Source organism: Hyaena hyaena, unplaced genomic scaffold (genome assembly GCF_003009895.1).
Source record: "Hyaena hyaena isolate Hyena2069 unplaced genomic scaffold, ASM300989v1 scaffold_73, whole genome shotgun sequence".
Classification (NCBI taxonomy): domain Eukaryota; kingdom Metazoa; phylum Chordata; class Mammalia; order Carnivora; family Hyaenidae; genus Hyaena; species Hyaena hyaena.
Window position 1 is genome coordinate 473805 of NW_024080705.1, and position 60575 is coordinate 534379.

General features: G+C 48.3%; 2 protein-coding genes across 2 annotated transcripts; one reads left to right on the plus strand and one right to left on the minus strand.

Moving 5' to 3' along the window:
* The first annotated feature begins 246 nt into the window (after positions 1-246).
* On the plus strand, positions 247-6970 carry NODAL (nodal growth differentiation factor). Its single transcript, XM_039233255.1, has 3 exons — positions 247-442; positions 4481-5178; positions 6818-6970. Exons 1-3 carry the CDS (start codon positions 247-249, stop codon positions 6968-6970), a joined length of 1047 nt encoding a protein of 348 aa, XP_039089186.1.
* Positions 6971-10841: 3871 nt separating this feature from the next.
* Positions 10842-36705, minus strand: EIF4EBP2 (eukaryotic translation initiation factor 4E binding protein 2). The gene is made up of 4 exons (XM_039233264.1): positions 36266-36705; positions 18432-18617; positions 14442-17251; positions 10842-14406 (listed from the first exon to the last, which is right to left on the minus strand). Exons 1-3 carry the CDS (start codon positions 36408-36410, stop codon positions 17220-17222), a joined length of 363 nt encoding a protein of 120 aa, XP_039089195.1. The 5' UTR covers positions 36411-36705; the 3' UTR covers positions 10842-14406; positions 14442-17219.
* Positions 36706-60575: the final 23870 nt, after the last annotated feature.

The window sequence follows — 60575 nt, forward strand, 5'->3', positions numbered from 1 at the left end:
CGAACTAGACGGTCGCGGGACCTAGGGGTTCCTCCAGCTAAGCGGGTCTCCTCCTTCCCAGGCTCAGGGCTGGCCCTCCCGCAGCAGGTGGTCCCTCTGGGGGCCACCCCCCTGGGTGCGGGGAGGTACAGGATCTCAAGGCTCCCCCCCCCACACACACCCCGGGAAGGAGGGAGGGGGCGGGGCGGCCGCGAAGGCCTGGGATAAAAGGGGCGGAGGCGCCGCTCCAGGCCCAGCCAGCCCACCATGCAAGCCCCCCGCCTGCCCTGGTTCTTCCTGCACGCCTGGTGGGCCCTGCTCCAGGCGGGCGCCGCGACCGTGGCCCCGGTGCCCCTCCGTGCGCGGGGGCAGCCCTCGTCGCCGTCGCCTCTGGCGTACATGCTGAGCCTCTACCGCGACCCGCTGCCCCGGGCGGACATCATCCGCAGCCTGGAGGCGCAAGGTAGGCTGCGCCGCCCCGCCGGGCACCGGGGGCGCCTCGGGACTCCGGAAGGGCGCTGGGAAGTGCTGCGGGAGGGTGGCTCCGGGCTGGGGACCTCGCCGCCGAGGGCGCTCTGCGCCGGGAGGGAGCATCCGGGGTCCACGTCTGGAGTGGCACCGGCTCGGCGCGCGTGGCGGGGGGGGAGGGATTCTGGCATCAGGGAGGCGGCCTGGGCGGAGACCTCCGCGCTCTGGGCCTTGGCTCAGGGTGGGCAGAGCGCAGTGCTGGAAGATGGGAGCCCGATTGCGCCCCTCGACGACGCGGTCTTGTTAAACCGCGTAACCTCCGGGCGCCTCGGTTTGCGCTTCCGTGAAATGGGGACATCAGTACCTCCCTTATAAACCGGTGGCGAGCGCCAGGTGACAAAGCACATAAAACGCTTAGCACAAAACCAGACACGGTAATAAATGGTCGTTATTATTGCTACCTACATTTTGTCGAATTTCTTTTCGCGCGTGAGGATGAATGGGTGCCACAGGCTGACCGCCGATTCGAGACCCGGCGTCGAGCATGTAACAAAATTAGGGATTAGAGTTCAGAGACCCGGGACTAGAGGTGGGGTGCCCCGAAGTCGGGAACTAAGGCAGGCTCGGGGACTCGAGTCCAGGCTGGGAAGGTGCCGGTGTCCCGAGTGTACCGGGTTCGGGGCCTAGATTTGGATGAGAGAAACACTCAGCGACCAAGGTGACCGGGCCGGGCGTTCCGGGCATCGGGCGCGACGGGCAGGTGGGTGCTGAGCAGAGGGAACCCGTCCACGAGGTCCCCTTGCCCCTTGCAATCCACATTCTGACTCCTGGGGTCTCAGGCAGACCCCTGCCGCCCTACGCCGGCCTGTGCCTCCCTCTGCCGGCTGGGGCCAGACGGCCCTCCCCCTCGCTGGGGCGCAATCCACATCCGATCATCTGATCTAATTGGCCACCCGCCAGCCCTTTGGTCGAGATTGGGGGGTGGGGGCTCTTAGCTCCCTGGCCTGCCGCGTCTGGGGTCAGACAGCCGATGACCCTCCTCGAAGGGTCATCTGGGGATCAGCTAGACTTAGGGACACCCGAGGGGCCAGCCGGCTTCAAAATTACTGGAGTGCTCTGCGCAGTCCCTCTACCAGAAAGCTGGTGTGGGGAGGAGGCTGGGCAAGGGGGCAGGGGGTGCCCTTCTTCAGTTCGCTCTCTCCTTCTGGGGAGTTCCAGAAGGTTTGTGGTGGTTTGAGAGTCTGGGAGACTGGAAAACCGGCTTCGGGTCCCTCGAAACCTGCTTCCCAATTCCTGGTGTGTCTCCTGCATACCTAGTTTCCCCTTTTGTAAAACAGGGGACTGGCTTTCTCTCTGCCTCATTTGTGTGTGAATGTGGCAAAATATGCATGACAAAATCCACCATTTTACTTTTTTTAAGTGTGTGGTGACATTAAGTACATTCACGGTGTCCTGAACCGGCTCCAGGTTTTGAAAGGAGCCAGAAGAGCCTGCCCGGAGGGACACTGGCAAAGGAGCGCTGATCTAAATCCTCCGTTCCCTCTTGGGTTGATCTGTAACGCCGCGCCAGTACAGCGGGAGGCGGGATGCAAACTGGGTTTGCATCTTCGTCTGTGGCTGTTGAACCAGCCTTTTCTCTCCTCTGCGAAACCGTGATAATGGCGGGGAGGACTTAAAGAGACAATGCTTGGCACCGGAAGTAATCAGTGGCAATTAACTGCTAGTTTATAATAATGCAGAGTGGACCCTTCATGTCATCCCCATGCCCTCGTTTCCTACAGAGCCCTGAATCCTAACTCAGCGCCCTGTTTGAGGTGAGGGAACCCCAGGAGCATCAGCCCAACTGCGCTCTTAGAACAGGACATGGGTCAAGAATATCACTCAGTCCCGTGTGGCCCACTCAATTGAGTTGCGTGGCTAGGCTTCAGCGTGTCCACCAACCCTTTCCTGATACCTGATACCAACAGTCACATTCGTTGTACAAGTGGGAGATGCTTTCTTTCCTGGGGAGAGCATTCTTGGCTTGGAGCAGGCATCGTTGACCCCCCCCCCAAAACATTAGGCCCCCCATCCTAACTAGAACGAGAGCCAGATCTCAGAGGACCTTTCAGCACTATGTCCCAAGGAGCCCTTGGCTGGGGGTGGGTCAAGGAGTCAAAGACTGCTCCACTGGGAAGGAGCACTCCATGCCCGTTGTCTATCCTGGTAACAGATGACTTTGCTCCTCTGTCCAGGTCTTTCACTACCTATCCGGACACCTTCAGTTCTAACCTGGGACGTCAACAATGATAAGGAGGTGGTTGATGACAGCCCACATCCCTTGCACTGTGGCTGTGCGGGGCAAGGCACTTCGTGCACATTATCTCAGCGAATCCTAGCACCTCTGTGAGGTGGATATGGTCACTGTCTCCCTTTTGCAAAGTGGGAAACTGAGACCCAGAGAAGGCAAGCAACCGGCCCAGTGTTAAACAGCAAGTGGCAGAATCTGAACCATCACACAGGAGGCACAAGAGCCCCTGCTCTTGATCACTGAGCTGGAATGTCTTCCTCTAAAAGGCCATTTGTGGCTACTTGAGATAAAAAGTGCTTAACTCCTGGTGCAGGTGGCCAGGAGTGGTTACACGTCCCACCGAATCCCCAGGGGGTGCCGCAGTGGGCACTGGCTAACACAGGCCTCCTCCCCACACCTCTGGGGAGAGCTGCTAGCCTGTGGCCGGTTATTGCACCCTGCAGGTGCTAATGAGGAGGGAAGTGGAAATTAAGTGAAGAAGAGAGGCTGGGGAGGGCCTAGGAGAAGCTGCCAGGAAGCTGAAGCTGGGAACCGCTTCCTTATATTTCAGGCTGGATTTCTCAGGGAAATTCACTCACCATCTCACCAAAAATGCCCTAGGAGGCAATAAAAAAAAAAAAAAAGTAAACTGTCGTGTGGTCTGCCCAGAGCGGACCTAAATCGGAGATCATCGCTACCCTTGAGATCTATTCATGAAAGGGTTAGCATTTTTATTCTAAGGAATAATCCCTGACTTTTATTTAGCAACAGACCGCCAACCCTTTTTATTTCCATGAATGCTTGTGATAGGCAGAGAAGGGCAGCGCATGACCATCCCCATCACAAAGGAGAGGAAACTGGACTTGAAACAAGTTCAAGGTCACTTTTAGGTGACCTGAAAATGCCAAATACATGCTTTTCCCAGATATTGGACCAAATGAGTCCAGGACTAAGATGAATGGAACATGCTTCCCCATTCTGTTTCATCCAATTTGGGTTTCGGCATCTTGGGGAGGGGGCTTGGACCAGCCTGGGGCTGTGTGTGTGTTTGTCGTGTCTGCCCCAGGCATGTGGATGACCTGACAGGGGGCGGTGGTGAGCACCCTGTGGGTAGGTGGGAAAGCCCACGGGCTGGAAAACTGCCAGGTAGTGCAAAGTGAAGCTTCGAATGCCCATAGAACTGTATGTGGAAGGTTGTCAAAAACTCCGAAAGTTTCTGCCTCCGTCTTTAGAAACAGGTGGAGGAGAGGGTGGCCGGTCAGCGGCTTCTGTTGCCTGTGCCTCCCAAGAGAGTTCGAAGCATTTCCGCGTGCACGTGAATGAGGCCACCCTTTCCGATGAGAAAACAGAGTCTGGGGAGGTGACTTGCTCAGGATCACAGGGTGAATGGGAGCCCAGAGTTTGGGTCGGAAAGCTCAGGGTTTGGCCAAAGAGCAGGGAGAACGCGTCCATTTTCTACCAGTTGTTCTCCGGCTGCAGGGGGGGTCTTGGAGGGAACAGCAGAACCGGGATGTGGAGTTTGGGCTTTGCAGTCGGGCAGAGCAGGGTCACTTCTTGGCTCCACCACCTTGTGCAAGTCATTTAACCTCTCCGAGCCTCTATTCGAATTGGACTAAAACGGACTCCCCAGTCCCACCTCGTAGGGTAGGGGTGAGGATTGAGAGGGTCCCTGTCAGGTGAAGGCTTCAAGACGAGCTCTAGTGAGCATGCAGGGGGGCCCCCACTCACCCTGCTTCCTTCCTGGTTTCTCCCCCTCCCCCCCAGATGTGGACGTGGATGGGCGGAACTGGACCTTTGCTTTTGACTTCTCCTTCCTGAGCCAGGCGGAGGAGCTGGTGTGGGCCGAGCTCCGGCTGCAGCTGCCCGGCCCCGTGGACCTTCCCCCTGGCGTTCTGCTCTCCGTCGAGATGTTCCACCAGCTGAAGCCGGAGGCGGAGCAGGACCCAGCCGACTGCCGGGAGCGTCTTCGGATGGACTCGTTCACTGTCCCTCTGTCCCAGGTGACCTTTTCCTCAGGCAGCATGGTCCTGGAGGTGACCAGGCCGCTCTCCAAGTGGCTGAAGCACCCTGGGGAGCTGGCGGAGCAGATGTCCAGTTTGGCCGGAGAGTGTCCGCAGCCGCCTCCCGCCCCGCCGGTCACCAGTGCGCTCCTCATGCTCTACTCCAACCTCTCCCCGGAGCAGAGGCGGCTGGGTGGCTCCACCCTGTTGTGGGAGGCGGAGAGCTCCTGGCGGGCCCGGGAGGGACAGCTCTCCCAGGAGACGGCCAAGAGGCACCGCCGGCACCACTTGCCGGACAGAAGCCAGCTGTGTCGGAAGGTCACGTTCCAGGTGGACTTCAACCTCATCGGATGGGGCTCCTGGATCATCTACCCCAAGCAGTACAACGCCTACCGTTGCGAGGGCGAGTGTCCTAACCCTGTTGGGGAGGAGTTCCATCCCACTAACCACGCGTACATCCAGGTGCGGCGCCCTGCCGGGGGAGGGGAGGCGGCGGGCTGTGCGGGAGGAGTGGCCGTTCTGCCCGATCGGGGGACAGGACTCACTATTCCACTGCTATTCCACTATTCCACTGCTGCCCATTCACTCCCTTATTCAGGCACCAACAGTGTGCCAGCTGCTGCACTGGGATATAGTGACCTGTGGCACCAGCCTCAGAGGGCCTATGTGGATTCATGCCCCACTGGGTAACCTTGAACACCTTGCTTCCTCAGGACTTCTTCCTTGTCTTTTGTAAACTTCGGGGTGGCGGGTATAGACTAGAAAGCCTCAGTTTCTCCTCGGCTCTGATTTCTAGGGAAGGGAGATCAGAATCTGGACTTTGGGAATAAACCTGGATTTGGTTCCTACAGATTAGCTGTGTGATATTGACCAAATTGCGTAGTCTCTTTGAGCCTCAGTTTTACCACATGTGAATCGGGGATGGCAATGCCGTGTTTCATAGGAATGTTGTAGGTGTAAATGAGATGATATGTATACACGTGTATATCTGTGGGCAGATAACTGGCACGTGTGATGTATTATCATTACTAGACGTCTGTGATTCACTGATGAAATGGGGCCACATTTATGGGGCCATGGTTGGGGTAATACTGTTTCCACCACTGTACTTTTGCTGCCTAAAAGAGGAGGTTTTTTTACAGTAAAGAAGGCTGAGGCTACCACCAGGTGCCACACTAATCAGCCTAAGGTCTGGAAGGTGGTGGAGGAAAGCAAAGGGAGAATGAGAGGCAGAAAACAGAGAATAGAGCCTAACATGGTGGCCCTGATATTGGGTTTCAGAGCCTCTGGGGGGTATGTGAGCTGAGCTCATGAAAGGGAAACACTGGGTGGGTGGGGGCAGAGCTCTGTGGGACCTTCCCCAGGCGGAGGCCTGAGCCTCTCGGGGGACTTCCTCAACCTACCTGCTGTATGATTAAGGGGGCCCGCAGAGACCCGGATAGTCCCAGCTGGCAACTCGGATACTGGGATCTGAAAAGACTTCACTGGACCACAGGGACGGGGCCCGGTTCCAGAGTGCCGAGGGATTGTTACCTTTTCTCCTATTGACTCCGTTTGCCCTTCTCTGGGCAACAAAGCAAATCCCACAAGAATTTCCGCATGACTCTCTTTTGCTTCATGTTTCTGGAACTAAACCAGGAGTTTCTTGGAATTGGTATGCACTCTAGGCTAGCACAGTAGAAGGACATGTAAGTTTGCTGTTGCTCTACCCAGAGACAGCTTTTAGAATCTTCTGCTTAGCTCTTTACTTATTTTTTAAAAATTTTTTTATGTTTATTTATTTTTGAGAGAGAGAGAAACAGTGTGAGTGGGGGAGAGGCAGACACAGAATGTGAATGAGGCTCCAGGCTCTGAGCTGTCAGCACAGATCCTGACGCGGGGCTCGAACCCACGAACCGTGAGATTATGACCTGAGCCGAAGTCGGACGCTTAACCGACTGAGCCACCCAGGCGCCCCTACTTGTTTTTTTAAATAGCCTGTAAAGTTACTTTGCATGTTAGACTTGATGATATGCTGGCATGCTGATTCCTTTATGCACACCATTTTCCTCTGTTTTGGTACCCAGAAACTGATTTTAACTAACTTCTTCCCCACCCCCAGAGTCTGCTGAAACGATACCAGCCCCACCGAGTCCCTTCTACCTGCTGTGCCCCGGTGAAGACCAAGCCGTTGAGCATGCTGTATGTGGACAATGGCAGAGTCCTTCTAGACCATCACAAGGACATGATTGTGGAAGAATGTGGGTGCCTTTGAGGAGATCTTGGAGGAAGCTGGATTTGCTGTACCCTGGGAAGTTGGGAAGGTCCTAGAAGACACAAGAGCCATCTAATCCAATGAGGAGAAACAGAGGGGGAGGGAAGGTTGCTCTGCCTGCCGGATGTGAGGAGGAAGGGCGTCCCCTCTGTAAAGGAAGGCTCTGTGGACTCTGGCTCAACACAGAGGCTGCCCTCAGGACAGCGGGCAAGCCTGTGGAAGCAGGCTTGTTGGGTTTTCTCTTTACTGAAGAGATGTGGTGAGTAAAAGCACTAGCGAAAGGGTTCTTTACTTGACTTTTTAACCTATGAACCCCCAGAAGTTATATATAAAAGTTGGGGCATATGTGCATTCATTTTTGAGGTGGGACAGATAACTTTTATGTATTCTCAAAAGTGGTCTTTGACCACCCCGCCCCCTGCCAAGATTGAGTTCACTGTGTTAAATGAAAAACGGTTGGCTCAAGGGGCGCCTGGGTGGCTCAAGTCAGTTTGGTTAAGCGTCCTACTCTTGATCTCAGCTCAGGTCTTGATCTCAGGGTCGGGAGTTCAAGCCCCGCATTGGGCTCCGCGCTGGGCGTGAAGCCTACTTAAACAATTAAAAAATTTTTTTTTTAGAAATAAAGAGTTGGCTCTTCTTGCGTCCGGCTGGTTTAGGGGAGCCCCCGCATTCTTCAGGCTGCCCAGTGGCAATCTGTTGGCCTTGTCCAGAGGCTCCCTGGAGTGGGTCTCCGCTAATGAGCTGCACAAACAATAAAGCCATTGTGAAGCCCTCCAAGGCCAGCTGGTGCCTTGGAAGGGAGAGCCAGGAACTCCGAACTGGCCTCACTGGACCACAGGAGCGGAGCCCGTGGTCATCTCTGTCAGCCTGCTCAGGCAGACACAATCCGAGTCTATTAAAGCTGGTGACAATTCACTTCAGTCTGTCACTGTGGGCTGTGAATGAGGCCTCTGAGCTTCCCATCCAGCAGGGGTGAAGTAGCCTAAGACTTGGATTAACTTGGCTCAGGGTCACAGTCCAGCCACTGAGAAGCCGTGTGACCTCAGGCGAGGAACTCCTTGCCCAGCCTCTTCCTGTGAAATGAAAGTAGGTGGATCCTAACATACTCCTGTAAAATGCCTGCTGGCAGGGGGCCGCCTGGGTGGCTCAGTCGGTTGGGCGTCTGACTTGAGCTCAGGTCATGATCTCACGGTTCGTGGGTTCAATCCTTGCATTGGGCTCTGTGCTGACAGCCAGCTCAGAGCCTGGAGTCTGTTTCAGATTCTGTTTCTCCCTGTCTCTCTGACCCTCCCCTTCTCATGCTGTCTCTCTCTCTCAAAAATAAGTTTTAAAAAGTTAAAAGAAAAATTAAAAATAAAATGCCTGCTGGCGGGTCCAGAAGAGCCACAGGCCTTAAGTCCTGCACCGTCCTCTGGGCCTTATCCCCATCCCCCTCTACAGCGTGTGAGGCCTGCTGCCCTACCCCCTTTACCCAACCTTCATCAGCTCAGGCTTCTAAGTCTGGCTGACTCTGGGGCTCCGCCTCACAGCCCAGTAGAAAGAAGCCAAGCTTTCTCGTAGGAAGCGCTACCACAAAAACTGAGCACATCTTTGCCTTTTGGATAAAAAGACCCCAAAGGCAGCGATTCTGTTTTTCTCTTTTAGTTGACCTCATTAAGCATTGCCCAAACGGGCTATTTTTGTTTGGCAGGGAAGGTGGGGGCCGTTTTACTGGGAATGGGGGTTTAGTGATTCTGCTGCTCTTCTTTCCCAAGAAGCCTGTCCCCTTATGCTCCGGGAACATGATCCCCGTCGCGTGGGAAGCCCTCCTGACCTTAGACGTGCCTCAGCCGCAGCCTTGGTTGAGCCAAGGTAGTAATCCGGGCCTAGGCTGGATAAGCCAGAGCCAGGCCCGGGCTGGAGAAACCTCAAAGCCCTGATTCAGCAACAAGGCTGGTCCCGCTCTTCATTTCCGGGGGTGGAAACGGACCTGCCCTCACCACAATCCCAAGTCCCAACAGGATTCTGCATCTGAATCTGTTTGGAAAGCAGTGGGGTTGGGGAGGCCTAGGGAGGCCAGCTTTCATCCCATCCACTTTCCTAGGTGAGAGCCCGCAGCCGCCTGGAGGCCCACCCACAGCTGGGGGTGGCTGTGGCAAGAACTCAGCTCTGGTCTCTGGAGCCCCAGGGACCCTGTCCTGAATAGCATCTGGAGGTTTTTGCCCCCCTACCTTTAGGTCAAGTCCTCGCCTTTGTGCCCAAATGTTTGGACCCAATTTCACTCCCAGCCTGAAGTTCTTGGGAGGGAAAAATCCCATCCTAAGGCTTTAGAGCATCTTACTTAGTAGACAGGTGCCCGACATTTCTTCTGCAGCTAGGGCCAGGAAAGCAGAAGTTCAAGCTATTTGTGACCACAGCTTGTGGGAGCAGCTTTACGGGCTCCCAACAAACCTCGTGGAGAATGAGGCAGGCACAAAAATGAGGCAGGGCTACATTTTGCTGACCCCTGCTGAGAGCTTGGCACCGGGCCTGTCTGCCGTGGGTCACCCCGCTGCCGGGCCAGGGGCCCTCAGGATCAAGCCTAGCAATGCTGCTTCATGCTCTGGGCCCCGTGGTAAGGCTCTGAACCAGAGGAAATACCGTGTCTAAGAAGGGAGCCCTAACCTGGGAGCCGGGAAGGGGCTTTTACAAGTGATTTGAACTTGCTCTCAAGGCAAAGGCCTACTGTACTTAGAACAGTGCCAAGCCAGTAGCTGAGTGGGGAAAATGCGATGCCTTGCTCTCCTTGGCTAGGCAAGTACGCAGGAGTGGAGAAAAGGAAGGATGACTAAAAGGGAAAGAAGCAGAAGCATGGGCGACACAGGATGCGGGAGGTGGTTGTGACTCTGGCAGCACCATTAGGGGTTTTGCCTCCTTCCCCAGTCTCTCATTCCTGGGGGTAAAGCCCTGATCGTCCGGATCCCAAGTTGCCTTTGAAGTTAACATCCTACCTGCCTCTGAGCAAAGTCAAGGATGTGAAGCGCTGTCAAAATGGGTTGGCGCTGTCTTCCCCTAAAGTTTCAGTCCTTCTGGAGGTCCCAGGGCTAGGTGGTGGCTGCAGCAGGCTCCACGCCCAAACCTGCTCACTGCCAAGGGAAAGGAGGCCCAACTGGCTGACGGACTGCTGGTCGCCACACCAACTGGGCTGAGCTCCAGTCCTTTACTGAACTCTTCCCAAGCCAGGCGCTAGGCTAAGTGCTTCCCATAAGCCTTAGCCGAGCCCCATGGCCACCTTGGAAAGTGGTAGATCCCAACCCTAGCCTACAGCCCAGAATCCTGCTGGACAAGGTGAGGCCTCTAAGCAGCTCAGCTGGTATTCAAGGCCGTCTCACTCCGTAGCCTGTGAACTAAACCTCTACACTGCCCCGACGTGAGAAGGCTTCCTCAAGTCCACTGCTTTATTCTGCACACCTCTGTTCACACCTAGAACACGACAGGGTTCTTGTTCTTGGTTAGGAGGCTTCTTGGATTAACAATAGCACAGCAGCATGGCCTAGTGTTAAGACCTCAGATATGACCCATTCCTAACAGGTGCCCTTGGGAGCATAGGCAGCTCCCTTCAGAACTTCAGAAAAGGCAAGGCAGTTTGTCTGGGCTTCTGCGAGGCTGGCACCTGGACAGGGCCTTTCCTGTGTGTCCAGCTCCACAGGCACGTGTTCACGGCCAAGCTCCGAGGAAAGGGACACGCCCCCTTGCTGCATATACAAGGCCAGACAGACAAAGAAAGGGCTCCACGAATGTTGAGAACCGATCCTCGAGGTGACGGACCATCTGCGTCCATCCACCTCACTGGTCAGGACCCTCCAAATGTGAGGGTCACCTGAAAGTTTACAAACTCAAAGAAAACACAAGGTGATACTCAAGATCTTTATTGATTTAACTGTAACAGCAACCATTGGTGAGAATTTAATTTTTTCCCTAATTTCCAAACACCTGCTGGTTTAGGACAGTTACCAAAACAACAAAACAAAACAACAAAACAACCCAACAAAAAACCAACCACGGATTCACACAGGACTGCCTCCAGACTGTCCTCTGCTATCCATCCACAACCGTGAAGTGGATGGTGGGGAGCATGGGGGGGGGTGGGGAGGAGAGAACCACATCAAAGGAGATGAAGGGAAGACCAAGGAAAGTACTGGCAGTCTCCACTTTTCCATTCAGAGTCAATGGAAACGAGCCACTGGTGGCACTAAGACGGGAAAGGGCATTTGTTTTATATATAAAATATTTTAAAGATGCTGAAAACAGACACCTGGATATTGAGTGTCCTCTGGGCTCTCCCAGACACCTCCTCTGAGGTCTGCCCCGGGGCACCTGGGTGGGAAGAGGCGGGCTTGTCTCCCGGGGAAGGAAAGGCACTGGCTCACAGCACTCAGGGATTCGGACACAGCCGCCGGGGGGCAGGATGGCTAACTCGAACAGCTGCTCCTTATCTTGACTGCTCCTTCCCCACCCTCCTGGTTTCAAGTAAAAGTCACCCTTGGCCGGGGCTTGGGTTTTTTTGTTTTGCTTTCAAAGATTAAGATGGGGGGGGGGGGGGCGGTACACTGGGTGCAAGAATGGATATTCTGTGCTAGATTCATGGAATCCTCTTGGAAGTGTCCAGGAATTTTGGGTTTAGGCACCGGCAAGAGCTCCCTTTGGAAATTTCAGCACAGCCAAATGATTATCAAGCATTGCAGCATCTCTCTGCCAGACTCCCGCTCTCAGAAAGGTGGCAGAGTAAGGATTTAAAGACGCCAGGAACTGCGTTTTGTCTCAGCCAGTATTTCCCACTGCTCATCCATACGGGATAGTCTGCGGGCAGAGGCTAAGCAAAGAGAAACCACAGATCACCTGAACAGGGACTCGAGACCTCCGAAATCTAGCTTTGCCAAAGGGTGTGAACTTCCAGGACCGGCCCAGAGGCAGACATTTAAATTCCGGAAGGTGGGCAAGGTGACATGAATGATTGTTTGAAAAAGTAAGTTTGCATCCATCTCCCTAGAGTCTTCAGTAAGAAATTTCTCTGAGCTAACTTCATGGAAACCTCAGTGCTTCACGGGAAAATCCTTACTAGAACAGGAAACGTCCCTGGGGGATAAGCATTCAAAAGAATTTTGACCCAACTACCTCAAGATCTGATTTTGTCCTTTATTAAAAGCTGAGAGCTAAAGGAGCAGGAGTGTGTGGGGGTGGGGTGGGTAACCACACTCCCTTCAAAGTCCAGACCGAAACTGCCCTCCCAAAGAAACGATGCTTTTTTAAAATGAGTATTACCCGGTCCCAGATGTCATGGGTGGGTAAGTGATTGGGTTTCGCAGACAGTTGCTATGCCTGCAATCCAGAAACATGCCTAGAGGTAAATTCTGACCCAGATGGAGATGCAGTGGACCTCCGCCTCTCTCTACAGGAGAATGCAAAGGGCCAAGGGCCCTGGCTTCAAGCAGCCAAGATGCCTGACACCCCCATCGAACATCCAGGAAGGGGAGAATGGGTAGAGAGTCTGGTTCTGGGACATGGCTGCCAACATGAGGAGCCCCTCGTACCAGCTGCCTTGACTCAACGGGGTCACTCAGCGCAGGCTGGCTGAACGACGGACTCCGACTGCCACACACGCAGTAGGCAGCGGGCTACCAGGAATGTCTGACCTGAGGTCGGAGCGTCCAAAGAACTGGTAAACCAAACAACAAAAAATAAAAGACCACCGATTCTGAATCCACCTCAAAATCAGATGGAAAAACACAACTCGTCAACTCATCTGGAAGTGCTGTAGAGAGGAGTTCCTTACTTGTGGAGGAAGCACCCGTTTTCTTACAGCTGCCTCCGCAGCGGTGCCTCTGGTTCAAGTTCACACTAAACCAAGCAGGGCGACAGAGAAGAAACCGCCAAGGAAGAGGCGGAGCACAAAGCCTGCCAGGAATGTGCATCTCGAAGCGGTCTGAAGTCTCCAGAGCGTGGCCGGACACGGGCACCAGAAATAGCACACACTAAGAATGTGCTCACCTGACTAGCCTCGTCTGAGTGTCCCTCACGGTTGAAGAAGAGGGCCTCTCACTCTCTTTAAGAACACGTTTCCATCAGGAAGCCCAGGACGAGGGGGCGCGCACGGAAGATAAAATGGATTTGGAGGAGCAATCAAGCACGCCTGCCATCGCTAATTCCCAGATGTTGCGACTTAATCGGAGAAGTGGCTTCTTGGGTGAGACCTGACTCCAAGCTGTTCCAGCTGGTATGGCTGCAAAGACCAGGTGCCAAGCACCAACTCTGGTAGGGACCTGGCTTCCAGACGCCATCATCTATTTCACCCTGAAACTGAACTGGTAAGCTTTTTACTCAGCCCGGTAACAACCCAGCATCTAACTCCTATTTCCTCCTTCTGCTTATCAACCCTGACTCCAATGAAGGCTGCTTTAGTGGCTCTGCTAGAAGGATCCAGTTCCGTGTGTCAAGTCGTGGCTAAGGGAGATGCAAGGAAGTGGTACTGAGGCTCAGAGACACCACGCCTGGGACTCGCCGTGATGCATCCTCGAGCTGCTGGTCATTAGGCAAATGGATGGCTCTTTATTCTCCTGGGAATTGTCATTTCTCGTCACTCTTAAAACCAGCAGGTGGCTTCGAGGAAAAAGTGTCTGCCTTCTTGCCAGGAGATGCAGTAGCAACATCTCTCTTGGGGTGTTATCTAGTTTAACCAACTCCCTGTTGGACTGCCTCTCTCCTCTGGGGGGGGTGAGGTGGTTTTAAGATCCATCCTCAAATTCTGTGCTGCTGCTCCAGCTCCATTCCCAGGTGCGGTGTGACTCCCCGCCACTCGGGTGCAGGCCGGGCTCCGGAGCCCGCTTCTCGGGAACAGAATCGGGAAGAGCTGATGTGTGTGCTTTCTGAGACGTCACTGTAGGCACCGCAGACTCCCTCATACCCTCCCCTGGGGGACACCCTGCTCGGGGAGACAGCTGCCGTGGTAGGAGGACACTCCTGCTGCCCTGCGGACAGAGTGGAGAAGTGGGCTCTTGGCCCCGGGTGACTGCAGACCCTACCACCAACATCACGACTGCCACTTCCTGAGACCCTGTGCCAGCACCGTTGCCCAGCCACTTCCCAGTTGCTAACTCCAGAAGCCGACAGCTACTGTGTGCTCTTTTAAGATTCAGTTTGGGAATAATTTGTCACACAGCAACAGAGTGCTAATACAGGTAGAAGGCTGAACAAGAAGTCAGTGGCTCTACAGCGCACTCTCGAGAATGCTTAGCTTTTTGAAAAGAATGTGGGGAAGTGGGGAGCTCGGTGAACCACACCGGAAGGCAGACAGACCAGTGTCTCCTGCTGGAATCTGGAGGAAGAAGGCCATCTCTCAGGAAAATGGACTGTCTTCAGAAGTACAGACCCATGGTGTCCTCATAAGAACAACAAATAATCCCTATGATTTTAAGAACCACCTCATTCGAAAAAAAAAAAAAAAAAAAAGAACCACCTCATTCATATGGTACCCTCAGGAGACTCCCTCCCCCAGCGAAGGCAAGAGAGAGGATTCCTTCTTCTGGATCTGGCTTGCCCTGAAAATCATCCTGTGAGGCCGGGCAAAAAGGTGTCATCTGTTACAAGTTAATCTGTTGCCGTGTGAAATTATCTTTAAAATGCAGGCTCATGGTCAAGGTCTCTCTCGTGGTAGTGGCCTCCAGGAAAGAACTGCACCAAGCAGTAAGGAGCTCCTTGCAGACAAGGACAGAAGGACGGGGCCGCTGCTGTATCATACAGCTAACACGCCCCGCAGACAATAGAAAAACGGCCTCCGATGAGGGAGCTAAGTGCAGAGAGTCACCAAGATGGCACAAAAGGGGAAAATGGCATCATGATACTACTCACGCTGGCATGAAAGCCACGCCCCGCGGTGAGCAAGGAGGCGGAGTTTTCCTGTGCAGCAATAAAGATCGGGAAGGGGCCTCTCTCCTGCTCATTGCCCGACCAGCCTAGCGGGAGCCGGGGCCAGGTCCACGCATGAAAAGCCTCATTCCCAAGGAATCAAGCTCCCGGGGGACAAAGGGATCCTGAGCAAACTTCTCCTGCAAATTACAGTGCAACTGAAGTTTTTCCAAGAGTAGGTAAAGCGAAATTTGGAGTTTAATTAAAACCAGAACAGGGATACATTAAACAAACACACACACACAAAGAAATACTTTTCTGATCACCAATCTTTGAGACTGAAAGCATCCCCCCAACGTTGGAGACCCAGATTGTTCCTGAGAGACATCAACCATCACAAAAGAGTCACTCTTTAAACTATTCACATTTTGTAGTAGAAAACAGAACAAAGTTCCTCAGACATCCTTCCTCTCCTCTGTCTAAAATGTGTTTGTGAACAGGGGCTTTTTGTAGTTCAAAGGGAAACCAAACAGCTTTCTTTCTTAGGCAGCTGGTCTGTTATTCTCACTCTGGGATGTGATCTCTGAAGGGGGTGCAGGATACCACACACAACCAGAAGTTGCCAGGACACCGTGGCTACTTCCCTGGTTGTTCTTTTGAAGGGACAGAGGCGTTAGTCTTTCTATGAGGGGGTCCCTCTCCCGGGATCACCGTGCCAGTCGATAGTCAGGAGAGCGGGAGGGGGAGGAGAGGGAATGAAAAAGCAAAGGGTCAGGGAAAAGAATGAGGCTTTCATGAACAACCCACGGCCAGGAGAATGGTCCAGTTTTACAAACCACCCACTACAATCGGCAAACACGCACACCCAAAACTCGAGGGAGAAGCGAAGAGCTCGTCAGGAACTGGGGGAGACAGAGGATGGCGACACGGAACAGCAGACTCGCCTGTGGACATCTCTCACCTTCCTGACGCTGGAAGATGTGTAATTAAAAAGTTGCTGTTCAAAACTGTATTGAAAACATATCTAAAAATAGGTCTGTAGTCATCTTAAAAATAAAAGACCCCTCCTCAGATAAAAGGAGTGAGATCTTATCAGATACCAGCGCGTGAGGTATCTTTGATGTGTATTTGAAAAATTGCCTGGCAGAGAATGGGGCGGGCAGGAGGGCAGAGCGGGGGAGAGAGAGGGGCAGTTCCACGTACGAGGGGAGGGCCAGAGGGCCAGGGGGACACGCCTGTAAGCCCACGCTGATCTATCCCCGCAGCCCAAGCAGGTCCACAGAGGAAAAGTTGAGTTCTTTTCTAAGAGCATTCTGAAGGTCACCTTTCAAACTCAAAATATAAGAAACTGCAATCAGAGACAGCAAGTATCACAGGGCCCAGTGGACTGAAAAGTGAGGACTACTGACACTGAGCACCCCCGTGGTTCGCCACGCTCCCAAGGCGGTCCTTCGGTGTCACCCGGCAGAACACCATGACCAGGCCTTCCCCAGAGCGCCCGCGTCCCTCGGACAGGCCTGTTCCGGGAGCCACAGAACCACTCAGGCGGCTCACATACAAGAAGACTGTGGGCAGGAGGAATGGCAGCGGGGGGGCAGCACAGGAGAGCCCCGCTGCTCACCACCGACTCCCTTCTCAGGCAGAGTTCAAACCTTTCTGCACAAACGCGCTAAGTGAGGGACTGGGAAGCTGAACTCGGATATCAAAGACAGAAGACATTCCTGCCAGAGGAAGGTGGGGAAGCTGACCTCCAAACAGCACCACGCAGTGATGCCACCCAAGCGTACACACTGTGCTCTGCCCCTAAAGACAAAGAGCTCAAGGTCAGAGGCAGAGTAGCTCTCTTCTCGTTTATCATTTCCCTCTGGGGGTCGTGAAGACCGGCCACCCAGATTCTCGCTGCTCTGAACCGCAGATGGGAGACAGGGAGGGCAGACAGAGGGTGAGAACATGAATAATGTGAACCCAGCAAAGCTCTCTACCACTTCCCCAGACTTCCCGGCCAGGCAATTGTTGGTAGGTTGATATTTGATTTGGGATTAAAAAAAAAAAAAAGTAGGGGGTTGGGGGAGGGAGGAGAGGTTTTCTCAACAGTAAAATGACCATGGAAGCCAGAGTTGAACTGTTTTCCTCTGTGGGCTGCTCAGGTCTACGGAAATATGCCAAGGACCCTGGAGCGAACTTGTCTACCTGGGAAGGGGAACAGGAAACAGGGAGAGGAAAGAGTCAGATGAAGCTCATCTTCGCATTGTTTGGCACCCAGAGGAAGGAAGAAGGGGACGCAGGGGCTGTGACGCTTGCAGGCACTGCCCCTCCTGTCTGCTCGTCGTTGGTCCTCTGGGCCCCATCCGGCGACACAGCCTCGGTGCTGCCACTTTTCTCCCGGGCCTCAGATGTCCATCTCAAACTGAGCGTCATCCCCTAGTGAGAACCAAGACGAAGTTTAGCACAAAAAGGAAAAGCCAGGCAGCTCTGTCATTCCTCTGCATGCGGGGCAAGACATAATCCAAACTCTCCCATTGTCTGCTGCCTTAAAACAATGACCCGTTTGCTTTGGCTGGGCTTTTTAACCTGGGGCGGGGGGTGGGAGGGGGGAATGGCAGTCGGGGTCCCTGGGTGGTGGTTAAGCATCCAACTCCTGATTTCGCCTTGTGTCATGATCTCATGGTTTGTGGAATCAAATCCCAAGTCAGGCTGCTGACTGACAGCACGGAGCCTGCTTGGATTCTCTCTCTCGGCCCCTCTACCACGTGCATGCTCTCTCTTGTGTTCTCTCAAAATAAATAAATAAACTTAAAAAAGAATGACAGTCAAACCCCCACAAAGAGGAGCATCTGGGGAAAGAGATCCAAGTGAAAATCTGCCTTGCACGCCCTCGGTCTGCAGGCTGCCTGGGGGGGGCGGGGGCGCTCCGCGCCATCTATCCTGTCTGCACACTCTCCTGGAGGCCCTAAACTTTGGCCCTGCTCTGAATCAATACTTTGTCCATTAAAAGCCCACTTGGAATTTGAGGAGGCAGAATGCTGGCTCCCGCACAGAGGTCCGGGGGTCCAAGCCGAGGTGTACTTCAGGGACCACTTCCACCTCCCCCCTTCTGCTTCCACAGAGACAGAGCAGACCCGCGACTCGGTGTGTGTTTGTAGGGGTGTTCATTAAGGGATTATGGGCAGTCCTGGAAAACGGGGGAGACAAACCATGCTGTTTCCCCCCGCACCATAAAAAGGACATCTTTCTTGTAAGCAACAGGTCTATTTCTGGGAGGCAATGGGAACAGAGCCTATTCCATTCTGTTTTCTGTGTGTTACTCCTAGTCCAATACAGCCCAGGCTAGGCAGTCCCTGAGGCCCGGTTTAAGGACTCATCTTAAGGATCTGCTGTCCCCTGACTTTGGATTCCCCCCACCCCCAGATTACAGATGCTTATGATTTAGAACATAGGATTTCCAGGACATTTCAATGAGCCTTGTGATGGGAGCTGGGAACCTGAGAGACACATAAATGAATGTCAGAACTGAGGCCCCAACAACTGCTCAGCCCACAGCCGAATGGCACTGGAGTTCCCAGGGGTACCCTTTTGGTCCCCCAAACCAGCATTCTCTTACCAACGGCCTGCTTCCTGTCATGATTGTTCAAGTTGTTCAAATTGTTTACTTCTACTTTGGAGTCTTCGATTAAGGTGCCAGGGCTGGTGACCCCTGGGATATTGGGCAGATGGCAAGGCGGGGTCTGAGCCATGGGAGAATTGCGACGATCCAACAGAAACTTTCGGTCATAGATGATTCGCGTTCCTGGAAAACAAGGGTGAAGAGTCTGAAACGAATTAAGAGGCACTCAACATATACTATTACCCAGGAATTTATTTTGAGTTCCATCTAAACCTCGCCCTTGGGGGTTCACAATTCAAGCAAACAGGCTAAGTTCTCCCCTCCCTGCCTGGGTGCAGGCTCTTCTCTCACTCATCTGTTAAGGCTCAGCCCCAACATCACTACCTTTACAAAAAACAAACAAACAAACAAAAAAAACCCTTGAAAACCAAATTCTTCCCCCCATCCCTATCTTACTCAATACACATCATCCATCATGGGACTCCTGTTTATCACTTTGCTTCTCTAAAGACTGGGACTGCTTTATGCCAGGGCTAGGTCTTATTTCTATCCAACCTACATCCTGCCATGCAGGAAGGTTTTTTTAAAGCTTATTTTTTATTTTGAGAAAGATATAGAGAGAAAGCAGGGGAGGGGCAGAAAGAGGAGACAGAATTCCAAGCAGGCTCCATGATGTCAGTGCTGTCAGTGCAGAGCCTGACGCGGGGCTCGAACACACAAACCACTGAGATCGTGACCTGAGCTGACATCGAGAGTTAGACGTTTAACCGGCTGAGCCACACAGGGGCCTTCTAGAAAGTTTCAAATTGAGTAATAAATATGTGAGAAAAAAAAAAACACCAACAGATAGATAGCTGCCTTGAAGTTAAAGGCTTTCACTGAGACCGACAGTCTTCCCAGACAGAACTTCCCACAACTACGGTAGGAGCTGGCAGGGGCAGCCCGTCTCTACTTTATAAGACACTCTGCATACCAAGAAGTGCCACCAGAGTGTTTGACGATAGTTCGAAGGAGCACGTTTGACCTGATGCACAGCTAAGAAAACCTGCTGCTGCTATGTCTTCTGTCATGGTCTTCCCAAGGTGCTAATGGCCAGAAATAAGATCTAAAACTAAGCAACAGGGGCACCTGGGTGGTTCAGTTGGGTTGAGTGTCTGACTTCAGCTCAGGTCATGATTTTCTGGTTCGTGGGTTTGAGCCCCGCCTCAGGCTCTGTGCTGACAGCTCAGAGCCTGGAGCCTGCTTCAGATTCTGTGTCTCCCTCTCTCTGCCCCTTCCCTGCTGGTGCTCTGGCTCTCTCTCACTCTCAAAAATAAATAAACATTAAAAAATAATAATCAAATGAAACTAAGCAGCAATTTAGAGGTACCTGACACTGGGTTAATGCAGTGGATGCCTGGGGCTCTGCTGCCCACTAAGAGTACCGCTGGCTCAGTGATCAAGAACTTGGCCACCATTTAGCGGTGCATGCTGAAAGCAGGGGGGGGGGTTGGCAGCCCCACACCCCCACCACCCCTGCCTACGGAACAAAGGAAGTGGAGGCATCTTGCTCACATTAGGCTTAAATCCAGAGAAAAAAGGGGCTCAGGCACCTAAGTTCAAAGCAGTATTAGATAAAAATGAGATTGTGTACCAAGTCACCCATTTAAAGAGACAGAATATAAATACGTGTTGGTCAAGATGCTTTTAAATTCTGAAATGAAAATGCTCCTGTCATAATAATGAGAGTCTGGTTCTGGCAGATTTCCTCAAACATGTGACAGCTATATGCCAGGAAACAGAAGAACAAATAAAACAGCTAACAAATCTACCTGAAAGCGAGGAAGCAGGTAGAAAAAAGCAAGGCATTTTATTGCAAGAGGAATGGAAACTCTGGACAGTCTTCCTAGAGAAAGAAGGAAACATTTAATCGAAAGAAACGATACCAGCATGAGGCTAAATGGTGGGGAAATGAATGACAAACTCAGTGTGGTTTTCTTGGGCTTCCTATCCGTGGGGGGCGGTGCCATGACAACACTTTCATGCAAATGCCAGGAAGTCATTTCTTTTCAGCTGGATGGAGAATAAGAGCCCAACTAATGGCTTAGAGGTGAGAAAGCCGCCAAGAGAGACTCTCCCCTCAACTTGCGCCCCCATCCTTACTTCTACAACCAGGATCAAGTGCTAAACACATTCTCTCAGTATGACAGAGCCTGGCACAGGAAAGAATGACTTGGTGTCTCAGAATGGAAATGTTCTTTGATGGGCACCCATCAGCACACGTAGGCATCTTAAAACAAAACCTTTAAGGCTTTCAAACCAACTCCTAAGGATATCTTTTTTTTTTTTTACTACCTAGTTCTATTAAAACTACACTGCACAATCATATGTACAGTTTATACAAGATGAAAATAAAGTATCTAGCTCCCAGCCTCTACCTGATGAAGTACTAAGAAAAACACCATGCCCTATGTGGAACCTATGAGAATAGGCTTTTTTGCCGGTAACTGCATCAGAATCCTCTGGAAAGCTTGTTAAAAAATATTCTGTCTAAATTGGCATTCTTGGGGATTAGAATCTGGAAATCTGTATTTAAAAAAAATTTTTTAAATGTTTATTTTTGAGAGAGAGAAAGAGACAGTATGAGCAGGGGAAGGGGACAGAGAGGGGGAAACAGCATCTGAAGCAGGCTCTAGTGTCAGCACAGAGTCCGATGCTGGGCTTGAACTCAAATCACAGAATCATGACCAGTCAAATTTGGATGCTTAACCGACTGAGCCACCCAGGCGCCCCTGGAAATCTGTATTTTTAAGTTCCCCAGGCCATTCTTCTGTTCATTAAAATGAAGAAGCCGACTTCAGGGGCACCTGGCTGGCTCAGTCAGTGGAGCATGCAACTCTTGGTCTTGGGGTTGTGAGTTCCAGCCGTACATTAGGTGTAGCGCTTACTTTAAAATAAAATCCTTAGGGGCACCTGGGCGGCTCAGTTGGTTCAGCATCTGACTTTGGCTCAGGTCATGATCTCACAGTTTGTGGGTTCGAGTCCCTGCGTCGGGCTCTGTGACGACAACTCAGAGCCTGGAGCCTGCTTCGGATTCTGTGTCTCCCTCTCTGTCTACCCCTTCCTCCCTCACTGGTGCTCTCTCTCACTCCCAAAAATAAATAAATAATCCTATAAAAAAAAAAAAAAAGAACCCACCTTCAGTGTTCTACCAAAAGCCTAGTAAAGTGGTAAGAATAGATGAAATATCAAAGAATTAGGAGGAATCAGGAGCCAATGATGGAAGGGCTATCGAGGTCACTGTGACAGATGCAGCTGAGATCCAGAGAGACTTAATCGAGCTCACAGCAAACCAGAGGTAAAATCGGAATGAGCCCGAGGTCTCCAGACCCCCGGAGCAGCCCTCTCTCCACTCTGCCCCACTCTGTGACACCCAGTGTGGTAGAGCACACCGTCTGAAGTGAAAGGAGTGGGAAGGTAACTGCCACTCCTCTATCAACAACAGGGCGACAGCAGAGGGTGGGATGTTGCACAGCAGACCCCAGCCCGCTTGCCCTAAAGCACGGCTTTTCCAGAGGGAAGGGGAGGGATGCTGGTGGGGTTATTGCCCCCTCACGAGGGCTACGGAGATGGGCAGAGGTGGTTCCTGGGGGGTTTGGTCTTCTAGTTTGCCAAGGCCTGAGTACTTATGTGTTTTATAAGTTAGTTAATCTGTTTGTGTGTGCGGAACAGAAAGAAACCATTTTGAAGGTCCCATAATCTAAGAAGTCTATTTCGGAAGAGTAAAGGAGGGCTCGCACACTGCTGGTCATAAAGGGGGCACTCGAAGAGGACTGCCTCTGATGGGCAGCAAGGCACAAACCAGGTCAACAGCTCTCATTACCTAAGTGCTTTCTGTTTTTTTAAGTTTATTCATTTATTTTTGGGAGAAAGCAGGGGAGGGGCAGAGAGAGAGTGGAAAAGAGAGAATCCCAAGCAGGCTCCACAAGGTCAGTGTAGAGCCCGACTCAGGGGCTCGAACTCATGAACTGTGAGATCATGACCTGAGCCAAAATCAAGAGTTGGACACCTAACTGAGCCCTCCAGGCACCCCTGGTTCTCTCATTCTTTTTTTTTTTTTTTTTGGAAAAAATTTTTTTAATGTCTTTATTTTGAGAGACAGAGACAGAGAGCAAGCAGGGGAGGGTCAGAGAGAGAGGGAGACAGAATCTGAAGCAGGCTCCAGGCTTGGAGCTGTCAGCACAGAGTCCGATGTGGGGCTCAAACCCACAAACTGTGAGATCATGACCTGAGCTCAAGTTGGACGCTTAACCGACTGAGACCCTTGGGTGCCCCTGGTTCTCTCATTCTTAAGTCTACATGAGATGGGCAAAGGCTGCAAACTTCACAAAGGAAGTCTCTGCATCCTGGAGTGGGCTGGAATTAGCCTATTTTCACTGTCAGGGTGACTGAGACACAAAGGCCCAAAGCCCAAGCGTGCCAAGGCTCCCACCACAAACCCAATCCCAGCGGAGCAGCTTTGCAGGTGCCTCGCTCCAACCTTCAAATACCCGGAAGAACTGGAAATCCCTGGCTCCTGGTTTAAAGAAGACACAGGTCTTTTTTTTTTTTTTTTAATGTTTTATTTATTTCTGAGAGACAGACAGCATGAGCAGGGGAGGGTCAGAGAGAGAGGGAGATACAGAATCCGAAACAGGCTCCAGGCTCTGAGCTAGCTGTCTGCACAGAGCGGGACACAGGGCTCGAACCCACGAACCATGAGATCATGACCTGAGCCAAAGTCGGGTGCTTAACCAACTGAGCCACCCAGGCGCCCCAAAAAAGACACCTGTCTTAGGTCCCATCTCAAATATAATTTTAGGACAAGGAAAGTAAAAAATTACCTTCCACCCTCTTTGCTTTGAAAAAATAAGAACTGTAGTAATACCCTAAAAAGGCATCTGGAGATTATGAGGAGATTATGGGGAGTCACTGTGGATGGCAGAAAACCTAGTTTAACTTTCAGAAAGTGACTACTGTGAATTACTCCAGATGGAAGTTTTTTGAATACAGATTTAAAACTTTTTACCACCTTAAATAGAAAACAACCCAAGCCTTTCTTGATGAAGTGCGGTTGCTAGCGCGAAGATCGCTTCATAAACTGTTGTGGCCTGGAAGTCTCTGGGCTCATGCACTTTATCTTCCACCGCACAGAATTCAAACAGCCACGCAAGCACCCCTTTCCCTCATCTGCAGCTCCCCCCCTCACTGGTGGTAGGCCTCAGACCTGCCTCTCCCCAAGTCCCAGTCAGCTCGGGCTGCCACAACAAAATACCACAAATGGGGGGCTGACACAGAAATGTATTTTCTCACTTGCTGAGAAGTCCCAAGATCAAGATCAAGATGCCAGCATGATCTGTTTGTGCTGAGAGCTCTCTTGTGGGTGTGCAGACAGCCCCATTATCACTGTGCCCTAAGATGGGGTAGGGTGGGGAGCAAGCTCTCCGGGGCCTCTTATAGGGGGCACTAATCCCATCATGAGGGCCTCGGGACCTCAGTTACACCTAGTTACGTCCCAAGGCTCCATCTGCAAATATCATCACATTGGGGGTCAGGGCTTCAACATACGAACTTGGGGAAGGGGGGCACAATTCAGTCTATAGCACACCATCTAAACCCATCCTAACTCCACGCTTCTAACCTTCTAGGGCCTTCGAAATCAGTGATATGCTTATTAGAACGGTATATAAAATAAGAGCAAACAGGCTGAGGGGGGCCTGATGGCTTTCAAATGAACAAAGGCAAGGAGCTTTAGTGGATGGACTTTACATTACTTGCTGTCACCTCCACTGTTGTTCATACCTAGGTTTCAAAAGAGAGAGAGTTCATTGTGAAATGTACTTAAACATTCAACTTGCAAGCTGGAACAATATTATTCTTATTTCTGCAGTAGGTCAAGCTTGGAAACTCTGGGGAGGAGATGGTTTAAAAAAAAAAAAAAGCACGGGGGATAAAAGCAAGCTTTATATTTCTAAATTATATATCGGCAATAATCTATGCTTCAAAGAACTGTAATTGGACCAACTGGGAAATAAGTAGTAGAGATTCTAAGATAAACTTTGAAGAACTTCTAAGACCTTGCAGAGATGCTAAAATACATTTTTTGCAGCTTTACTGAGATATAATTCACATATAATGCGTTCAAAGTATATAATGCAATGGTTTTTAGTGTGTTCACAGAATGGTGCAACCATCTCCACAATCAACTTCAGAGCCCCGCAATCATCTCAGAACCACAGCCCACACACATGCAGCAATCCTCCCCATTGTCCTCTGGCCACCACAGCCCTAGGCAATCACCATCTGCGGTCTCTGCAGATTTACCTATTCTGGAAACTTCGTATAAAAGAAATTTCACACTATATGATCTTTTGTGACTGCTTCTTTTAATTACATGTTTACAAGGTTCGTCCATGTTCAGCATTTATCAATACTTCATTTCTTTCTGTTGCCAAACAACATTCCATGGCTAGTACACCTCACACTTTGTCAAGTAGTCAGTTGATGGACATCTGGGGTTGTTTCTGCTTCGAATAACGCTGCTATCAGCATTCACCTACATGTCTTTGTGTGGACACGTTTTCATCTGTCTTGGGCATGTATCTAAGAGTAAAATTGCTGGATTGTATGGTTAGCTGTTTAATTTTTTAGGAACCACTGGACTGTTCCAAAGTGGCTGTACCATTTTACATCCCCACCAGCAGGGAGTGGGGTTCCAATGTATACATGTTACAGCCAACATTTGCTATCTTTTGGGTGTGAAGGTATCTCACTGTGGTGGGTTTTTTTTTTTTAAGTTTTCATTTAAATTCCAGTTAAGATATGGTGTAATATTAGTGTCAGGTGTCCAATACAGTGAGTCAATACTTCTATACATCATTCTGTGCTCATCACAAGTGTCCTCAATCTCCAGCACCTATTTCATCCATCCCCTCAACAACCTTCCCTCTGGTAGCTTCTCTATATATAGTTAAGAGTCTGTTTCTTGATTTGCCTCTTTTTCCTCCCTTTGCTTATTTGTTTTCTTTCTTAAATTTCATTGTGGTTTGATTTTCTTTGCATTTCCCTGATGGGTAATGGTGTTGAGTATCTTTTCATATGCTTATCAGCCATTCCAATGTACAATGTCCACTCAGATCCTCTGCCCAATTTTTAGTGGGTTGTCTGTTTACTACTGAGTTTTAAGAGTTCTTTGTATCTATTGGGACGCCTGGGTGGCTCATCAGTTAGGCGTCCGATTTTGGCTTGGATCATGATCTCATGGTCTGTGGGCTTGAGCCCTGCATTGGGCTCTGTGTTAATAGCTCAGAGCTTGGATCTTACTTCGGATTCTGTATCTCCCTCTCTCTCTCTCTGCCCCTCCTCTGCTCACACTCTCTCTCCCTCCCAAAAAATAAACATTAAGAAAAAAAGAGTTCTTTACATCTATGAATACAAGTCCCATATTTATATATAATTTGCAAATATTTTCTCCTATTCTGTGCATTGCTTTTTCATTTCTTTGATATTCTTTAAAGCATAAAAATTTTTAACTTTGATGAAGTCTGATTTATATCTTTTTCTTCTGTTGCTTGTGTTTTTGGTGCCACACGGAAGAAACTTTTTGCTAACCAAGGCCATAAAGATCTGTGCCTATGTTTTTTTCCTAAAGGTTTCATAGTTTTAAGCTCTTACATTTAGGCCTTTCAGCCATGGGATCAAGATTTTGGGTGTGGATATCCAGTTGTACCCCGTATCATTTGTTAAAAAGACTATTTTTCCTCCATGTAATTGTTTTGGCATCCTCGTCAAAGACCAGTTGGCCATAACTGTGAGGGTTTATTTCTGGACTCTCAGTTCTATTCCCTGATCTATGTTTATCCCTGTGGCCCTATTACACGATCTTGATTTGTAGTCATTTTCGAAATGTGAGTTTTCCAACTTTTCTTTTTTTGAAATTGGGCTACTTTAGGCCTCTGAAATGTTAAATTTTGGGTCTGTTTGTCAACTTATGCAAAGAAGCCAGCTGGGATTTCGATGGGATTGTGTTGAACGTGTAGATCAATTTGGGAAGTACAGTCATCGTAACAATGTTGCCTCCTGACCCATGAATGTAGGATGCCCTTCCACCTATTTACGACTTCTTTCTTTCCACAATTTTTTGTAGTTTCCACAGTATAATAAGTTTTGTGCTCTTTCCATTAAAATCCTATATATTTTATTATTTTATGTTGTTAGAAATGGAATTGTTTTCATTTTTGTCTTCTCCATCAAAAGCATACAGAAATACATTGGTTTTCATATACCAATCTTGTATCCTGCAACCTTGTTAAACTCAGTTAGCTCTAAGTGGATCTGGTTTTTTAGTGGATTCCTAAAATACATTTGTTTTTCAATGCAAACAAAGCAAACTATTTCAGAAGAGAAGACACCCTGAAGAACTGGACATCTTAAGTGATGCCATTACTGTTCTCAAATATGGTCAAGGAAAATAGAAGTACAAAAGCAAAGAATTTTAAATGTTTGAATTTTAGATTGCTGCAAGCTCAAAAAGTTTAACTGTAGCAGATATAGAGGACAAATGGGGAATCAGGCTGTCTGTAGTGACTAAGGATCAATGGTATGATTTAAAAGCATCTGACCATTGGGACTCCTGGGTGGCTCAGTCAGTTAAACATCTGACTCAGCTCAGGTCAAGATCTCGCGGTTTGGGAGTTCAAGCCCGGCAATGGGCTATGTGTTGACAGCTCAGAGCCTGGAGCCTCCTTCAGATTCTGTGTCTCCCCCTCTCTCTGCCACTCTCATGCTCATGCTCCATCTCTCTATGTCTCTCAACAATAAATAAAAACGTTAAAATTTTTTGAAAAAAAAAAAATAAATAAATAAAAGCACCTGACCATTCCAAAAACCAAAACGATTCAAAGAAAAACATTAAGAGTCAATATTAAGAGTCAATTATGAATAAGACGGTAAGAAAAAAAAAGCCTTTGTTTCCTTTGTTATATATTGTCTTTACCATGAGATTGTATTTATTCCAGAAAACAAACTAAAAAAACTACATGTCCCAGGCATAGGCATACAGTTTTCTGAAGCAAGAAACTCCTGGTAATTCACACTGCACCCAAACTGCCTGCCACACTGATGTCAGGCCAATTTTTTTTTTTTTAATTTTTTTTTTTTATTTATTTCTAGGAGAGAGAGAGACAGCGTGAGCAGGGGAGGGTCAGAGAGAGAGGGAGTCACAGACTGAAACAGGCTCCAGGCTCTGAGCTGGCAGTCAGCACAGAGCCCGACGCGGGGCCCGAACCCACGAACCGCAAGATCATGACCCAAGCGAAAGTCGGACGCTTAACCGACTAAGCCACCCAGGCGCCCCATGTCAGGCCAATTTTAATGTCAACCAGTCTGGCCACAAGTAACTAGAAATGAGTTAATCCTAAATTCCTGAAGAAGGAAAACAAAAGACCACATAAGAAATTCATACCTTGAATATAACTTTTTTTTAATATTTTTGAGAGAGAGAGAGAGAGAGAGAAAGAGAGCGAGCGAGTACGAGCAGGAAGGAGCAGAGAGGAGAGAGAGAATTCCAAGCAGGCTCCATGCTGTTAACACAGAGCCTGATGCAGGGCTCGAACTCATGAACTGAAAGATCACGACCTGAGCTGAAATCAAGAGTTAGACGCCTAACCGACTGAGCCACCCTGGTGCCCCTTGAATATAACATTTTAAAACAGGGGAGGATTTTGATCAACTGATGGGAGTGTATTTAAAAAAAAAAAAAGTATCTATTTCACCTTGACAATGGATGCTTTTCCTTCTGGTGAGTTTTCCATTTCCTTTTCTATGAAAATAATCACATCCCTTGGTTTTATACTGAAAAGAACCAAAATACCATTTACAGTATAAACAGCTTTCAGTGTTTACAATCAAACCATAATAAAGCGAAGCAGACTAATTACAGGAGAGTATATAAATGTTACAGGCCCTGATATTGCAAAAATAATGGAAAAGTTGACCTATCGGGGAAGAAGAGGCAGGACGGATGGTATAATTTTATTTAGTGGAGAGCTAAATTGACAGATTGAGACATGGAGGTTTTGACTCTATTGTTTTGCACTTTAAAGGCAGCTACCAGAAGAACCAGAACCAACAATACAATTTACAAAAACTGTAGATGGAGAGGAGGGGAAATGAGAGGCAGAAAGTAATGAAAATGTTCCAGATTAATCTACTGTAACAGAGTCAGAGATGTTATCTAATGTTAACCAAGAAACTGTGGCGCACCAAGAAACTGTGGCGCACATAAAGGTACAGTGAAGAGTGGTAACCAATAAAAGCACTATACACAGAAACTGTTACAAGTAGTTGTCTACTAGCATTTTACTTTTCATGTTAGGTGCTTTTGTTTAATTTTTCCTTTTCTATTTTATTTTTTAAATGTGCACATATCACTTCATTCTTCATGTTTGTACTTCAGAACAAACAGGAACTTTTAGATCTAGGTTAACATTAGATATTTATAAATTTTCTCCATCCCTTGACGACCAGTTACTATGAAAAATCTGACACCTTGACCCATGACTTTTAGATGCTGACATTACTAGGAAAACATGAGAGTAAAACGACAAAGTCCCTTTGGTGGAGAATAGGAAGGGGGGGGGGAACGTCTACCCTTTGATCTAAAAACTAATGATTTTCAAATGACAAGGAACACGAAACCCAATGAAGGAGACCCAAAATTACACTTGCCACGATGGTTAGGTACATAAACAAGGTCATTCAAGCCTAAGGGTCTCTTTCAAGACCAAATACCTTAGTTTAAGTTTAAATAATTAATCCAGGTGTTATGCTATAAACATCCAAGAAACAGTATTAACTTCAAATTAAACCACCTAGAAAAGGCTCACCGTATGTGGCTAACTGACAGGGTAGTAGTTACTGTACCTCCGCGGGGTCCCCATCATGAAACTCTGTTTAACTGAGGCTGCTACCTATACTGGAACTAAGCATCCACTCATGCAAAATGACAACTCAGAACAAGAAACCTCGAGTAACTTGCCCAAATCGCCTAGCTTGAATAAGCTGGTGACAAAATCTTCCAAAGGCTGAGACGGACCAACACAGACACACAGACAACAGTGTCTCAAGGAGGAAGGGAGGAGTCAAGCAGGACGACCCTCAGAGGATTTTTTTCTACAACCAAGAGAAAATCTCTCTCAGCAAACCCTTAGCGCACTCGGCCTACATCTCGTTTGGCCAGAACGGGGTCAGACGCGTACCAGACAAGACACTGGGGGAAGCCATGACCAGTAGCCATGGTGCAGATCCCGGGGTTTGGCACACTGCCACTTTAAAAAAAAAAAAGTCTGTTTCAGCATCTGTTCTTCAGGGAGGCTCTGGATGAAAAGACAACCCCTAAAACACTCCAGGCCAGATAACCCAGAGGAAAGTAAAAGCTGCTCAAGCCAGCAGCCTCCAGGCATGCTGATGGTGGCCAAACCACATTCAGTGTGTGCGACCATCAAGTCCCTTCAGTGATAACAAAATCAACAGAGGGTCAATTTTTCACATCAACAGAAGGCACAACTGGAGCCTCAAAATCTTATTAACGTTGTAGGACTAAAGTATTATGGCTAATGGGACACATCTAAGTCTTATGAAAAGCCAATCCTTTGTTTAACTCCAAGTCTCAATAACTGGGAGCAAAGATTTTCAAGATATTGTCAGAGGATGGCTCCCGGCCCAATCACTCAGGACACGGCCATCACAGAGCACGTGCCCAGGCTGAAAGGAAAGTGGATAATGACCGTGTTCCTACTCTGAAGGCCTTGTGTTAGAAGAGGCCTTAGAGCTCATCTAGCAAAAGCCTGTCATTTTCGACATGGAGAACCTAATACCATGGAGAAGTTAAAAGTTTTGTGAAAGGACAGATAGTGACACAGGGGTCAGGAGACCAACCAAATAAGCCAGCACACTAAGCAGCTCTGGCGCTCTCAAGTCTCAGCTGCAACAGGACTTGAAAAGATGATCTTTTTAGCTAGTAATGGGCCTGAAACGGTACACGAACCACAAACTAACCTTCAATAAATGCCAAATGATGTTAAGTCTGTCTAGCCTTGACCATCAGAAAATCTGGGACAAAATAAAGTACATCAAATATGCAAAAATCCTCAATCAAATATTAGCACAACAAATTTAGCTACATATACCATGACCAAGTGGGATTTATCCCAGGAATATGAGGCTGGTTTAACATCCAAAAATTGACACAATACATCATGTCAACAGAATAAAAAAACAAGTCACACAATCAACTCAACAGGTGAAAAAAAAAACACTCATTTGACAAAATTCAACCCCCTTTCATGATAGGAACACTCAACAGCCTAGGAATAAAAGAGAACTTCCTCAGTCTGATAAGGGGTATCTATGCAAACCCCCAGCTAACATCTTACTTGATGGTGAAAGACTAGATGTTTTCTAACACTATGAACAAGTCAAGGGTGTCTGCCACTTCTGTTCAACACTGTACTGAAAGTTCTAGCCAGAGTAGTTAGACAAGAAAAAATAAAAGGCACACAGAGAGACAAGGAAGAGGTAAAACTGTCAGTAATTACAGATGACGTTAGTTTGTCTATGGAAAATCCCACCGAATCTACAAGAAATGAATTGTATTTTCCAGTCAATCTGTCCTTGCTCACTAAGGTTTTTACATTCTTAAACTACTCCAAGAAATGAAAAGTTTCTGTTTGTCAGGGCACTTGACATAAAGATATGAAAGATTATTTACTTAGATATAAACACTCAGATATCTGAGCTTTTGTCTTCAAGCTACAGCCTGAGAATAGGTGACGGGGATCTTTAAATACTAGTCACCCATGGGATGGACAGCTGTTGGATGTTAAAACACAGGTTCTAAGGGACCCTCATAAAACAAAGTTCCATGATGAACACATCTGAATATGGAAGTCTAGGCCTTACCTATTCAGTAAGTTGAATGACCCCAATTTTCATCTGCCTTTTATCATAAATTATTTTTTTTAACTTTTTTTACATTTACTTATTTTTGAGAGACAGAGTGAGGTAAGAGTGCAAGTAAGGGAGAGGCAGAGAGAGGAAGAGACACAGAATCTGAAGCAGGCTCCAGGCTCTGAGCTAGCTGTCAGCACAGAGCCTGACACGGGGCTCAAACCCACAAACCGTGAGATCATGACCTGAGCCGAAGTTGGACACTTAACCAACTGAGCCACCTAGGCACCCCAGAAAAAATCTTTTGAACATTAATTTTTTCATCCAAATACTTGGAAGCCAAGAAAAAGTCCTGCCACTCACCAACAAACTATTCTCCTGCTCAGGCTGTCTTCCTCTCCAGCCAGATGGACTAGCCTACTGCACATTAACCGTACCGTGTCTGATCGCAAATCTTCTCTCTCTCTCTCTCTCTCTCACACACACACACACACACACACACACACATACAGGTGATCAAGCCGACAGTGTGGCCAAACCCCACAAGACCCCTCTTACAAAACTGCCTTTAGGACTCTAGTCCTAAGTCTCTCGTAGTAACCCTGCCAGTGCCAGTTTGCAGACTCGTCACTTTGCCCTCTTCCTACTGCCCACAACAGGCGTGAGCAGAGCTGAAGGAGCTGTGCACAGGGCCTTCGTGCATGCCACCCTCGCCACTCGGCAGCGCTGGCTTCCCTGGTGGGACCGCACCTGACTTAGGACGGGCACTGCTATTGGCCCTGAGGATGCGGAGGCTGCCTTCCCCCAGACTCAGAATTCAGTCCTTCGGGAGCCGAAATGCACAACATAAAAACCGAAGTACGTTTTCCTTAGTGTATACCTTGGCAGCTGATGAATATGAGACTGCGGCTGAATCTCCCACAGAATGACAGTCAATAATTAGCATTACCCTGAGATAAGTAAATGCCATTTTCCTCAAACACAAGGCAGAGGGACTGAACACCTTTCATTACGCTTTTCACGTCCTTCTCACAGGTGGTAATGAAGTTCTTTGGTTAATAACTGAAGCTAGAGAGCCAAGTAAGTACATTCGCTGGGTCAGAAATGTTTGGCCTAGAATAAACCCAACCACAAGGCCAAGGACAGTCAGCTACTGGCCTGCCTTCCCCAAATCTACACAGAACTCTATTAGTCTCCCAAGAAAGGAACCAGATTAAAACTTAGGAGTCCCACCCAACACTCTTATTATTCATCCAAGTGGATTATTTTCCCTTCTTCCTCATCTCTCCTATATTTCCAGACCCTTCCAACGGCCTTCGGGTAATTCTGCCTCAAAGAACCAATCACAGCAACTCTCCAGCAGGCAGAGGAAGCAGGGCGGCAGGAACGAGATTTCAGACCATCAGTTAGTTCCCCTCTGGTGCTTTTGTTAAGGCAACAGCACTTTTCCACAGCTCATGAGGATGTTATGCAGGAAGAGAAAGGCAGAAAGAAAGGCTAAAAGAGTTCTCTCTGTTTCTGCTCATTTCCCAGAGCACAACATTCGCAGAAGGAGAAAGTTCAGAGCTTACGAAAGCATTAGCTCCCTTCCAGCTCACCAAAGTGTTACAAAAGTGAAGACAACTATGGTTAACTTACCCTTCCATTGAGGGGAAGAGTCTCAAAGGAAGAAGCAAATCCCGTTCTCACTCCTCCACAGGCAGATAAAATAAAGTAAAATCCAAGGGCATTTTTTTTTTTGCCTTGAGTTTACTCAAAAAAAATTTTCCTCCTTAACAACGAGAAAAGGGACTCTCTAGCAATTTGAGAACTTCAAAGGTCACAGCAAGTGTGTTTCCACCCAGCTCTCATTTCCCAAACCACAGGAAAGAATTTTGAGAAAACTTTTCAAGGATAAGCGGTCTCCTCTGATCCCCAATGAATAAAGTGGTCTCAGAGGAGGAGAAATCCTGAGTTCACTATGTTGTGAAGTCCCTGCCCAGTCTGATCATTTAGGGCATTCAGCACATCAACTGTTATCCTGGAATGCTCCAACATGTGTAGGGCACTCCCGAAGGTTTCCAGAGGTTTGAGACACGACACGCTAATCCCCTTCCTTCCCACAAAAAAGAGATCTCCAATACAAACCTACTATCATTTTTCTAAATGTGTCCACATGTTAGCACTTGATTCTATACCTTTTTTTTGTCATTTTAGAATGAAAAATCTTATCAATCTCCAACCCCCTTCAAGATTTTATAATCATTCAGAACAAGGACTGCATTTCCTACTTTCGTCTGTGGTCTTCTTTTGTGCAAAGCACTGTAAGAGGCCCACAAAACTCATTTAAGATACCTAACCACATTAATTCAGGTGCCTGGAAGAGACCAAATAACAAACTATCTCACCCTGGTCCAACTACATGGTGGGAGAGAGAGGGATGTAACGAGATGAAAAAACCGTCAGAGGAGGGGAAAATTTCCAAAGGGGGAAATTAAATCAGTAAGTACTGTACATCTAAACAGCACTGAGTTAACAGTGATTAAATCCAATCCCAACAGTGCTATATCCTATAAACACATTATGTAAGTCTTTGTGTTAAAAATCCAAAGATGGGGCGCCTGGATGGCTGAGTCCGTCAGATTTCGTCTCAGGTCACGATCTCATGGCGTCAGGTCGAGACCGGAGACAGGCTCCTTGCTGGATGTGGAGCCTGCTTAGGATTTTCTCTCTCTCTCCCTCTGCCCCTATACAGGCGTTCTCTCTCAAAAAACAAACAAGTAAACCAAAAACATCCAAAGATTACAACCTGCTCTACCAATAAATACAAGCTCAATATAATAAATGAGCTAAGATGACAAGTATTTACATCTAAGCCAAAAAGCCTGTGTGTACAGAAACTATCCGGAGACAGGTTAAGCGATATTTGAGAAAGCAGTGGTGGCTGTGTAAGTTGGGAAGAAGGGTAAATGAATCAGTATTTCTGGCAGACTCTTTCCAAGCATTTTAGGAACTAATCCAGACCATGAGCCAGGTTTCTATCTTTAAAGCAATGCTTAAGGACTATGCCCTTATTTTAAAAACATCGTAGCTTGGTTGTTTGAAACAGGCCCAAGGGGTACCCCCTCAGTAACTCTTCCTTCAGGGGAATAATGATTAATATACAGCTACAAGTTTAGCTCCTTCCCCAAGTAACTAATAGCTGAGTGCAGTTGTTACCATGACATATGTTCTCAACTGCTGGAGGCACAGGCCTTTACTGATAGCTAACACAAAGAGTTCTGCAAGAAGTTATAATCTCTATCACCTTGGAAAACAATACCCATTTCTTAAAAACTGTCACTTCAAGTTCAGGACAACTGTATCTGGAGCAGATCCTGGTCTGCCAAAATCTTTCACGATCAGAAAGCAAGATCTCAGCATGCCCAGGGGCTGGCCTTGAACAGATCAGGTCAGGAGGGAGGGTTCTCCAGGGAGGCAAGTGGCCTCACCAAGTCATCTGACTGGCCTGCCGAAGTGAAAGCTTCTCTACAACGCACATATTGAGGAACTCCTGCTGCTGGGGTCACTTTACAGTCTTCCAGGGTCCCCTCGCCCCCCACGGTGGCCTGGATGGATTCCTCAGTAGAGCGCCCTTCCTAGATTCTTCTCCCTTGTTGCTGGCAAGAAGGTCTTCCTACTCCATGGGCCTTGCTATTGTGCAACCAATTCAAGCATCGCCCAGGCCTAACTGCACCGGATTGGTTGTCGCACAACTGGTGGGCCGGCCCACAGCGGCGAAGCTAGCAACCTCGTAGGGCAGGGGCTGCCAGCAAAGTTCAACCCTCCCGAGAGGCCACCCCATCGCCAAAAGAAGGCAAAGTTCCGAAGCTAAAACGCAGGGCCGTTCCCTTCAGCCCTTCAGTAAGGTCCCGAAAGATCGCTCTCTAGTCGCCTCCCTCTGGAGAACTGCCCAGTCAGGGGACAGACAACCTTTGAGCTCCCTTTTCCCGTGACCAATCCAACGTGCTTCACCTCTACCCCAGGGTTCTTCCTTGTAAACAGTTCCTGGTCATACTTCGAAAAGCAATGCTCAGCAAGCTCTATCTGCGCTGCCCCTTCCCCAGGATCAGGCAATCCCGCCGATCCGAGGGACCCCCACAAGCTCAACGCCAAAACCGTGCAGTAGGGCTGCCAGCGCTCCACTACCCCCTCGGCTATTACTTGCGTACTACTTTAGCATTCTCTCATTCTCCGCCCCCCCCCCCACCCGTGGGGCCTCGTCCAGCTAGTAAACAATGCTGTCAAAGCAGGATAACGCTGGGCGAGGCGTCCAAACTCTGCATTCCAGCCTCCTCCCGCTGTTCTAAAAGCAGCAAAACAAGTCATCTCAGGGGCCCAGGAGCGAACTGCTGTGCCCAGCTTCCTTTCTAAAAAGGCCCGGGAAAGAGCTCCAAAGCCAAGCCTAGTGTGCACAATGCACACGCAAGAAGCAGAGGCGACGCAGGGTGAGAGCAAGGCCAAGTGTAGACGAGTTTGCCCAGGAGGCAGAGAGGGGGGAGAGAACTGGGTCGAGCGCGTAAAGCTGCCACGAAGCTGGAACAAGGGCTTTTCTCACTACCACCCCCGCCCCCCAAGCGACGGGAGAGCCACGTTCTCAGAGTGGGCGCGCGCTGAATCGAGTTGCAGCCAAGAGATAATGCGAAGTTAGGGTTCCCGAAAGCAGTCTCCCGGGGGCTTTGGTGGAGCTGGGGCGGTGGGGGGGGAGAGGTTGGGGGGCTTCGGTTGAGCTGCGGTGGCCGAGGCGGCCCGGCGTGGACACGCCCTGAGTTAAAGGCCCGCGGCGGGGACGCGGCGGAGGAAATCGGCTGCAGGCGGGGGGCCGCGGCTGGGCGGCCGGCGCTCACCTCCCGGCGTGGTGGAGAAGAGCGTCCCTCCGGGCGTGGTGCAATAGTCATGAGGTAGCTGCGCGGCGTCGCTGATGGGCACGGTGCGGGTGGGGATGGCGCGGCTCTGGCTGGGCTGGTGGCCGCTGCCGGAGGACGAGGACATGGCTCTGGGCGCGGGCTCTCGGGCTTTGTCGGGCGGGCGGGCGGGCGGGCAGGCAGGCGGCGGCAGCGACGGCGGCGGCGGCGGCGGCGGCGGCGGCTGGGGGCCCGGGCTGCTCCGGCTGCTCCGGCGGGCGGAAGGGAGGGCGGGGCTGGGCGCGCTCCACTAGCTCCTCGCTCGCTTCCTCTAGCTCCCTCGTCCCGCTCCGCTCCCGCCGCCGCCCTCTCAGCCGCCGCCGCCGCCGCCCGATCCTCCGGCCTCCGCCAGCAGCCCCAGCAGCAGCAGAAGCGGCAGCAGCGGCGACGACGACGACCGGAAGCGGGCGAAGGCGGGAGCCAGAGGGAGTTCGGCGAAGCTGGTCGGCGGAGGTGACGTCGAAGGGGGCGGGGCAAGGGGCGAAGGGCGGGGCGGGTGAGGGGGCGGGGCGAGAGCGGGGCGGGACTGAAGCCGGGCGAGTCGGAGATGAGTAGGTAGGAATCTGCGCGAAGTGTTTGGCGGCAGCTGGGAGGTGGGACGGAAAACTTAAGGTTTTGCTTTTTTTTTTTTTTTTCCCCAACTTGCCGGTCAACACTACTTTACTTTAGCCAACTTCTGTTTTCTAGCCATGCAAACAAAAGTGTAAGTTTACTTGTAATTGCTCCGTATTAAATATAGGGCAATGCCCGCGCTACGTATTAGGAAAACAATCAGACCTGAAGGGTTAAGTACTGTCTCCCAGTTTCCCAATTTCCCTTTCCCGGGTAAACCACTGGGTCCAGCTGTGTACTTGTGAATCCTTCCAGAGACAGTCCTTACACACACACCTAATGAACATATAAACATTAAGAAAAGAAGTAATAATTATCCATGTCGCAAGCAGTAGTATTATGTTAGAGATAAAGGAACCGAAGCACAGGGAAAGGTTGAGAACGCGAGGTACCTGAAAAATCGAGATTTGGAACGCTATTCTTTCCTCTAGGGGTTCTCAAACTTTTCACTGTCAAAGTTTACATTCCAAAGAATTATTGAGGATCCTGAAGAGCTTCTGTGTGTGTGTGGATTACATGTTTATAATTGCTGTATTAGAAATTACGACTGAGAATTTTAAAAATGTTCATTAATTTATAAAATAATGTAATTACATGTTAACATGACATATGTTTATTTAAGAAGTTCTGTTTTCCAAAGCCAAAAGAAATCACTGAGAACAGTGGCATTGTTTTACATTTTGGCAAACATTTTAATGTGTGCTTCATAGAAATCAGCTGGAGCCCCACATCTGTTTCTGCATTCAAACTGTTGTGATGTATTATTTTGATTCAACTATGTGAAGGAAACCCAGACCCACATAAGGATGTAACTTGAAAAGAGGAAATCTCACAGAACCTTGGAAGGGGTCTCAGGGACCCCCAAGGATCCCAGACCATACTTTGAGGACTCTTGTTCTAGGCAGCCTTGTCTCTGCCTGCAACATATCCAAGATGGAATTGAAAAGAGAATCATGAATACCAGCAAATATCTACCATCATTCCCATTTTGTGAATAAGGAAATTGAAGGTACAAAATATTCAGCGTTTAGCCTGAATAAAAGAGCTACTACCTCACTACCGAGAGAGCCAAACAGTTGCTTAGTCAAGATGGAAAGGAAGGAACTTACACAGTGAAGCAAATATTGTGATTGGTGGTCAGGTTGGGCCAGAACATGACATGGATCTGATTTTGTGGTGAGTGTCCAAGAATTCAGGAAGAAGAACCTTTGACAGTCCCCAGGGTTGGAGGGGACCAAGTGCTCAACCTTGGAAGTTCTATGCTTTGCATATGTCAAGAAAGGAGGCACTTTCCAGGGAAAAGAAAAGGTGAGATACTAGTTTACATCTGTATAAAGCTTACAAAGGTTGTGATTACAACATACTCCCCTCCTTGAGCTCTCTCTCTTTTTTTAATTTTTTTTAATTTTTATTTTTGAGAGAGGGAGAGACAGACAGATGGAGTGTGAGCAGGGGAGGGGCAGAGAGGGAAACAGAATTGGAAGCAGACTCCAGGCTCTGAGCTGTCAGCGCAGAGCCTGATGTGGGGCTTGAACTCACGAACCTTGAGATCATGACCTGAGCTGAAGGTGGAAGCTCAAACGACTGAGCCACCCAGGTACCCCAGTACTTTATTCCTTTTAATGACTGATCGTGTTCCATTGCATGGATATACCTACCACATTTTTATCCATTCAGGAGTTGATGGAAACTTAGATGGTTTCTATTTTGGGGCTAATAAGAGTCACACTGCTATGAACATTTTTGTGCAAGTTTCATGTGAGTATATGTTTTCAGTTCTCTTGGGTATACACCCAGGAATGGAATTGCGGGGTCATATTGTAACTCTAGACTTAACCATTTGGGGAGCTGCCAGGCTGTTTTTCAGAGTGGCTACAGCATTTCACATTCCCACCAACGGTGTATAAGGGTTCCAATTTCTCCACATCTTTGCCAATACTTGTTATTATCTGTCTTCTTGATTATAGCCATCCCAGTGGGTCTGAAGAGGTATCTTATTATGGTTTTGATTTACACTCCCCTAATGACTTAACGATGTTGAGCATCTTTTCATGTTTCTGGTAATGCTCCAAACAGATATGGGAGAAATATCTATTCATATAGTTGACCCATTTTACAATTGGATTGTCTTTTTATTGAATTCTACGTGTACTTTATAACTATTCCAAAAAGTGGAACCTTATCAGATAGATGATCTGCAAATAATTTCTCTCATTCTGTGGGTTGTCTTTGCACTTTTTTGATGGTATCCTTGGAAGCATAAAAGTTTTTCATTTCAATGAAGTCCTATTTGTTGATTCCCCACCCCACCCCCCACCTTTGGTTGCTTGTGCATTGAAGCATAAAAGTTTTTCATTTCAATGAAGTCCTATTTGTTGATTCCCCACACCCCCCACCTTTGGTTGCTTGTGCATTTGGTGTCCTATCTAAGAAACCATTGCTTAAGCCAAGATCACAAAAATTCATGCGTATATTTCTTTCTATAGTTTTAGTTCTTATTTCTAGGTCTTTGTTCCATTTTAAGTTAATTTTTGTATATGGAATGAGATAGGGGCTCACCTGGCACTGTTTGTTGAAAAGGTTATTCTTTCCCTGTTGAACTGCCTTGACGAAAACCTGCTTCTTAAACTAGCATTCTGTGGGGAAATGTACTCCCAAATGAGGAACTCGAGGAAGTGGGAAGTAGGTTGGCAGAGTACTTTTAGAATCAGCTGAGCAGTGATTGCTGCCACAACTCGGGTCCAGTGTCTCACTCTTTTTGTAATTGAGGTACACCACTGCTTCATGTATTCCTGACAGCAACCCTATACCAGTAGCCTCCATTATTATATCCATTTTACGGAAGGGGAACTGAGGCTCAAAAAGTGGAATAACTTGCTGTATTAGTTATATATTGCTACGTAACAAATTACTCCAAAACTTGTGCTTAAAACAATGCATATTTCGTGATGTTTGTTGACTTTCGAAAGAGAGAGGGAGACAGAGCACGAGTAGGGAAGGGGCAAAGAGAGAGGGAGACCCAGAATCGGAAGCAGGCACTAGGCCCCAGGCTCTGAGCTGTTAGTGCAGAGCCCAAGGCGGGTCTCAAACCCACGAACGCAAGATCATGACCTGAGCCGAAGTCAGACGTTCAACCAACTGAGCCACCCAGGCACCCCAACAATGCATATTTATTATCTCTCTGTCTTTGAGAGTCAGGAATGTGAAAGCCACTCTCGCATGAGGTTGCAAATGAAGATGTTTGCCAGGTCTATAATTATCTGAAGGCTTAGCTGGGGTCAGAGGACTTGCTTCCAGGCTCATTCACATGGCTGGAGGCGGGAGGCCTCCGTTCCTCACTGTGTGGACGTCTCCAGTGTTGCTTGTGTGTCCTTACAACATGGCAGTTGGCTTCTCCCTGAGTGACTGAACTGAGAGAGGAAATGGAGATTTCACAATGGATCTCACAACCTGGGCTTGGAAATCACCTATCATACCGTTATGTCTGCCATATTTTTTTCATTAGAATCAAGTCACAAAGTAAGGCCAGCATTCTCTGGGAACAAAATGAGGCTCCACCTTTTGAAGGGAGACATATCCAAGAATTTGTAGACCTATTTTAAAACCACCACGCTTGCCCAAGATCACAAAGATTATAAGTGTTTTAACAGGAGAAGCCCAGCGCGCAAGGCCTGATAAATCCCTGCTTGCGCCCCACTTGTTAATGTCTCTTTGGCCAAAGCAAGTCACATGACCAAGCCCAAAAGCAATGGGGAAGAGACAAGAGCCTATTTACCAGGAGTTAGAGTTCACTGGAGGCCAGCAATGTAACAGTCTAGCACAACACACTGTCTTTTATCTCCCTGAAATACTGGAGTCTTCTGGAGTTGTCTTTTCCAACTTGCATTGTCTCTATCTTGTTGGGGTTACTTTCTCAGCCTGTTTTCGAGCCCCCCTTTTCAGGTTAGAAGCACTCCTCACGTGCCTGATGATTTTGGCTTTCCATTCATGAAGGACTAAAGTACTTAGGGAAGCTCTGTGGCCGAGGGGGAGGCTCGTCTCAGAGAGAGAGTCTCTGTGTGGTTGATCAGATCCAAACCTGCTGTCTCGGGGGTCAAAGGGGGGAGTTCCCCAAATGTCAGTATCTATAGATATTTTCTCTTCTGCTGGTCAGTGTTCCCCAAAAAGCAGCCTCCGTTTTCCTGCCAGGGGAATGGAAGTCTGGGCCTGGGTTCTGGAAACCACGTTGGAGCCAGGCAGGGAGTAGGGACTCTCTCCATTCAGAATGCAGACTGTCGCTTGCTTTCAGTGCCACGCCTTCCCTGGGTCACGCCTGGAGTGCATCTCTGAAGACCCAGGTGTCCCCACCTACCGTATCTATTGTTCAACCTCTCTGGGAAGTAAACCTCCCATTGTCTATGAGTGTCACAGAGGGACAGGTGCCTGGCTGGGCAGCATAGTGAAAGAGATTTGGGGGTCCCAGCTGTTCCTTTTATTTTTAAAAAAAATTTTTAAATGTTTTTTATTTATTTCTAGGAGAAAGAGAGAGACAGTGTGAGCAGGGGAGGGTCAGAGAGAGAGGGAGTCACAGATTGAAACAGGCTTCAGGCTCTGAGCTGGCAGTCAGCACAGAGCCCGACGCGGGGCCCGAACCCACGAACCGTGAGGTCATCACCCAAGCGAAAGTTGGATGCTTAACCGACTAAACCACCCAGGCGCCCCTCAGCTGTTCCTTTTAAAGACATTAAGACAGTACTTCTCTCTCCAACCCCACCTCGAACCCCTGGCCACAGTGCTCTCTGGGGCCCCCGATTCGTGAGCCTTCCTGGAGTGCAGATAGGAACTGGCCTTTCCCTTGTTAGCTGCTCCGCCCCCACGTTTCCCACTCTGCGGAGTCAGTCACCGCTCCTCTCTCTGCTCTCCAGCTTCCAGAATGTTGTAACCGTCACTGGTCCTTTGCCATATCCTTTCTTGACTTCTTAGTCCTTGTGGGTTTATGCTTTAAAAAAAATTGCCTTGGCTCTCATTTCAGGGGGAATCTGATGGGAAAACATATAAATCGCTAAACATATATGTTTACCTGGGTTCATTTAAATTACACGTTTTTATTTTTTTTAATGTTCATTCATTTTTGAGAGAGAGAGCAAGCAGGGGAGGGGAGGGGGGAAGAGGACAACACATGTGTTTAAATAGCCTATCAATTAGGAGTCAGTTGTAATCACAGAAGAGGTCTATTCGGAAAAGTAGGAGCTTAAAACAAACCGGATGTGCTAGAGGAATGGGCTCCAGGCGGGGCCACCAGGAATGACCCTCAGAACCCTGCAGGATGACCCTCCGGGAGAGCTGCCGCCCGAACCAGAGTCGGGGAAACTGGGGTTTCCCAGCTGCTGCTGGTGTCCCAGCTGCCAGCCCCGCCTTAACCACCATCAGGGATCCGGGAGCTGCTGTCAGACTCCTGGCCTCAAAGCTGCACAGAGTTCCTAGATCATCCAGAAAATGGATGCCCGGAGCAACAAAGCCACGCCCCCCTCTACTTACCTCAGTTCTGAATTCAAGTCTTGTGTGAAGGCATCTGACTGGTGTAACCCCGATCCCTGAAACCCATCTGGGGGGGGGGGTCTTGTCATCTTTTAGCTTTCCAGCCCCTGCAGTGCGAGAAGGCACAGGCAGAAGGAAGTGAGAACAGGTGTCTCACTTGTTCTCACTTCCGGTACCAATCTACCTATCCACCACAAAGGGTACAAGAATGTGGATATACGTTTTGTAACTGGACACTGGGATTCATTCCCTTGTTCTTCTCACCTCACCTAACTTCCTTCCTCCTAGCCTTTAGTTAAGGATTAAACTCCAGCGGCGCCTGGGTGGCTCAGTCAGTTAAACAACCGACCTTGATTTCAGCTCAGGTCATGATCTCGTGGTTTGTGGTGTCAAGCTCCGTGATGGGCTCTGCTCTGACAGCACAGAGCCTGCTTAGGACTCTCTTTCTCCCTGTCTCAGCCTTTGCCTCACTTGCGTGCACACTTGCACACACACTCTCTCTCTCAAAATAAATATATAAACTTAAAAAAAAAGGATTTAATTCCAGAAGCATCCCCTCTCGCCTTTGGTCAGGGGGTTAGCAAACTGTTTCTGTAAGATGTCAGAGATTAAATACTTTAGGATTTGCAGGCTAGGTGGTCTCTGTCACAAGTATTTGACTTTGTTGCTATAGTGAGAGGGAAGCCATAGACAACATGCGCACAAATGCGTGTAGATCCGGTAAGACTTTCTTCACAGAAGCAGGCAGCCAGCTGGATTTGGCCTGCGGGCCATAGTTTTTAGTCCCCTGTCTTTATTCATGCTGTCTGTTGACTCAACAGATCCTTACTGAACATCTACTATGTGCCAGGTGCTTTCTGGGGGAGGGGATAGAGCAGTAAACAAGGCAGAGGCGCCCCAGGTCCCAAGGAGTGAACATCCTACCCAGAATGATGGTCTTCTCCCCCACCCCTTCCCTGCCTAACCCACACTCTTATTTAATATTCCATTTAAATGTATTTTAAAATGTTTATTTATTTTTGAGAAGGAGGGCAGGGAGGGGCAGAGAGAGAGGGAGACACAGAATCTGAAGCAGACTCCAGGCTCTGAGCTCTCAGCACAGAGCCCGACACGGGGCTCAAACCCACACAGACTGTGAGATCATGATCTGAGCCAAAGTTGGACCCTCAAGTGACCAAGCCCCTTTAATACTTCATTTAGGTTGACCTTCCTGGACTTTCCTCTCCTCAGCCAGGGTTGGCACCCTCACCCCCCCCCCTCCACCCCCTGCCCCGAGCTCCGGCAGGGCCCTGTGCACGCTGAGGACACTTGCACCAACCTTGTGCAGGAGCTTCATCTGCTTCTGAATCTGGTCCCCTGCAGGACTGCTAACTCTACAAGGATGAGAACGTCCTTGCCTCACATCCCACCGAGCCTGGCTCAGAACCAGCCTGTGGTCCGTATGTGCTGAGCTGACTTGAAAAAGCATTTGTGGAAGCTGAGAGATAAACAGCAGATGCAGTCGTGGGCAGATTGGTCTGGTGTGGCCCTATTCAGAGGAAAACGTTTGTTTCTTAGTCCAGCGATGGTGTAATTGACATGCTCCCTTCTCAAGTGTGCTTGTTCATGAGTTTGGACAAATATTTCCATTTTTGTGAACACCACAACCATCAAGATGAGAGTATTTCATCATACCCAGAGGTTTCCCTGAACCTTTTTGCCATCAGCCATGACCCTGTCAAAGCCCACACCCCAGGCAATCACTGATCTGCTTCCTATCACTGCCGATTAACTTTGTTCTAAAACTTAATATAAATGGAATCATACCATATGTATTATTTAATATCTTGCTTCTTCATGCATCATGATGTTTTTCTTGTATGAGTAATCCATTCCCTTTTATGGCAGAGCACTAGTCCACTTATGGACATACCACAGTCTGTCAGAAGAGCATTTAAAGATATCTCTGCTTCCTCCCCCAGAGCCTACCACGGGGGACTAGTAGGGTCCCCTGTGGCCTCAAATGTACTAGTTGGGTGTTATCTCTGAATGAGGTTATCTAGATAGTAGGGGACTGGGAAGCTGCCAGTGCAATTGTGACCCTTCCAGACACAGGACCCCTAGGTCCATACCTGAGTTACTGCCATAGAGCATGCCAATTATTGATTGAACATGCAAAATACACCACATTTAGGCAGCCCTTTCTTGAAACACTTTACATTTGTTATTATAATTAAAGTAGCAGAAAAAGGAAATGCAAATGGTCTGGGTGTCCCTGACCCAGGGATACACTTCCCATAGTCTGTTATTTCAGTGGTTAGCCACTCTGGATTTCCAGAACTCATTCCTTCTCCCTACATTTATCTGGTGCCTCTGTTCCCCCTGGTTCTGCCTTTCTCAGGGGCAGAGGGAGGCCGGCCCCACCTCCTGTAATGAGGCCATCCACACAACATCTGTGTCATTATAAGGATAATCACCCCTTATCTTTGGATAACACTTTTCCACTTTACAAAGCACTTTCAGACCACCTAAGTGAGCCACAGCCCTGTGACGGAGGCACACTGCTTATTATTCTTAAGTACAAATAAAGAAACTGAGGCTCAAAGAAGTGATGACTTCTCTGAGAGGCCATGCAGCCAGGACCCGGGAGCTGGGACCCATGTTCCCACTTCTGGCTGTCCATCATGTGCATTTTCTCCTGCACCTGTGGCTTTCTGCATCGTAAAGAGGGCAAGATGTCCCTTGGGTAGCCATTCCTTATCATCACGTTTCTGAATTCGTTGAGCAATGAACAGCATCCATGTCCTGAGCTCCTGAAGCAGAAGAGACAGAATGTGTTCAGAAGGTGATAACAATCATAGATAATTCTACAGGCGTGCAGGCTGAGTCAGGTGCTGTACTAGGCCTTCTAGAGATCTTATCTCTATATTCCCAACTGCCATACGTGACAGGTATTATTATGCATGTTTTATAGATGAGGGAGCATCCTTAGAGAAGCTAACTTGCCCAAGATCACCTGCTATATTTCTAGAAATTCCCTAGCCTCCTGCCATGGTTGGGAACCATCTACCGTGCCTAGGCTTTGACATGCCTTGATTCAAATGCTGGCTTTCCCACCTGCTTGCTGTATGACCATGAACTTTGACGCTATCCTGTCATCTGAAATGGGAGGATGAACCCCTCATTCACAGAGTGCTCTTCTGAAGGTTACATGTCAGGCCCAGCCAAGGTTCGGCCAATGGGAATGGTGGTTAGGCACCAATCTGATCCAAGAGGTGCCAGGGGCCACGAGGCTGGGAGACCAGGGGCAGGTAGCGTAGCAGCAAGTGTGCCTCTTGGGTATGCCAGAGTGGCCATATTTCAGCCTCAGCGTTTCCTCCTGTGGAAACCTCTTTTGGAGGTCTCATCAGGCGATGCCAACAGAAGTCTGTAGTTGTAGACTTCAGAGAATGAAGTTGGGTTTGTTCAAGGTTACTTCAGCATAATAAAGCCCTCCATCCAAGCCAGTTCATTGCCTGCCTGTTTACTACAACTCAACACCTGTAGCTCCTGCCTTTCTCCCTCCTCATTGCAACATTAAGTAGAAGATTCTTCCTGGGTGCAGCCCTCCCTGTGTCTCCCCCCACCCCCGGCCTGCAGGGGGAAAGCGGGCAGTACGTTTAATGCCACACCACATCTTTTGAGATGGAAATGTACCGTCATCCAAACAGCGAATGGTGTGCCATGCCCAGTGCCAGCCACAGCCCAAAGGCCAAGCACTCAGTGTACAGAGCCAGAGAGCCAAGAGTGGGTGCTTGCCATGTTAAAGCAACAAGTACTCTGCCCTGAGGAACTTCTGCTCCCTCTTGGGTAGAGCCCAGAGGTTTTCAATGGGAACCCTTTTATAATGACGAGGTAGGCGCTGTCAGAATCAGGGCAAAAGAGTCCGACTCCAGGAATCTTATTCTCCATGCAGGCTCTGGACAAGACCCCTGGCTTCCATCTCTCCATCAACTAATTTATTCAGAAATATGTCCTCAGATGCTGGTATGGCCCTAACTCTGGGCTCGGGGGTAAGCAAGGGCAAACCTATTGGAGATTGCGTCTAGCTCTGGGACTCACCTGCCTTGGTGACAGTTCCCTGCATCCAGGTCTTCTGGCTGGATTTGGATGGGGTTCTTCATCCATCCACTCTGAATTCAGCTCAGAAGCCCTGGGGGAGCACTGACTGGCAAATGTCTATTGGATTACATCACCACCCTGTCTCCCATGGCTTCCTGTTATTCTTAGAATCTTGAGCTAGGCCCTCCATGGTCTGGCATCAGCCCCTACGCTTCTCCCTCTCATTTTCTGTGTTCCTGTTCCTCACATGGACTACGCTCGCTCCCATCACAGGGCCTTTGCATGTGCTGTTCCCTTTATCTGGTGGTTCCCTGTGGTGAACGGATTTTAAGTTGGTCCCCCTGACATTCACCTCCTGGCCTTCACACCCTTGAGTGTGGGGGAACCTGTGACTTGTTTCTAACCAACAGAATGTAGCGAAGGCTATGGAATGTCACTCCTGTGATTATGTTAAGTTATGTAAGACTCTGTCTTGCTAGCAGACTCATTTCAGAGTCCCCCACCTCACCCTTGCCTCTCTCACTCTTGCTATCACTGGCTTTGAAGGAGCAAGCTTCCATGAGTCCTGCCGTCACAAGAAAACGAATTCTGCCAAAACCTGAATGAGCTTGGAAGTGGATCCTTCCCCAGTCAAGCCTCCATGTGAGAATGCAGCCCTGCACCACATCTTGATTGCACCTTTGCAGAGGATCCAGCTAAGCCATGCCAGGATTCCCAACCCAACCCACAAACTGTGAGATAATAAATGTATTAAGTCACTAAGATTTTGTTTAAAACAAGGAGACTATAAATGTGTTACTATTTTTGGTATGCAGCGTAGAAAACCAATATATTCTCTCATATTCATCTAGTTGACTTCTATTCATTCCTTTACATCCCCATTCCACTCCAATGCCTTTTCTCAGGGCAGCCTTCCCTTCCTTCTCTGTCAAGGCCCATTCTCCTGTTAGAAGCCCTCAGGTCACTGTATGCCTCGCCTGCACATGACCTGTCTAGGAGTGGTTGTGTGATTAATTACTATGTGCCCCTCCACTGGACTGTACGGTGTATGAAAGCAGTCTGTCATGGTCTCTGCTTCTCCCCAGAGACTACCACAGTGCCTGGCACATGAGTGTGCTCAGAAACTGTCTGGTGAATAATAATTTATCAGGAGGAGTCAGGAGGAGTGCAGTGAGAGACAGGGATTGCTCAGTGGCTAAACTTGGGGGAAAGAGGATAATGTCATCCTAAAAATTCACTTTTATCACAACCTATCTGGACAACTGAAGCTAACATTGTATTTTGGGGCGTCCTTGATGGGAATAAAGTGTCCATACAGCAGTGACACTGAGCCACCCCCAGGGCTTGGCATGAGTGTGTTTCTCTTGGAAGCTCCGAGCTCCTTCCTTCTTTCAGAAGAACATTTTGTATTTCGATCACCAGGCAACTCTCTTAACAATGTCCTCTGTTTGAGTGTCTACTTTGAGGATGGAAAGCACAGGGAGAGAAAGGAGGGGTAGGTCAGGTGGAAGGGGCTCCAGTTTGGCAGTTCAGGAAGGCCAAATAGCTTGCCCCCATAAAGAATAAATGGGTGAGTACGTGGCACTAGGTACCGGATCGTGTTTCCTTTCCCCCCAATCCCTGTGTTGAATTTCTAACCTCAGGTACATATTGTATTTGGAGATGGCATGACTATATTTAGAGATGGGACCTAGAAGGAGGTAATCAAGGTTAAAAGAGGTCATAAGGGTAAGGCTTTAATCCATAGGGCTGATGTCTTTATAAGAAGAGGAAGAGATACAAGAACTTTCTCTCTGCTATGTGAGGATACAGCGGGAAGGTGTCCATCTACTGTCAGGAAGAGACCTCACCAGAAACCAAATCAAATAGCACCTTCCAGTTGAACTTCCCAGCCTTTAGGACTAAAAAACGACAAATTTCTATTGTTGAAGCCAGCCAATCTATGGTATTTTTGTTATGGAAGCCTGAGCAGGTTAAGACATGGAGTTATCCAGAAGGCTCTATTCTATGCTATAAAAATAAGGTTGAGGAGCCTCAGAGTTTACTCTTGTGTTCTCCTGTATCTTCAACCAGATTTTCCCTGTCTCTGATTTTTTTTTTAAATGTTTTATTTATTTCTAGGAGAGAGAGAGAGAGAGAGAGACAGCATGAGCAGGGGAGGGTCCGAGTGAGAGGGAGTCACAGACTGAAACAGGCTCCAGGCTCCGAGCTGGCAGTCAGCACAGAGCCCGACGCGGGGCTCGAACCCACGAACCGCGAGATCATGACCTAAGCGAAAGTCGGACGCTTAACCGACTAAGCCACCCAGGCGCCCCCACCGTCTCTGATTTTTTTTGGCATCAAAGTTTAAACATGCTCAAGTCTCTACCACTTTAAGCACCCCTCTCTGGGGCCCAAAGCCCTTCCTCACTATGGCCAGGTTTTCCCCACCACCTATCAGCCAAGCTTCCGGAGTTGTCTACACTTGCGGGTTTATCATGCCCTCATTTCCATTTATTCACTCTTCAGTCACCTCAGTGAGGCCTCCACCTTGCAGTAACTCAGAAGCTGCTTTGATGTCCCATCCACCAGACACATTTTGGCCCTCAGCTTACTGTTCTCTTTTTCTCAGCCCTTTTTGCTCCTTTGAGTTTCTGGACACTGATCTCTTCTGCTTCCTTCTTGGCATCTCCTTCATGGTCTTTGCCTGCTACTCTTCTGCCCTCATGGAGATGTTGATGTTCTCCAAGTTTTGCCCATGGTCCCCTTCCCTTCTCACCCTGCACTTCAGTCCATTAAGCTCCCCCACTCCTTTATGTTCCAAGCATCCACTGACAGCTTCCAAACCTATAGCTTCAGTCCAGAAGCTTCAGTCCAGATTCCTCACTGAACTCCTGGCCCAGATGTCTAACTGCTGCCTGGGGTGTCCCTCAAGCACATCTAACTGTACATCTTGTAAGTGGAGCCTGCTGTCTGTCCCCTCCTCCCTCTCCAAATCCTCCCTCCCGCCTGTCCTTTCCTGGAACATGAGACCATCATCTTCTGATCACTCCAGCCAGAGTCTAAAGGTCAGCCTCTATTCCTTTTTTACTCACTCCTCGGCTCTAGTCATTCCCATGACCTGCCTTTTCTGCCTCCTAAATGTTCAGGTTCATCCACCCATTTCTATCTTCTCTGCATCTTATCTAATATGGAGAGCCTGAAAGACTCTTGACATACCTGTTGCCTCCATATGGCATTATTTTAACAGCCAAAGGGAAAGGTGCAATCTGAGGAAAAGGTCTTTTGCTCCTTCTAAAGCTGCAGGAGAGAAGTGGATTGCAGGGTGTAGGATTTTGAATGAACTCTGTGTCATTGGAAGCACTCAGGGTAAGAATACCATAGTGCGGTCTACTGCTTTGGGTGTGACACAGGGCTGGACCAGAGGTGGCACTCTGGTGACCACACCTAGCTCACAGATGCATTCCATTTGGCTCATCTATGGTTCAAAGCTGTTTAATGAGTTTCCAACATTAAATAGCTGGCGATTTCAACAGAAGAAAATGGCTGTCTAGCTTTTCTGGAAAAATAAGCCTTAGCAACCCTGGGGCCAGAGCGCAGGACCCAGACTGGGAGTTGATGGAGGGCTGCTGTGTCCGGTGGCTTGCTCACAGTCGTCACTGGTGGATTTGGCCGCTCGTGCTACTGCCTGCACCCTGGAAGCGTCCAGTGCACTAAACCTGAGCTAGTGTTCTCCAATGTCCATCCAGCCTGTGCTTTCACACTATCGTCTGTCAGCAATGGAGGAAGTCCCCTAGGGATGTCCTCTAGGCTCCGCTGTGTCACTATCCTGGTAAAGCCCCTTCCCTACTCTCCACAGTAAGAAGTGTTACTGGACCCATCTGCTTTTTCCTCTCCCTACACTTCCCTTTCCTGTCCACCCCACTGGTCTTACTGCTTCAGATACTCTTGTAGTTCAAGTCTTTGGTTCTCTGTGGCCCACTGAGTTCCAATATTGCATTGTTTCGAAGCCCAGCCTCCTCAGGAATTTTGGTAGAGGATGTGTGCCCGTGTCTCGCCATTGCTATGCAAGTTAACATGGCTTGTAGAATACACACAGGAAGATAGGTGAATGGGATGTTCTCATATAAAGGTTTTGAATGTTCCCCTAACAGATGTAGAGGAACGAACAGCCATCCAGGGAGATGCTGGACGGGTTAGGAATGCTCTCAGCTGCAGATAAGAGAAAAATGTCCTCAACATCCTGAATAAAAGCCATATAGCCAGATGTCCAGAATCTTGAGGTTGCTGGCATTGGTTCAGGGCCTCTGTTACAGTCAGAGAACTATCCTAGTCACATTCAAGGCAGGAGGAGAGTTATCTAATCCACAAAGTAGATACTTGCCCAAATACCCCCAGTTGATTTCTGTTTTTATTCCACTGCTGTCATGGGTGCCTGTCCAAAGTTTTGTTGGTGTTCTAAGCATCAGTACCTCCGAAGGTGACCTTATTTGGAGATTGCATCTTTAAAGAATCAGCCAAGGTAAAAGAAATAAGAATAAAAAATTAAAAAAGAGGTTGTTAGAGTTGGTTCTAATCCAATATGACTGGTGTCCATGTAAAAACCAGGGAAATTTGGACAGAGACAGACAGGCACAGAGGAAAGGCCATGTAAAGAAACAATGGAAGAAGGTGGCCATCTACAGGCCGAGGAGAGAGGCCTGGGGCAGAGTCTCCCCTCACAACCCTCGAAAGAAACCCGTCCCGCCAATGCTCTGCAAATCTGTGAGACAAGAAATGGCCGCTGGTGAAGCTACCCAGGCTGTGGTACCATGTTAGGGCAGCTCTAAGAAAGTAGGGTCGGGCGGACCATGACGTGAGGCTTCCTCTGGTTTCAAGAGAGACAGAGAAAGCAAGTATTTCATTGACATATCGCTGCCCCAAACAAAATGGAATTCTACTGACGAGAAGAAAGAAGGCAGTTGGAAGGCCACCAATAGCATCAGCCGATATCTTGGGGAGTCAGGGATAAGAGAAGCTCATGTACAAGAAAGGGTGAAGAGAATGGATGAATGAATGATTTCCTGGCCTGTTCATAAATAAATGGTTGGTTAATAAACACTTCCCAAGCATGTAGGGTCTCCAGCCCTGTGCCGAGTAGAGGCTACTTCCACAGTCAGTCTCTGCCCTTCCCTCCAACAGCTTTTAAGTTTACCGCAGGCACAAGGTCTATATTTATGGATCATATTTTCCTGGGCCCCGGTAGTCTGAGCATGAAAAACAAGGTTTATTCTTTTTTTTAAAAAAAGTTTATTTATTTATTTTAAGAGAGAGTGAGAGAGTGAGCACGAGCAGGGGAGGGACAGAAAGAGGAAGAGAGAGAATCCCAAGCAGGCTCCGCACTATCAGCATGGAGCCTGACATGGGGCTTGAACCCATGAACCGTGAGATCATGACCTGAGCTGAAATCAAGAGTCAGACACCCAACCAACTGAGGCCAGCACCCCAGTGTTTATTTCTTTGGCTTAGTCCCTACCTACTGAATTGTAGGAACTACTATTCCCAAACTCCTATTCTCTTCCTCTGGCAGAGACACTTAATTGTTCCCCAGTATCTATGTTTGCCATCTTCTTTTTCATAACAAAAATCACAGGTTTTAGTTGAACATGTGACCACTCAGCCATGGACTATATTCCCCAGCCTCCCTTGCCGTGAGGCATGGTCACATGACCAAGTCAGGTCCATGGGGTGTGAACAAAAGTGATGCATGCAACATTCGGGTCGTCTCCTTAAAGGCGAAGTGACTTGCTCTGGACATTTTCTTTTCTCCTCCCTGCCAACTCAGAAATGGCCTAACTTCAGTGGCAGCCTGGGACCCAGAGGTGGCAGAAGCATATTGAAGATGACACAGTAACTGGCCATCTGGTTTTATATGACTTTTGGAGCAGACCTGTCAACCTTCCCTAGATCACCTGTTCAGGAGAGAGAGAAACAAATTATTTTATTTCAGTGGAAGTATTTTTGGGTCTTTCTCACAGCAGCCTAACTGTACCCTCGTTGATGTTCCCCCTGAGAATAAAGTGGGGGCGTCCCATGTGTACTTGCGGACATAGTGACCTTTAATGCAGTGTGCCAGGGTTGGGGAGATACTCTCCACCGTGACATGTCTTACTTATGCTTTGTTTCCAAATCACATAGCAGGCCTGTCTCTGGCTTTCAGTCTCTCACTAGGACCCAGGAGCTAGGGGCGGGGCTAGGGCAAGGCCACACCTAAAGAGGTGCTTTGAGGCTGTGCAAGTGTGGGATTGGCAGTAGAAAGTGAGTGGCTCCTTAAATTCTGTACCATGGGAGCCTCTGGTACCACTTCCCAGTCTAGGACTGCCAGAAGCTATAGCTTCATTGGGGCCACCCTCTTTGTCTCTGAGGGTCCTTCTGTCACATGCTTTCCACCAGGGCCTTGGACTAGCGAGAATGCCGCCGGAGCTCCAGCCCTGGTCTGTCTCTGGACTGCCTGACTCTGTCTCCAAGACCTTGCCAGACAGCTCCCAATGGATGTCCTTCTCAATGTGCCCTAAATCCCCCTGCTCTTTACCCCTAGACTGTGTGTCCTTTGTTTGTACAGGGCATAGCCCAGTCCCCCACACCTGAGCCCTCGCCCACACATTCTTCTTCATCTTCATGTCCTTCCCAAGTTCTGCCCAGTCTATCTTGGAAGCATCTCTTGAACCTGTCCCTTTTCTGTTCTCTCTACAGCTACCTTAAATCAGGTCCTTGTTTTCCTCATGTGGACCACCACCTTGCATGGGCCCTTCCAGAGTTTGGCCACTGTACAAGCAGACTAGGAGCTGGGCTACTGGAGGTTGAATTTGTTTTTTTTTTTTAATTTTTTAAATTTTTTAAAATTTATTTCTAGGAGAGAGAAAGAGACAGCGTGAGCAGGGGAGGGTCAGAGAGAGAGGGAGTAACAGACCGAAACAGGCTCCAGGCTCTGAGCTGGCAGTCAGCACAGAGCCTGACAGGGCTCGAACCCACGAACTGCGAGATCATGACCTAAGCGAAAGTCAGACGCTTAACCGACTAAGCCACCCAGGCGCCCCGGAGGTTGAATTTGAATCCTACCACTATGTGATCTCTGACAAGCTCTTTAACTTCTCTGTGCCTTAGTTTCCTCATCTTTATTATTATTATTATTTGCTCAAGATGACTTTTTTTAATTTAAAAAATTTTTAATTATTATCATTTTTTTAAATTAAATCCAAGTTCGTTAACATGTGGTGCAATAATGATTTCAGGAACAGAATTTAATGATTCATCACTTACATACCCCCACCCAACACCCCACCAGCAACCCTCAGTTTGTTCTCTATATTTAAGAGCCTCTTATGGTTTGTCTCCCTCTCTGTTTTTATCTTATTTTTGCTCTTCTTCCCCTTGTTCATCTGTTTTTTTCTTAAATTCCACATGTGAGTGAAATCATAGAATATTTGTCTTTCTTAACTGACTTATTTCGCTTAGCATAATACATTCTAGGTCCATCCATGCTATTGCAAATGATAAGATTTCAGTATTTTTGATGGCCGAGTAATATTCCATTCCAATGGAATGTGGTGTACACACACACACACACACACACACACACCACATTTTCTTTATCCATTCATCAGTTGATGGGCATTTGAGCTCTTTGCATAATTTGGCTATTGTTGATAGTGCTGCTATAAACATTAGAGTGTATGTGCTCTTTCAAATCAGCTTTTTTGTGTACTTTGGATAAATACCTAGTAGTGCAATTGCGGCCTTTGGAGAAATACCTAGTAGTGCAATTGCTGGGTCATAGGGTAGTTCTATTTTTAATTTTTTGAGGAACCTCCACACTGTTTTCCAGAGGGGCCGCACCAGTTTGCATTTCCACTAGCAGTGCAAAAGGGTTCCCCTTTCTCCACATCCTCACTAACATCTGTTGTTTCCTGAATTGTTAATTTTAGCCGTTCTGACTGGTGTGAGGTAGTATCTCATTGTGTTTTTGATATGTATTTCCCTGATGATGAGCGATGTTGAGCATTTTTTCACGTGTCTGTTGGCCATCTGGAGGTCTTCTTTGGAAAAGTGTCCATTTATGTATTTTGCCCATTTCTTCACTGATTGTTTTCTGAGTGTTGAGTTTGATAAGTTCTGTAGAGATTTTGGATACTAACCCTTTATCTGATATGTCATTTGCAAATATCTTCTCCCATTCCGTCGGTTGCCTTTTAGTTTTGATGATTGTTTCCTTTTCTGTGCAGAAGCTTTTTATCTTGGTGAGGTCCCAATAGTTCATTTTTGCTTTTGTTTTCCTTGCCTCTGGAGACATGTCAAGTGAGAAGTTGCTGTGGCCGAGGTCACAGAGGTTGTTGCCTGTTTTCTCCTCTAGGATTTTGATGGCTTCCTGTCTTACATTTAGGTCTTTCATCCATTTTGAGTTTATTTTTGTGTATGGTGTAAGAAAGTGGTCCAGGTTCATTCTTCTGCATGTCGCTGTCCAGTTTTCCCAACACCATTTGCTGAACAGACTGACTTTATGCCATTAGATATTCTTTCCTGCTTTGTCAAAGATTAGTTGGCCATATGTTTGTGGGTCCATTTCTGGATTCTCTATTCTGTTCCATTGATCTATGTGTCTGTTTTTGTGCCAGTACCATACTCTCTTGATTACAGCCTTGTAATATGGCTTGAAGTCTGGGATTGTGATGCCTCCTGCTTTTTTTTTCCCCCTTTCTTCAACATTACTTTGGCTGTTTGGAGTCTTTTCTGGTTTCTTACAAATTTTAGAAGTATTTGTTCTAATTCTGTGAAGAATGCCGGGGTTATTTTGATAGGGATTGCAGTTTCCTCATCTTTAAAATGGGGCTGCTAACAGTGTGTGTGTGTGTGTGTGTGTGTGTGTGTGTGTGTGTGTGTGTTAAAGACAGAATAGATAACACAAAGTGCCTGGTGGAAAAAGTGACATTTTAGGTATAAACTATTGAGGCATAAATTATATACCTCAATAGTTTAATATAGTATAATGTAGCATAAACTATATTCCATTTAGGTATAAACTGTTGTTATTTTGTTATTGTTGTTGTTGTTATTTCAAATCATCCCATGCTCTGTTCCTTCCTTCCAGAGTGCTTCTCTAATCAGACAGAGCACTCCCTTGCTTGTAGGTTTTCAAAGCATTCCATTGCCTGCTGTGGGGGATCATTGCAGTCATGGCCCCAATGTGTTTACTCCTCTCTCTACCTACCCCTTCAGTGGACCTTTCATATTGCCTCTGAGCTTGGCCATGTTTTGGCTAATGAGGTAATAGAAAGTTTGGGCCACTAGCAGAGGCTTGAAAGGTACTTTCACCATGGGCTCGCCTTTTAGACTGAGCTGGTCCCCTGGGTCGTAAGAGACTATGCAGAGCAGAGGCCCCAGTCTGTCCTCACTGAGGCCCCTCCTGCCAACAGCCTACCGACTGCAGAGATGCTGGAGTGAGGCTGTTCTAGACCATCGGCCCCAGCCAGGTGCCAGCTGACTGCAGAGATCAGCTCAGCCAGTTCAGACCAGAACTGTCCAGCTGACCTACAGAACTGTAAGGAATAGCACATGTCTGTTGTTGCGAGCTGCTACATTTCAGGGTGGTTTATTGCAAAACAAAAGCTAGCTGAAACACCCAGGAAATAATCAGCAAAGGCTCTCGTGATGATTCAATATACCTTTCCTTGCCATTCCCACAGCTCCTTATCCTGAGGCTTCAGCCAGAGGTGAGCACTTGGGTGTTCCCAGGAATGCTTTCTGCTTCCTGGCTTCTAAACCTGTGCTCAAGCTGAACCCCACCCCAGGAATGGTCTTCCCTTTCCTATTCTACTTGCGCACGCCCTTCTTGGCCTTCTGTGCCTACTGGAATTCAGCTCATCCTCTGAGACTTCTTCAAGGGGCATATTTTCCTGTGGTTGGTGGGCAAATTGGGAGCAGCCTGCCCTTGAAACTCTTCACTTGGTATTGCTAAACTCCCTGTTCTCCACTGTAACAGGACAGTCTTTCCCAAGATGGGGGCTATATTCTTGGGGGTCCAGGAGCACTGCTTTGCAAGAGGGGTTCTCTTTTTAAATTTCTTCCAATCATCTTGAATTAACCAAGGCACTGCCGTGTCTTTACTCTCTCCCTAGCACTTGCTAGCCTCCTTTTATAACAAAGAGAATGGCGTCAGGAACAGGCCCTCACAGGCAAAATAATGCTGTGTCATTTCATTCATTACATTATATGTAACATGTTTTCCTGCTTTATTGGGATGTAACTGACTTACCATACTTATTTTTCAGGTTACTTTCTATCTATGGCAAATTATACTACTTTCCCTGTGTAGTAAGGATACAAAGTTTTCTTTCTAAAATAAACATTTTTAACTTAAAACATGAGTCAATTTAAAGGGGAAAAAAAAGTAAATAGTATCCTGTGCTGGTAAAAGTGTGCTGGTAACCCATCTCTCCAAGAAAAAAGTCCCAATTTAGAGTGTGTGCTGATTCCCATGGTATAAATCCTCTTGTGCAATTTCCCATAACCAAGGTGGCACTGCTGAGTGCAGAGCTGGGAAGGAGTGTGCAAAATGAGCTCTTGGAGTCTGTACAGCTGGCTCAAGTTCACTACCGGGTACGGGTAGGCTCAGGTAAGGCAAATACCAGCAATGGCTTAAGCTTGAGAAACATTTTATTAAAGTCACTTTTTGGGGGTACCTGGGTGGCCCATTCGGTTAAGCATGACTTCAGCTCAGAGCATGATCTCACTGCTTGTGAGTTTGAGCCCTGTGTCGGGCTCTGTGCTGACAGCTCAGAGCCTGGAGCCTGCTTCTGAATCTGTGTCTCCCTGTCTCTCTGCCTCTCCCCCATTCATACCTGTGTGTGAGTCTCTCTCTTAAAAATAAATAAACATTAAAAAAAAATAAAGTCACTTTTTGTACGAATCTTACTTGTTGTGACAGAGTGCTTGTCTCTTGAGGGTTGTGACTCCTTCCTGCTCCTCTTTGCACACCCTGCAGTGCTGGAGGGGGTCCCCGTACATGGTGGGTACCTCCAACCAGGCTGAAACTTCTGGAAGAGGGTCTGGGTGAGCTGCTCCTCTGCTTAGGATGACAGTGACGTGGAGTGACCTCGAGTTCCTGCCTGTTGCTAACTCAGCTCCAGGCAGAGGCGTGACCCACCGTGGAGGACTCGGGGGCACGGGATGGTGCATGGGCTCTGGCTCACACAAGCCAATGGGACTTCAGGTTTTGTTTCTACCCGAGTGTACTTTTCCCTCCAGGGGTGTACAGTAAGGACAAAGATGGGGAGAACGGGATGGAGAAGGAGAGATTTAAGGCCTTGTGTTCATTTTCTAGGGCTGCTGTAACAAAGTACCAGAATCATCTCACAGTTCTGGAGGCTGCAAGTGCGAAAGCCACATGTTGGCCGGCCGGTTCTTGCTGAGGGCTGAGGGGAGCTCTGTTCCAGGCCTCAATCCTTGGCCTGTAGATGTCCCTCTTCTCCCTGTGTCTCTTCACATTGTCTTTCCTTTATGCATATTTGTTTGTGTCCAAATTTCCCCTTTTTATAAGGACACTAGTCGTGTTGGATTAGGATTCATCCTACTGACATCATTTGAATTGGATTACCTCTGTAAAGACCTTATCTTGAAATAAGGTCAAAGCCTGGGGGTTAGGACTCTAATATATCTCTTTTGAGGGCTCTAAGTCAACCCACAACAGGTCTTGGCACTGATTCTAGTAATTCCTTGATGGGAAGCGGTCCCCCGTTAGGGCTCTTAGTCATTGGAGTTGAGCTGCCGGCTTTGGCCACAGGACAGTGTCCTTTCCGCAGGTACACTGAGAATGTGTCCTGCTGAGCGAGAGGCACACCCTCAGGAAATAGCCAGATAACGATTTGTCATTGCACATGAGGTTTCCTATCTGGCAGGCGGCTGCATGGTTTCAGGAAAGCCACTGGGGCCGTGTTCAAGTTCTGGCAAACACCTAAGCCTCTTGCTGTTTATAGGTGAAGGTGAAGGCGGGGTGAACCACACTTGGCCCAGGCCTCTATGGGGCCCAGGCCTCCAAAGATGCTCTGTTTGGGAGCAAGAGCCTGTTTGGAGCCAGATGAACTTCTTAACTGAGAACCTTCAGTGGGGGTTTTCCTTGCCCAGCCATCTTCCTGACCCTGTCATTTGTTACACCGAAACTGAAGGTGGCAATGGATATCTTGTGAGAGAACATTTTACCAACTGTGTTGAATGATACCAGTAAACATCATGATTGACGATCTTAGCACTGTTGATCAATAATCGACTGAGCACCCACTGTGTGCTGGGCATCATGGGAATAATGATAGAGCACTGCAGTAGGCTGCAAAACTAGCCTTGATTCTCTACCCGCCCCTGTCACCACGATCCTTGCAAAGTGACATTGTTGTTCCTGCCATCAGAAGATGGAGTCTATTTCCCCACCCTTGAAACTGGGTTGGACTTGTGACTTGGTTTGGTCAATATGACTATGGAAGTGGTGTTTATGCCAGTTTTGAGCCTAGACCTTCAGAGACCTTGCATGATTCCACTCTTGCTCTTGGACCCACATGGCTCTGTGTTAACCAGCGTGGGCTGGCCTGCTGGTGGATGAGAGGCCTGTGGCCCAGTTACCTCAGCTGACAGCTAGCCATCTCCCCAGAAGCAGAGGCCTCTGGCTGCCCAGCTACTCAGCCCAGATGCCTGAGGGAATCCAGCTGAAACCAGAAGAACTGCCCAGCTGAGCCCAGCCTAAAATGCTGACCTGTAAAATCATAAACTAAATAAATGTTTATTGTTTTAAGACACTTCTGCATTTTGTGGTGTTTTATTATGCAGGAAAACAAACTGCTGACAGATACAAGCACTTACCATATGCCAAGCTCTGGTTGATCTGAAATCAGGCAGAGTCTTGGAAGAAAAGACCAGGGCAGAGATGGCAGAGTAACGGACATGGTGTATTAAGTGCCCTGGAGAAGTAAACACACTAGCAACAGAAGACGTGGCATTTGAGCTGGGTAGGAGTCTTGCCCAAGTAGAGTTGGAGGGTCCAGGATGAAATTCCTAGGAGACAGGACTGAGTATGATAAGGCATGAATAGGGGATGACTCAGGCTGGGGCCATCAGTCAGTGGCATTTACTGAGACCTTACTATGTGCACAGAAGCACTGGACTGACAATCTCCGATCTGTGTACGGCTTGGCAGGGAAGAGTAGAATCCATGTGTGGAAATTGGCCAGAGATGTCAAGCTGGTGTTTTTTCTTTTTTTTTTTTTTTATGTAAGCTTGATGCCCAATGTGGGACTTGAACTCATGACCACAAGATTAAGAGTTGCATGCTCTACCGACCAAGCCAGCCAGGTGCCCCTATAAGGGTGGTTTTAAGTGAAGTGTAAGAGTGGCAGGGTCTGCTTTGTCCAGAGTAATAAGGATCTTGGCTTGGGCAGAATAGGACCCAATCCATTTATTATTTATATCTTGTAGCTGGTGTGTACATGGCAGGGACAGAGTGATGATGAGGTTGGGGAAAGACTTCCATAGACCATCTTCCTGGGAAGGAGTCAGAAAACATGGCCACTCAGCCATCCACCTAACCCCTTGAAGGCAGGTCTGTGTCTGATTGATCTTGGCAAACCTGAGACGGAGGATCCTGCATACAGAAGGCATTCAGGTTGAAAGACTGTTTGGAGGCACTTCTCATCCCCTTCCCCTTATTCCCACTAATCCACTGTATTAGTTTCCAAGGGCTGTTGTAACAAATTGCCATAAACCATGTGACTTACAAGAAATGTATTTTCCCATAGTTCTGGAGGCTAGAAGTCCAAAATCAAGGTGTTTGCAGAGTTATTTCCTTTCTTGCTTGTTCCTAGCTTCAGGTCCTTGGCCACACAGCCCTTGGGGTTCCTTGGCTTATAGACACATCACTTCCATCTCTGCCTCTGTCTTCAAATGGCCTCCCCCCACTCCTGCCCCCTTTCCTATCAGAACACCACTCACACCCTACTCCGGTATGATTTTGTCTTGACTAGTATCTGCAATGATCCAAATAAGGTCA

Bases quoted from the DNA above. Each gene is read 5' to 3' on its own strand.
- NODAL (XM_039233255.1), top strand. From the start codon at position 247: ATGCAAGCCCCCCGCCTGCCCTGGTTCTTCCTGCACGCCTGGTGGGCC. The intron at 443-4,480 runs GTAGGCTGCGCC...CCTCCCCCCCAG, and splicing joins CCGCAGCCTGGAGGCGCAAG to ATGTGGACGTGGATGGGCGG. The intron at 5,179-6,817 runs GTGCGGCGCCCT...CCCCACCCCCAG, and splicing joins CTAACCACGCGTACATCCAG to AGTCTGCTGAAACGATACCA.
- EIF4EBP2 (XM_039233264.1), bottom strand. From the start codon at position 36,410: ATGTCCTCGTCCTCCGGCAGCGGCCACCAGCCCAGCCAGAGCCGCGCC. The intron at 18,618-36,265 runs GTGAGCGCCGGC...CTTGTTTTCCAG, and splicing joins CTTCTCCACCACGCCGGGAG to GAACGCGAATCATCTATGAC. The intron at 17,252-18,431 runs GTAAGAGAATGC...GGTTCTCACTAG, and splicing joins TGACAGGAAGCAGGCCGTTG to GGGATGACGCTCAGTTTGAG.